The following is a 72,089-nucleotide window of genomic DNA, read 5'->3' on the forward strand; positions in this document are numbered from 1 at the left end:
CCTCATTTTCAGAGTATTCCTGCACAGCCCATGATGCTGAGGGAGTTTACAGCTTTATAAGGATGAGAAACGCATAAACCAATAATCACCAGAGAGCATGCAGGACACCCTGGTGGACACAGGCGTGAGCTCTAGAGGCAGATTGCGTTTCTCCCATCTGCAGGTTCAAGATTCTGCCTCCTCGTTTTCGGGAAGCTCTCCTTGGGGGTATCAACAAGGTTGAGGTGACAATTCAGCCTTCAGCTGCCTCAGCAAAGGAAGGATAGAAAGACGCCACAAGAGAGCTCAAACTTGAGTCTTAAAAATGTCTGAGAAAATGGCAGGGTTGTATTGTATGTTTAAATATAAATTGCATCAGAAGCCTGGGAAATAATTCTGAAGCTGGCAATTCAGGCTGCACACCTGAAAACAAACCTTTGTAAAACTAAAACTCTCTCACAAAGCAGTTCCTCATGTTAGTTGGCATTCGTTTGTCACACAGTAATTATCCTATTAATCCAAATTAGACCCTTATCTTGGGCTCTTCATCCAATATGTGAATATAACAATTACTGTGGGGCGGGGGAAGGGGGAGTGAGAAGGAGGGTGATTTCAGAAACATGCCTTGTCATGAGAGCAGATTCTTTTTTTTTTTTGGCAGTAAAAGAAATACAACTTTAACATCTATAAGAACTAAGATGCATGAGTGCATCGAAGAAATAAAATAAATGATAGGTTTTTAAAGATCTTCGGAGTTCTTACAGTGTTATTTTGTTGTTGCTTAGTTGCTAACTGATATCTGACTCTTTGAGACCGCATGGCTCCTCTGTCCATGGAATTTTCCAGGCAGGAATACTGGAGTGGGTTGCTGTTCCCTTCTCCAGGGGATCTCCCAGACCCAGGGATTGAACCTACATCTCCTGCACTGCAGGCGGATTCTTTACTGTTGAGGCACCAGAGAAACCCCAGAGTAATCTATAGGGGGATTCAGAAAGGGCAAGCAGACTCAGTTACTGGGGATACCATGCCCTCTGGCACCTCATTCCAGAGGCTTCTAATTCAATTAAGTCGTCTATAAGAGACCTTCTTAATACAGGGTTGTATGACATAGACCCAGAGGACAACAGCAGTGACATTTAGGTGTGTGGGATTTTCCAGATGCCACTGAGGGGCTCTGCGTGTCTACTTGGCCTAATACATTGGGCAGGGGAGTAATAAGGCAGATACATGAGCTCCATTAGAAAAGATTTTATTCAGTAGGTTTGCAGTAGGGTGCCAAGTTCTGCAGGTTTTTACAAGGCTCTCTGTAGGTGATTCTGAGAGCTAAGAGTAGAAACTACTGTATGTGTGTGGTGGGGGGGGACGGGTGTGTGCTCAGGCGCATGTACTCAGCTGCTCAGTCAGATCCCAACTCTTTGCGACTGCCTGGACTGTAGCCCGTCGGGCTCCTCTGTCCATGAGATTTCCCAGGCAAGAATGCTGGACTGGGTTGCCATTTCCTGATCCAGGGGACCTTCCTGATTCAGGGATCAAACCTGGTCTCCTTTACTGCAGGGAGTCTGGTGAATTGCAGGTGGATTCTCTACTACTGTGATAGCCAAACTACTGCCACATACAGATCTTGCCCTAATGATGAAAATCACCTGGGATATTAGTAAAAAATGCCAATTTCCTTGTCACATTGCAGACCCACTGTATTGGAATCTCTGAGTTCTGGGCCCAGATACTATATTTTAACTACCAACAGGTCAGTTTCAGCTTCTGGCCTGTTGCAAACCTATGCATCAATGCTTTGATGTCTACAAATCAATCTTCTAGCATTATCAGTCAGTTCCTAAAGGGAAACATTTCTGAGTTTTATTTCCACTCTTTGACCTACTAGACTTGTAATTCTGGGCAATACCTTAAGCACACAAAATCTCAGGTGCCTAATTTGTGAAATGATCAGAGTTTATCAAAATGATTAAAAAGTAACAAATGTAGAATCTTTAGCAAACTGGTAGAGAGTGGTGACTGAATATTCATTTTTCCTTGCCATGACTTTATCTACTTCTTTGTTTTGTTCATTTTGGCCTGTGGGATCTTAGTTCCTGGACCAGGGATTGAACCTACACCCCCTATAGCGGAAGCTCGAAGTTTTATTGGACCTACCAGAGAAGTCCCTATACCTTGTAATATGAATGTAAATGCACAAATTAGAGGGGATATAAAATATAACATTCTGATCAAAGAATCACGATCAAAACAAATGTGAGGTCATATTTCATTTTTACTAAAAAATAATGATAACACCAAATTCAGGCGAGGTTGAAATGAAAGTAGTACACTCATACATTGCTACAAGCGATACAAATTTCAGGTTCTTTTGAAGATATGATATGCTTTTAAAATTATAATAAAACTCAAGATTTTTTTCACTTGGTCATTTCCTATGGAAAGTAACCCTAAGGATGGAAAGCACTGTTTTAATCAGGATGTTTGTTTCGGCATTTTTCAAAATAGGAGAGATTTTAAAACAGCCTGAATGTCCAACAATATTTAAGACAACGTATGTGCATGCATGCTCAGCCATGTCCAACCGTTTGCGACTACATGGACTGTAGCCTGTCAGGCTCCTCTGTCCATGAGATTTTCCAGGGAAGAATACTGGAGTGGGTTGCTAGTTCCTCCTCCAGGGGATCTTCCCAACCCAGGGATTGAACCCACATCTCCTGCATTACAAGCAGATTCTTTACTGCTGGGCCACTGGGGAAGCCCTTAAGAAAAGGTACATTCTTTTATATGTAATACTATGAAGCCACTAAGAGTAATTATTAAGATCACTGAGTGATAAAGAAAAGCTTCTGTCCTGTGATGTGAGAAAAGCAGAGTAAAAATATATTTGTTATATGATTACAAGAGTAAAATACTTGGGTAAAATACAAGGGTAAAATATTTATGTATAGAAGATATGGGAAATTAATAATTAAGTTGCTATGGGATGAAGACCTTGAGGTTTTTTTTTTTTCTTTTTATTTTATACTGCATTACCATTATAGTACTGCTGTATGTTCCATGACTACTTTAAAATATTGCTTGTCCTTTCTATTATTTGAAAGAAGACAGCTCATAGGAATTGTTCCATCCACAGAAAGTCCTAATATAAAACCACTTTGATAATCTCTGACCATTAAAGAAAAATCTAATTTGTATTACAGGGCCATCCTGGTTAGTCACGAGATCCTAGTCAGGAAATCAGAATCCAGTGAAAGGAAACCACAAAAGGCAACATGACAAGGGACTTTCCAAGCTGGATGGAAGAAAATGAGCTAAGTCCAGAATGAATGGCCAAATGCAGGCTGGGAAGAGGGTGTTGGCTTATAAGACAGCTACACCTGGAGGGGCTCAGAGCTATGAACACTGACAGGTTTGTTAGCTCATGAAGAATGATGAGATTAATGTAGCTCAAGGGTCCAGAGTGGAGTCACAGACATACATTTTCATGTATTTTAAAAAGAGTCTGGGTTCCTGTTTTACAGAATAAAGTAAGTCAGAAAGAGAAAAACAAACATTGTATATTAGGGTGTATATATGGAATCTAGAAAAATGGTACCGATGAACTTATTTGTAGGGCAGAAATAGAAATGCAGCATAGAGAATGGACCTGTGGACATGGCTGGGGTGGGGAGCAAGTGTGAGATGAATTGGGAGATTAGTATTTACATATATACACTACTGGACTTCCCAAGAGGCTCAGTGGAAAAGAATCCACCTGCCATTGCAGGAGATGCAGAAGATGTGGGTTTGATCCTTGGGTCAGATGATGCCCTGGAGAAGAGAATGGCAACCCACTCCAGTATTCTTGCCTGGAAAATTCCATGGATGGAGGAGCCTGGTGGGCTACAGTCCAGGTGGTCATAAAGATTCAGACATGCCTGAGTGGTTGAGCATGCATGCACACATAACACTACCACGTGTGAAATAGATAGCTGGTGGGAACCTGCTGTCTAACACAGGGAGCTCAGCTTGGTGCTCTGTGATGACCTAGAAGGGTGGGATGAGGAGTGGAAGGGAGGCTCAAGAGAGAGGAGATATATGTATATATCTCCTATATATACATATACATATGTGTATATATATGCATATATCTGATTCACTTCATCGTACAGCAGAAACTAACACAACATTGTAAAGCAATTATCTTACAATTAAAACACATTTTAATAAATAAATACAGTCTGACTCAAGAGCTGACCCAAGCATTCACTGGGCTGCCCCAGAGAAGGGACTGATCCAATCTTCCTGCTCATTCTCTCATTCGTATTCCCATTATGCTCCAAGGCTATGCCTGATTCCATGCGCAGAGTTTTGACCCCATTCCATAGTTGCTGTATGAATTAGCTAGTGCCACCATAACAAAGTAGCACAGACTGGGTGGCTTAACCAACAGAAGAAGCCTTCCCAGCTCTGGTGGTTAATGTCCACAGTCAAGAGTTGGCAGAGCTGGTTTCTTCTGAGGTTTCTCTTCTTGGCTTGTAGATGGCTGTCTTCCCACTGTATCTTCACATGGTCTGTCCTCTGTGTCTGTGTCCAAATGTCCTATTCTTAGAAGGACACTAGTCATCTGACATTAGGACCCATCTAAATGACCTCATTTTAACCTAAGCACATCTTCACAGACCTTAGCTCCAGATACAGTCACATTGTCAGGTACTAGGGATTGGAACTTCAACATAGGAATTTTGTAGAGACACAATTCATCCCCTAATGGTTGCCATACTTTGTTGTTCAGTCACCAAGTCATGTCTGACACTTTGTGACCCCATGGGCTGCAGCATGTCAGGCTTCCCTGTCCTTCTCTATCTCCTGGAGTCTGCTCAAACTCATGTCCATTGAGTCAGTGATGCCATCAAACCATCTCATCCTCTGTTACCTCTTTTTCTTGCTGTCCTCAATCTTTCCCAGCATCAGCGTCTTTTCCAGTGAGTAGGCTCTTCCCATCAGATGGCCAAAGTATTGGAGCTTCGGCTTCAGCATCAATCCTTGCCATGAATATTCAGGGTTTATTTCCTTTAGGATTGACTCCTAAAGGCAACTCCTAGGCTTGATCTTCTTGTTGTCCAAGGGACACTCAGGAGTCTTCTCCAGCACCACAGTTCGAAAGCATCATTTCTTCGGTATTCAGCCTTCTTTATGGTCCAACTCTCACATGCGTACGTGACTACTGGAAAAGCCTCACCCCAAATTGCTGAATAAACCAAGGGAATGAACCACACAGGAGAATGTTCATCACCTTGTGGGTCTGTTCAGCCAGTGGGCAGATAATAGGAGATTTGTGGGGCCTGCAGGGGTGATCCTGATTCTGTTCTTGAGTCACAAGTGTCTGCAGCAAGTATGAGCATTCACATCACATACACAGAATGGTAGAGGAAATCTTTTCTTTCTAAAGTAGCATTTAATATCCAGTTTCAGTTCCCATTTTGACAGACACATTTACTCTCAATAGATTGAGAAGCATCTTTGTCAGTTGGATCATGTCTCTCTTGTGTCAGGGAACAGTCAGAAGATGCCAAGCTTTGCTGGGGAAGGAGGTGAAAAAGATCTATTATCACCCAATCTTCACCGATTGTTGCTTCTCATTCTGGAAACTGGAGGCCAGGTCACTGCCTTCCTCAGCCACGTTGTCATCATGTCTTCATCCTAGGATGTTCTTCTGGAATCCTAGAACATCCTACAGACCCTGTGTGCTTGGAGACACCAAGAACTCTCAGTTTCCATTAGGGGCTCTGGGAAATCTGAGGCCCCCGGTGGGGGAAGGAGCAGAACCCAGGTCTTCTCTTTCAAAACTATGGAATCCTAAGACCCAGTCTAGACTCCAGGATACATGGTACCATATTTAGGGCTCCCAAGCAGCTGAGTTCTCCCTTTGGTCACCTGACTGTCTCTTCTCCACACAGTCCATAAACGTTCTACCTAATCTGACAGCAAGTTTGCCTGACTCTTTATCTCTTCACGATAGCCTGAGGTTTATGCCCTCAGTTCTTTGTGGTTTAGGATTTTGAAGATAAACTCTTATGTTTTCCAGTTCCCAAAGTATTCCTCTTCAAAATCCATTTTGAAACTCAAAAGCCTGAAATTGATTTCTTTATTTTCTGGGCTCTGCAGTAACAACTCCAACCCAAGGCAGTGGGTCCTTTGGAGTCTATTTTGAGTGGAGAAGAGCCGTAAGGTTAAAAAAAAAAAAAAAAAGATATGAAGGAAAATACACCATCAAAATACTAGCTACCTTAACCAGTGAGGAAAACATGTGGTCAAATTCATCTAAAACCCAACAGCATTGCTAACTATGAGTTCTTAGGAATGATTTCTACTGTGGAGAGCAGAGAAATAAAAAAGAATCTTGAGGCTTTACAGATGCAATTCAATTGCTCACCTTCTTACTTCCTGGGAAGGTTGTGTCTGTCAATGGCTGGAAACTCTATTTTTATTTTTATTATCTTTCCAACTAACCCATCAGCTATTGCACATACTAGCCCAGGGCTTCTCAAACTCTAACATGCATGCAAGTAACCTGGAGAGCTTGTCAAAATGCAGATTTGAGTTTAGCAGATCTGCAGTGAAGCCTGAGATTCATTATCTGTAAAGCACTCCAAGGACAGGAAGTATATACTTCCTATTACTTACGTTGTCAAAGGGTCCCTGAGGATGGAGAATTAGATTTAACTATGAGTTTCAGCACAGAGTCAGAGCAGACGGTTCCAAACTGGAGCCTGTCCTCGAACTTCCAGTCCATACAGGGTGAATAGCACCAAGGTCATCTAAAGAGGCTCCAAAGTCTTCTAGAACAAGAGGCTCACTTTTGAACATGGACACAGCTCCCAGGATGATGGATATAATACTCACCTTTAGCTCACTCAGAAGCAATCTGCCAGAATGTTCATATTCAGAGAGGTATCCCTAAAGTTACTTGCTGCTATCCCTAAAGTTACTCTGAGAGGTGACAGTTAGGACAGAAACAGCATACCCAAGAATTTGATCTAAAAGTGACTTCTCAGAATATATATAGGGCTTCCCAGGTGGCACCAGTGGTAAAGAACCTGCCTGCCAGTGCAGGAAACCTAAGAGATGTGGGTTCAATCCCTGGGTCAGAAAGATGCCCTGGAGGAGGGCATGGCAACACACTCCATAGAGTGGAAGTGGAATAGAATCCTATGAACAGAGGAGCCTGGCAGGCTACAGTCCATATGGTTGTAAAGAGGCAGACACAACTGAACTGACTTAGTACACATGCATATATTTATAAGGGCTTCCCTGGTGGCTCAGACGGTAAAGAATCTGCTTGTGATGCGGGAGACCCGGGTTTGATCACTGGCTTGGGAAGATCCCCTGGGGAAGGAAACAGCAACCACTCCAGTATTCTTGCCTGGAAAATTCCATGGACAGAGGAGCCTGGTGGGCTACAGTCCATGGGGTTGCAAAGAGTCAGACGTGACTGTGAGATTAACAGAGACAGATATATATGTACACACACACACATACACATATATATATATATATATATATATATATATACACACACATTGGAATATTGCTCAGCAATAAAAAAATGAAATAATTTTTTTCAATAATTCATGTTGTCATTTGCAGCAACATGGATAGACCTAGAGATGATCATACTAAGTGAAGTAAGCCAAACAAAGACAAATGTCATATAATATCACTTACATGAAGACTGAAAAAATGATATTAATGAACTTATTTACAAAAGAGAAATAGACACACAGACATAGAAAACAAATTTATGGTTACTAAAGGGGAAACGGGGGGAAAGAGGGATAAATTAGAAATTTAGGATTAATATATACACACTACTATATGTAAAATAGATAAACAACAAGGACCTGCTGTATAGTATAGGGAACTATATTCAATCCCTGGTGGGCTAGTCATATATATATATATATATATATATATATATATATATATATATATACATACACACACACACACATATATATGTGTATATGTATATATATATATATATATAAACTGAGTATATAAACTTTGCTGTACACTTTAAACTAACACAACGTTGTAAATTAACTATACTTCAATTTAAAAATTAAAATTAAATAGAAGTTCAAAATATAGAGTACTAAGGGCTGCTGCCTATACTTAGAGCACAAATATTATAGAAGCTTTATTTCAACAGCAATTTCTCCATAAGCAGCTTACCCTGCCAGCATGTAAAACATATGTAACTTTTATTTTTCTGTTTTGCTCATGCTGTTTGTCCTCTGTCTGCAAGAACCACCCAGACTGTTTGCTTAGTTCTTTGTGGTTTTTAATCTTCAAGTCCAGCCCCTCATCCCTTGAGTTGTGTCTCTTGTCAAGGGAGTTTTGATACAGGTGCCATGTTGTAATTTTTGTTTGTTTGTTTTCTTTTACATCATATTAGAAGCTCTTTACATAAGTCATTTTTCTCCTTTCTCAACACCTATTACAGTGCATCGTCTAAGGAAGATAACAGTAACCACTTGAATGAATGAGTGACTTCTAATTTCAAATCCTGTCAAGAACAGATCAAGGATCTGTTCCTCCACCAGGTTCCTCCACCAGAGTCTGAAGAAGGGTCAGAGATCTTCATGAAATTGGGTTTGTCACTAATGAGAGTAATTAAGCGCTAGGACTATCTACATAAAACGATGCACTTTGTACTTCCAGTGCTCAGAGTCTAGCAACTACAGAGAAGTAAAGACAAACATATTTCTGCTGCCCAAGGCTTCGGGGGAAACTCATTGCATCCTACAGATCACAAGGGGAGGCCTAGGGTGATTATTACCTTTTGAAGATGGTGGATTCATCTCTGCAAAAGCCAATTCCAGGTTTGTTCCTATTAATCCCCTGCTTGATGAGAACGGCGGGGTGTACTGCTAATGGTTTCTGGATGCTTGTGGGCTGATGTGAAATGCATGTGATAATTAGCTAACTAAATTACTTCTGTTCTCATTATTTTTTATATAAAGCAGTTTTGTAAGGATGGCTTTTTACAGTGATTTCTGGTCTAATTTCTCATTATCACCATTGGAAAAAATGGATAATATTTTCTCCCCATTCTCTGCAATCTCTCTCCCACTCACCGCTCTTGATACCTTCCATATTCACCCATGTATGATCTACTGCATGTTAAGCACTAAGCCCTGGGGCTGCCTCAGTCTTCTCTTTTGGATCACCGCACTACCATCACTGTTGGGTTTCCTCCTGGATATTCACAGATGAGTGCAGATTTTTTTTTTTTTTTTTTAATGACTCTAAACGTGGAGAGGAACACGAGTGATTTGCCCAGAGCTTTCTGCTACTATAAACACTAAGACTTCCACCCCACAGCATGTTAACATCCCAGATGTATGACATGAGTCGCTCTCTGGGAATTGGCCCATCTGTTCTAAGTCTCAGCCACCTGGCGATTATACAGAAGGAGCAGCATGGAACCTTTGTCCCGGAATGGCCATTAGGTTTTAGGGCTTTACAGATCCCTGCATATGCAACCTGCTCTGGAGAGCTCTCTGTAGGGTTTTCATAGTGTTTTGTGTTGTGTTCAATCAGCTTCCTTGGTAAAGAATCCTCCTGCAATGCAGGAGACCTGGGTTCAATCCCTGGGTTGGAAAGATCCCCTGGAGAAGGGAATGGCAACCCACTCCAGTGTTCTTTCCTGAGAATTCCATGGAGAGGACTGAGCGACTACCACTTTCATTTTCTTTTCTTTTCATTGGGCTGAATTTGTACCTCCTTTCTAGAAGCAGTTTCTTATTTTTGATCAAATCAACGGGCAGCCTTATATGTGAAAGTTCCTAGAGAATGTTGTGAATTTGATTATGGGACTTTACCTATCTGTAGCTCAGCTACTTCATCAACAAAATAAAACATTCTCTTGGGTTCATTTACCTGAAATGTGATCAAAGGGATACTGCTGTATGGTAGATCAAGATTCAACTCTCATCCTCAGTTACCGTGGTATAACTGTTTAAAGATGACCAGAGATCCTTTGGGCTTCCCTTGTAGCTCAGCTGGTAAAGAATCTGCCTGCAATACAGGAAACCCTGGTTTGATTCCTGGATTGGGAAGATCTGCTAGAGAAAGGATAGGCTACTCACTACAGTATTCTTGGGCTTTCCTGGTGGCTCAGCTGGCAAAGAATCCACCTGCAATGTGGGAGACCTGGGTTCGATCCCTGGGTTGGGAAGATCCCCTGGAGAAGGGAATGGCTACCCACTCCAGTATTCTTGCCTGGAGAATCCCTTAGACTGTATAGTCCATGGGATCACAAAGAGTCGTGGACATGACTGAACGACTTGCACTTTCAGAGATCCTTGACACTCCTTCCCATGACAGGTAGGGGTCGAATTCTCCATTCTTTCATTTGAGTTGGGCTCAATGACCTACTTTACCAAAAGAATTATACTTTTGAGACTTCTGAGGGCAAGATATAAAACACCTTTCAGCTCAGGCCTCTTGGCTTGCTCCCTATCCTTCCTGGAGGATGCCAGCCGTCATGTAAAGAGTCTGACATTCTCACACCATCATGCATTCAAGAAGCCTATGCTCACCATTTGGAAGGTCACATGGAAGGAAAGAGAGATGCTTAGCTGGCCCCTCATGACCAAGCCATCTCAGTTCAGTCACCAGACACGTGACTAAAGGTGTACCATCTTGGATGTTCAGCTTAGAGTTTTCAGATGACTTTAGGTCCAGTCTAGCATTAGAGAGCTGACGCAAGTACCATCCAGCTGAGCCCTGTTACTCCACGTAGCCATGGGAAATCAGTAGAGTATTTGTATAGGCCACTACGTTTCAGATGATCTGTTTTGTACCAAGAGGTAGCTAGAATATATGAGAAAACAACTCTGTTTCCTTATGTATTAAACAGAAATATCTATGCCGAACTGCTCTGAATATTGAGAAAGTTTAAGTATAAACTGGTAAATCCTTAGCACATTACTTGGTAAGAGTAATATCTTTAGACTAGATATTCATCCCTGGTCTTGTCAGCTGAGGCAGGTTTGGGTGGCATAACATAAACCATAATGACTTACTGGGACTTCCCGTGTAGCTCAATGGTAAAGAATCTGCCTCCCAATGCAGGAGACACTGGTTCGACCCCTGGGTTGGCCAGATCCTCTGGAAAAGGAAATGGCAACCCACTCCAGTATTCTTGCCTGAGAAATTCCATGGGCAGAGGAGCCTGGTGGGCTACGGTCCATGAGATCACAAAGAGTTAGACACGACTTAGTGAGTAAACAATATTGGGGAGGGATTCTCCAGAATAGCAGGACAGTCATCTGAATGCCCGAGGAGGTACACAGTAATATCCAGACTACTGTCAAGTCCACCTAGTCTAGTAAGCTGCTGCTGTTCCCACCAGCATCACTATTTCCGTTCCTGTATTAATCCAGCCTATAGAACTTAATTTTCTGATTTGTGGTCTGCTTTCTTCTGACAGGATGAACAGTCTTCCTAGCATCTCAAACCATTTGATTGGGGCTTTGAAAATATTCCAAACCCTTGCCAATCCCAGTTCCTTTTCTCTGGAGCCTAGACTTTGTCCAAGAAGCTGCTGTCTGGAGCCTTAATTCACATCAGAAACAGTGGCTAGAACCAAAACAAAGCTAATGCTGAATATCGCCACTCCCTTCAGACTAATAAGGAAAAAGGAACAAAACCAAATCTTGTATATGAGGGCAATTCAGAATGAGCCAAAGGTCATCTCCCTCTGGGCAGCACTGAACATTTATTAGCATTACCCCAAAAACTCTAATAGTGATTTCTAATATTCAGAGAATAACTCAACATGATCTATGCGCAACTTAATCTTATGAGCTACATTCTAGTCTTGTGCATGTTGCATACAGAAGAAATGGTGGAAGGAGGCTTCAGAGTAGGTCCCAAAGATACAGAAGTGAGGAGAGCCCGGATTCAAAGTCCTTTAGCCACTGGACTCCAGAGCTTCATAAAGTGCTAGCCCCACATCTGGTCTTTCCAGTCCTTCTCTCTCTCTTTTTTACTTGCAGTTCAAGGATGACAGCTTAAATGCATCGCGACCCATGCTGTGTGTGTTGTCATGGAGTTGCAGCAAAGAAATGAAGTGTGAGAGGATGATCAAGTCCCAAGTCTTAGGCAAGTGTGAGTTCTTAGATTCTCCAAGGAAAGAATCCAAGAGCAAGGCATAGTAAAATGAAGGCAGCTGTACTCAGAAAGAAACACATCAATAGCTACAGTGTGGGCCATCTTGGAAAGCACCAGGGTATATGGGCTTATGAGTTCTTATGTGTGTACATGCTCAGTTATGTCCAACTCTTTGTGACCCCATGGACTGTAGTCCACCAGGTTCCTCTGTATATGCAGTTCTTCAGGCAAGAATACTGGAGTGGGTTGCCATGCTCTCCTCCAGTGGATCTTCCCAACTCAAGGATTGAACTCAGGCCTCCTGAATTGCAGGTGGATTCTTTACTGTCTGAGCCACCAGGAAAGCCCTCACTATACTTTGGTACCATCCAAATGGAGATGGTTTTACTTAACATTTTTATTAACTATAACATAGAGAGCCACTTAAGTCTAGACTACACCCCACCCTTCACTTAACTCCATCCTAGCTGACTGCTACCTCGGAATCAGGTCCAATGAGACTCTTTAGCACCATCTAGCAATCTTTTCTCTACTTCCTCAATTAGAGAGGTATAGCCTGACTCCTTCCATTTCTTTCTGTTGGATCAGTTATATTCTGTATATTTGTGTACCTATCAGTAGCACTCCAGGCTGATTATACTTGACCTCTCCATAAGCCATGACAACTCACAGCCATTCTTTACTTTAACCTTCAATGTTTCCTGTGTTCCCAATGTTTGGTCTGCATCAGCTCCTTCAGTCTTGAGTAAGAAAAGCTAGATGGCTTCAGAACAGTCTTCTCCCTAGGCTAACTTGTCCAGGAGGTATTTAGCACATCCTTCCACATGATATTCTATTCTCTCAAATCACCAGGAGCTTATGCTTCAAAACACTTAGAAGAGTCGCTATTTTCCAAGTATAGTTTTACTCATTTGATTAAAAATTCTCTCCCCTCTTAAATTCCATAAGGGCAGAGTTCAAGCAAATTTTTATATCTCATGCCTAGAATGGCATCTGGGATGAAGTAAAGATGCAATCATAATTTTTTAAGTGGATGAATACTGCATGCATAGCTGGAGTCATACAGACCTTTGTTCATACCCTAGTTCTCCACTTACCAGCAATGCAATTTTAAGTAAGTAATTTACTGTTTCAGACTAGAATTTATCTATAAAAAGAAATGAAAGAAAGAAAGAAGTAAAGAAAACAAGGAAGAAAGGAGGGAAAGAAGGAAGAAATAAGGATAATAAAATTCCTAATTGCACAGTTTTTCTATAAGCATTAAAGGAGAAGATATAATTAAAGTGCTTTGAGAACAGTGCCTGTTGTGGTTTAGTCGCTAAGTTGTGCCCCACTCTTTCGTGACCTCATGGACCGTAGCCCACCAGGCTCCTCTATCCATGGGATTTCCTAGGCAAGAACACTGGAGTGTATTGCCATTTCCTTCTCCAGGGGATCTTCCCGACCCAGAAAGAGAACCTGTGTCTCCTGCATTGCAGGTGGGATCTTTATCGCTGAGCCTCGCGGGAAGCCCTTGGAGCCCAGTGCCTGGAGGACAGTAAATGATCAGTGTCCTGGCCTCATCTAGCGTGAATGTTTCACCTTAGGAGGAAATTCTAGAGAACATGATTTGCCCAGCATCACACAGTTTATGGCAGAGACTGCGTTGCATTTTCCCCATATCAGAACCTTCTTTTCCTCATTGCTTTTCTAAGTAACACCCTCAAACTCCCATTTGGACAAGATTCCTCTGACTGCGATGTGTGTGTGTCTGTGTGTGTGTGTTGGACGCAGCCCTCTCAAACCCCTTTATCAAACCACACCCTTAACAGTACTTTCTCACCTTAGTGGAATCTGATGTCCAGTGATCCCACAACCTATAAATGGGAGCTAGGAAAACATGATAGAATTCACATATCTATTTATAAGGTTGGCGGGGGGAAGGTTATTATAATTCTAACTCACTGTTTTGCTCCATAAATTAAGTCAGACAGTACCCGTGGATTTGCTTTGACATATTATAGAACACTATCTATGTGTTTATATTATTGTATTAATAATGCAAACCTGTCAAGCCTGGATGTGCTGCATACATGCCTTAGGGTGCAGGCTGGTAAAAGACATCGCTTTTGCATGACACCTGTGTGCAGTGGCTCAGTCACCCGTGTGTTTTCTCTCCCTTCACAACAAGGGCTTCTGAACTTGGGCTTGTTTTACAGGAATCTGAAATAATCAGAAAGCAGCAAGAGAGAGGTCCATGGGGGGCAGCTTTGGCTAGGAGGCTGGGAGCTGTAATTCACAACTCCTTTTCCTGTGACAGCTGACTGACTGACGGCCTGGGGAGGGAGCCTTTTTCTTGTACCCTCGGCTTCATTCACTTCCATACTCTCCCTGTAAAGTATTCTTGCCTGGAAAATTCCATGGACAGAGGAGCCTGGCGGACTACAGTCTATGGGGTCTCAAAGAGTTGGACATGACTGAGCGACTAACATTTTCATTTTCTCCCTGTAAAAGAAAGGAGAAGAATATTTGGTCTGAGATGTAGAAGGGGTTTTGGAAAGCTTTTCTCCCCAGTGCTGATAGCTGCCTACAATTATAGTTATCCATCATGGTCTGAGCAGAGCTAGAGACCTGACTCTAATTTCTTGGCTTAAGTAGAATTTTCTCTCCCCAGTCTGACTTATTGTCTCGTATTTTTAAAGGGGAAAAGAGCATCCTTGCCTTATTGAATCAAGGCTCAGTGTTATGGACTGTATGTTTGGAACCCCAAGAACTCATATTTTGCAGCCTTAACTTCTAAGGTAACAGTATTTGGAGTTGGAGCCTTTGGGAGTTAGAGTTTGATGAAGTCATGAAGATGAGGATCCCATGATGACATTACTACTCTTATAGAAAAGACAGCAGGATGAGATACATAGAGAGAGAGAAAGCTCTTTCTCTTCAAAAGGCACACGTAGGGGAAAAGCCAAGTGAAGACACAGTGGGATGGTGGTCGTTTATTGCAGAAAAGAGCCTCAGAATGAAACCCACCTTGCTGACACCTTGATGCTGGACTTCCTGCTTCTAGAATTGTGAGAAATAAACTTCTGCTGTTCAAGTCATCCATTCTATGGTATTTTGTTATGGCAGCCCAAGCTCCCCCAAGATAGTAAGTTAGAAGCCACCATCCAATGAAAGAGATTAAAAAGGTGTCACTTTGGTGACTTAAGAGGAAACTGGCTACTTCGCGAATCTGGCAAATGTCCTTTTATTTATCAGCTATAGAGGGCTAGGCTAGGGCCAGAAGGGTAGGATTTTTTGCTTGCTTTTCGTTAGCACTACTCTCAGCTGCCTTACAGTCAAGCTCCTCTAGATTCAAAGTTATGACATGAAAATATCTCCTGCTATATCAATAAACAAGAAATGTCACAACCATCAGCAATTTCTGGCCTCCGAATGTGAATGAGGGCTCCCAAAACTGTGATCCAGCGGATGCTGCCACTCCCCTAAGTGATTGCTAAGGAGCAAGGGGAATGCAAGAAACAGCCATCTGCTACTCCTTAAGGTGAACAAGGAAACAGGATTTGGTCTCAGATAGTTGAGGTGCATGAAAGTAATGAATTAAGTGAGCCTAGAGGCTTGCATCTTCCCATACAGAGAATGCTAAATTCCTTAGCTTGATATTTGACCTTTGATGTTCAGACTACCTGCTCCCTTTGTTGCAGACTTGCATATGGCCTTTCTCAGAGCTACTGAGATGCTATCTCCTGGGCTCAGAGTCCAAAACATTCCCACTAAATAAAATAACTCTCTACTTTCAGGTTGTGACTAGTTTTTAGTCAACAAAGCTCTCTTAATGACATCAGACTCCAGCAGAGGCCAGTACAGTCTCACATTTATTTTTGCCATTTTTAACCCCCTGTGGGTGGTACCTTTCATTCTTATTATTAGTCTCCATGTCCTTCAGGTCACCCTGGAATCTGAAACTGAGCATGAGGACAAACAAACTGATCACTTCCTTAGGTCCTTGCAGTTAATCCTTCGGTCCATCTTTGACTCAGTTCTCCAAGAGTATGGGTCCAACTGGAGCTATAAGCCCCTCAGTTTGCACTTTGGTGCTTTTATTTTCCAGAAATGATTGGGGACTTTTCTTCTTTCCTTAGACTTGGGACTTTGACAAAACCTAAAGACCTAATATTTGCCCAGCAAGAAGAATGAAAGATCCATGTCTAAAATTAGAGAAGTCATGTATTTAAAATGGATAACCAACAAGATCCTACTGTATAGCACAGGGAACACTGCTTGATATTATGTGGCAGCCTGGATGAGAGGGGAGTTTGGAGGAGAATGGATACAGGTATGTGTATGACTGAGTTCCTTTGCTGTCCACCTGAATCTATCAAAACTTTGTTAATTGGCTATACTCCAATACAAAATAAAACATTTAAAAAAGTTTAAAGTAGTCATGTAGCTCAGCCATCACTCAATCTTCCTAGAACTCAAGGCTCTGGGTTTGTCAAAATGAGAACATTAAATAGTCTCGTATAACAGGATATTTAGGCTCTCTCTGAAAACAAATGATACTCTACATACTTCCCAGCCTCTTCATAACTTGGGAAAGGTTTTTTAAATACATCTTTCTCGGCACCAGCTGTTCACAAATTATAAACCAGCAGCATTGGCATGATGTGAAAACTCATTAGAAATGGAGAATCTCACATCAACTCAACACCGATCAGAATGGCCATCATCAAAAAATCCACAACCAACAAATGCGGGAGAGAGTGTGGAGAAAAGGGAACTCTCTTGCACTGCTGGTGTGAATGTAAAATGATACAGCCACTAGGGAAACAGGATGGAAATTCCTTAAAAAACTAGGAATAAAACCACCATATGACCCCGCAAAAACACTTCTAGGCATTTATCCTGAGGAAACTAAAACTGAAAAAGACACGTGTACCTCAGTGTTCACTGTGGCACTATTTACAATAGCTAGAATGTGGAAGCAACCTAGATGTCCATCAACAGATGAATGGATGAAGAAACTGTGGTACATACATATGGTGGAATACAACTCAGCCATAAAAAGGAACACATTTGAGTCAGTTCTAATGAGGTAGATGAACCCAGAGCCTATTGTACAGAGTGAAATCAGTCAGAAGTTCAGTTCAGTTCAGTCGCTCAGTCGTGTCCGACTCTTTGTGACCCTACGGACTGCAGCAAACCAGTCCTCCCTGTCCATCACCAACTCCGGAGGATTACGTACACTGATGTCCGTCGAGTGAGTGTTGCCATCCAACCATCTCATCCTCTGTCATCCCCTTCTCCTGCTCTCTTCAATCTTTCCCAGCATCAGGGTCTTTTCAAATGAGTCAGGTCTTCGTATCAGCTGGCCAAACTATTGGGAGTTTCAGTTTCAACATCAGTCCTTCCAATGAACACTCAGGACTGATCTCCTTTAGGATGGACTGGTTGGATCTTCTTGCAGTCCAAGGGACTCTCAAGAGTCTTCAACAACACCACAGTTCAAAAGCATCAATTCTTCAGCGCTCAGCTTTCTTTACAGTTCACATCCATACATGACAACTGGGAATACCATAGCTTTGAGTAGATGACCCTTACCCATAAATCTGTTCTCTATGTCTTCATCTCCACTGAGTTCAGTTCAGTTGCTCACTCGTGTCTGACTCTTTGCGACCCCATGAACCACAGCATGCCAGGCCTCCCTGTCCATCACTAACTTGAGTCCACCCAAACTCACGTACATCGAGTCAGTGATGCCATCCAGCCATCTCATCCTCTGTCGTCCCCCTCTCCTCCTGCCCTCAATCTTTCCCAGCATCAGGGTCTTTTCCAATGAGTCAGCTCTTCACATCAGGTGGCCAAACTATTGGAGTTTCAGCTTCAACATCAGTCCTTCCAATGAACACCCAGGACTGATCTACTTTAGGATGGACTGGTTGGATCTTCTTGCAGTCCAAGGGACTCTCAAGAGTCCTCTCCAACACCACAGTTCAAAAGCATCCATTCCTTGGTGCTCAGCATTCTTAATAATCCAACTCTCACATCCATACATGACCACTGAAAAACCCATAGCTTAGACTAGATGGACCTCTGTTGACAAACTAATGTCTCTGCTATATATATATATAATATATATGTGTTAATATTAATATATAATATAATAATATATACAATATATAATTATATTATATATAATAAAATAATATATAGACTATATAATATATATTATATATAATATATGTTATATATATTATATACACAATATATTATATTATATAATATATTATATATTATATATAATATATATAATATGTTACATATTATATATATTATATTATATTATATACTGTAATTATATTATATTATATATATTATATATTAATATTAACACACACATATATATTATATATTATATATTATATATTATATATTATATATTATATATACAATTTATATACTATATAATATATAATAAATACAATTTATATAATTCATATATTATTATATATTACAAAATATATATAATAATACATAATATAATATATGCATTATATATAATATATATTATATATTATATATATAATATAATTATAATTATACTATATATTATATAATACATAATAAAAAATATATAATATAATACATATAATATAATATATATAATTATATTATATATATGTTACATTCTTATATAAGTATATAATTATATATATATTTATATATTATATATAAATATATCTATAATATATAAATATAAAATATATTTACAATATAATAATATATAATATATAATGTAATATATATTTATAATTATATATATTTATAATTCTATAAATATATAATATAGATGTATAATTATATATTTAAAACTATAAATATATAATATAATATATAATATATAATATACTATATATATTATATATATATCATATATTATATAGATTTATAATTATATATGTTTATAACTATATCGGATACGACTGAGCGACTTCACTTTCACTTTTCCCTTTCATGCACTGGAGAAGGAAATGGCAACCCACTCCAGTATTCTTGCCTGGAGAATCCCAGGGACTGTGGAGCCTGGTGGGCTGCCGTCTATGGGGTCGCACAGAGTCGGATACGACTGAAGCGACTTACCAGCAGCAGCAGCGGCATTTTATATATATTATATATATATATTATATAATATTATATATAGTATTATATATATTATTATTATACATATTATATATATAATATAATATATAATATATTATAATTATTTACATAATATAATATATATAATATATAGTTATAAATATATATAATTATAAATGTATATAATATATGATACATATATAATATATATATTATATATATAAATTATATATTATATATAATATATATTATATATAATATATATATTATATTATATATTATATATATAGTATATATTATATATAATATTATATATATTATAAGTATAATTATATATTATTATCAATTTATAATTATATTAATATATTAATATTAATTTATAATTATAAATTAATATTAACACTTATATATTATCTATTATATATATTTATAATGATATATAACATATAATATACATATAATAATATATATAATATATAATATATATAATATATGTTATATTTATATATGTATATAATTATATATACTTATATATATTATATTTATATATTATATAATATAATATATAAATATAATATATATTTATAATATAATATATATAATACAATATAGATTTATAATTGTATATATAATTATAAATCTATATAATATATAATATAGATTTATAATTATATATATTTATAACTATAAATATATAATATATAATATAATATATAATATATATATAATGTATAGTATAATATATATTTATAATTATATATATAATTATATATATATTTATAATTATATATAATATAGATTTATAATTATATATATTTATAATTATATATGTAAGATATGCATAATATAATTATATATATAATATAATTTATATATATAATATAATTTATGTATAGTTATATATATATTCTATATATAATATATAGAATATATATTGTACATATATTATATACATAAGATAAATCTATATTATATATAATATATATTATATATATAATATAATATATATTATTATAATTAAATACATATAATATATATTATATATATAATATATATTGTATTATATATAATTATATACATAATATAATATATATTAGATATAATATATATTATATATATTATAAATAATATAGATTATATTATAAATATATATTATATATAATATTATATATTATATATAATATTATACACTATATATTATATATATTATATATTATATATTATTATATATAATAATATATTAATATATATTATTATATATAATAATATATAATAATAATTTATTATATATAATAATGTATATTATAAAATATATTATATTATAATATATATAATATATAATATATTATAATATAATATATATTATTATAATATATATTATAATATATATTATAATATAATATATATTGTATATATTATATATATAATATAACATAATATATTATATATATAATATATATTATAATATAATACAATATATATAATTATATATAATATATATTATAATATATATAATATAATACAGTATATAATATTAACACATATATAATATATCGAATCTAGGAAGTTGGTACTGATGAACCTATTTGCAGGGCAGCAATGGAGATGCAGACACAGAGAACTGATTTATGGATAAGGACCAGCGGGAGGAAGAAGAGGGTGGGATGAACGGAGAGAGCAGCGTGGAAGCATATACACTAACATATGGAAACAGATGGCCAATGGGAACGTGCTGTATGACTCCGGGAACTCAAACTGGGGCTCTGTGACAACCTAGAGGGGGAAATGGGCGAGAGGTGGGAGGGAGGTGCAAGAGGGAGGGCACATGTGTGCACCTATGGGTAGTTTATGCTGATGTGTGGCAGAAATCAAACCAATACTGTAAAGCAATCATCCTTCAATTAAAAATAAATAGATTAAAAGAAAAGATATGGAGAAACTCAGGCCTCATCCAGAACCTACTGTTTCAGAAATTCTGCAGGAGGAACCCAGTGATCTGTGGTTTAAGAAGACCTCCTGGAGAATCTAATGCACATTCAACTTTGAGAAGTATTCAACTTTTTATTCACCCTATTTGTAAGCATCTCTACTGAAACAAGCCATGTGGTATCATTATCAGTCTTCCTGCCCGGGTGATGGGCTCTGGTTGGGTCAACTGTTTTCAAGCTTGGGACTGCTGATTCCTATTTGATAAAGAAGATATTATTTCTCTGCCCTTGAATGTGAATGAAGAAAGCTGAGGTCTGGGTCACTGCTGACAAGCTTACGTGAGGAGGGAAACCAGTGGGAAGACAAACTCCAGCCCGAAGGAGCACACAATAAAACAATGGGAGTGAGAAAGAGGGTATTGATGATCCTATCTGCAGGGCAGCAATGGAGACGAAGACAGAGAACAGACTTGTAGAAACAGTGGGGGAAGGAGAGGGTGGGACAAACTGAGAGAATAGCATGGAAACATATACACTACGATATATACAATAGAGAGCAAGTAGGAATTTGCTGTGTGACACAGGGAGCTCAACCCAGTCCTCTGTGACAACCTACAGGGGTGGGAAGGGGTGGGAGGTGGCAGGGAGGCTCAGGAGGGAGGGGACATACGTATACCCGTGACTGATTCATGTTAATGAAGAGCAGAAGCCAGCACAGGATTGTAAAGAAATTATCCACCAATAAAAAATAAAACAAAAGAATAGTACTGAAATGGACCTAGATTCCTGATACAATCATGCCTGAAGTCTGAACTGCTGCTAGAATTTCTAATTAAATAATATAGTAAATTCTCCTTATCCCTTAGCCAGTTAGAGTTGGCTAAGAGTTAGAGTTTTCTCTTATTTGCACCCCCCAAAGCACCCTGACTAATAGTGATAACAGAGAGTCCAATTAGGAGGCTGTTGTAGAACCCAGGGAATATGCTGGGTTGGCTTAGAGCAAGGAGGTGGTAGAAGTGAGAATAAAGATAAGTGAAGAGTTCCTATATATTTGGAAATAAGAAGCTATGGAACTTAATTTTGAGTGGGAAAAGCTGTAGACTAATATAAGAATAAGAAACAGAAATAAACCCCAGGGTTTTTTTTTTTTTTTGTAATTATTTATTTGGCTGCATCAGGTCTTAGTTGCAGCATGCAAGATCTTTCATTGTGGTGTGGCATGGGTTTAGTTGCCCCACAGCATTTGGGATTTTGATTCCCTGACCAGGGATTGAACCTGCTTTCCTTGCATTGGAAGGTGGATTCTTAATTACCAGACCACCACAGAAGTCCTAACTCCAGGCATTTTGATCTGGGGAGACTTTACTAGGGACACCCCTCTCTCAGCCTCCATCATGTATCTTATTCCCATGCCCCACTTTTCACCTCTACTATAATCCTCTCTCTTAATTTGTCTTTAATCCTTTCTTTATATCGCAACCTCACCTTTTATCCATTTCTAGCTCTCATTATTTTGCTGCCCTTCTCAGATTTACCCCCATCTCATCTTCCATTAAAAATATTCAAGCAAATATGCATAAATAAATCAGATCTTAATAATCTAAACAAAGAATTCAAGGAATATCCCTTCTTTTAACTCACTAATGCAAACATAGATTTTAAGCAACACTTATGACTGAAGTCTACATATGTTGACATAAGAAAGAAATGAGCTTGTCCTCTATATTTTTATGATCAAGAACACAAACGGGTGTCAGCAACCTTTGCTTCTAAAGGTTCATATAGTAAATGTCTCTGTGTGTCATACCATCTCTGTTCCAACTACTCAACTCCACCATTGTGGAGTAAAAGGAGCCATAGACAACATGTAAATAAGTGGGTGTGGCTGTGTTCCAATACAATTTTATTTATAAAAACAGACCACAGGACAGATTTGACCATGGCTAGACAGATAGCTAGCCCCTGATTTAGACAGATAGTAATAAGAACCCTACTTATTTAACTTATATGCAGAGTACATCATGAGAAACAGTGGGCTGGAGGAAGCACCAGCTGGAATCAAGATTGCCGGGAGAAATATCAATAACCTCAGATATACAGATGACACCACCCTTATGGCAGAAAGTGAAGAAGAACTAAAGAGCCTCTTGATGAAAGTGAAAGAGGAGAGTGAAAAAGCTGGCTTAAAGCTCAACATTCAGAAAACTAAGATAATGGCATCCTGTCCCATCACTTCATGGCAAATAGATGGGGAAACAGTGGCTGACTTTTTTTTTCTGGGCTCCAAAATCACCGCAGATGGTGATTGCAGCCATGAAATTAAAAGACATTTACTCCTTGGAAGGAAAGTCATGACCAACCTAGACAGCATGTTGAAAAGCAGAGGCATCACTTTGCCAACAAAGGTCCATCTAGTCAAGGCTATGGTTTTTCCAGTCGTCATGTACAGATGTGAGAGTTGGACTATAAAGAAAGCTGAGTGCAGAAGAATTGATGCTTTTGAACTGTGGTGTTGGAGAAGACTCTTGAGAGTCCCTTGCAACGAGATCCAACCAGTCCATCCTAAAGGAGATCATTCCTGGGTCTTCTTTGGAAGGACTGATGTTGAAGCTGAAACTCCAATACTTTGACCACCTCATGCGATGGGTTGACTCATTGGAAAAGACCCTGACGCTGGGAAAGATTGAGGGCAGGAGGAGAAGGGGACGACAGAGGATGAGATGGTTGGATGACATCATCAACTCGATAGACATGGGTTTGGGTGGACTCAAGGAGTTGGTGATGGACAGGGAGGACTGGCGTGCTGCGGTTCATGGGGTCGCAAAGAGTTAGACACGACTGAGCGACTGAACTGAAATGATTAAGAATGTGAGTATGCAATATAGAGGAGACATTAATAGAGTATTTTTAAAGTGAACTGAGTACTTGCCCAGAACCTCTTTACTGATCTTTAGATACCTAAACCCTACAATGAATTTATAGATTAATTTACAAAGAATTGACTCTTCACAATGTTGCATCTTTATTATCTACAAGAAATGTGCCTTTCTTTTGTCTCAATTCTTCTTTTATGTCTCTCAGTAGGGTTTTACTATTTTCTTCCAACAGACACTGAACATTTTTCCAGCTTCTTTCCAGACTGTTTATCTTTATGTTGCTCTTGCAAACAGGATCTTGCCTGAATTTGACTTTTTGACTTTACTGTTTGTGTCTAGGAAGCAATTGATTTTGTATATGAATTTTTTAACTGGACAACTTATACACTCTCTTGCTGTTAAAACAGTTTATCAGTTGATTCTCTTCTCAAATATAAAATCATATCATGTCAAATATTAATAAATTTGCCTCCATTTTTTAATACTCAATACTTTGCTCCTTTTCTTATTGTTCTGATTAACATTTGCAAGATAATTTAAACAAAAGGTGGTTTGTTTCCTTATTCTAATGATAAGACTTCTTACATTTCACTTATCTATCATGATAAGTGATTTAGCTTTGATTTCATGTATATGTAATCAGATTAAAGATTTATAAATATGTTTCAAATTTACTGAATTTTTATTGGTAAAATAAATATTCCAGAAGTAGATCCTTGTATAAGTGTGAATTAATATAGATATGGAAAATGGAATGGTATAGATAATTAATATAGATAATGGTATAGATAATTAATATAGATAATGGAAAATGATGGATTATTTAGTAATTGATACTATTGGAATATTATCCATCACAAGAACATGTACTTGGATCTTCATCTTATACCATTCCCCAAAGAAATTCCCACTGAAATAAATATTCCAATGTACAGATAACATAGTATTGCTAGTAAAATATGTCATTCATAAATTCAATATATAATAAAAATAGATTTTTACCAAAGTTTTTTTCTTTCAGTGCAGATACCAGAGATAACAGATGAAGGATTCATGTCTTTAATGCCCAAAGAACGTTTGCAAATTTAACAGAACATATATAGAATCCAATAAAAATTTTGAGCTTCCTGCTGCAACATTCAGAAACTCTGTCAGAATCTGTTTCCCAGGAAACTCAACCCACAACAGTGAAATACAGATATTTTACGATGCATCGTTTGTAGTGACAAAATGTGGAAACAATGTGAATTCCAATTATAGGTTGAATATTTTTATCTTATATCCACAGCATAGAATATTATACCAGAAATAAAATGCCTCAGAGCTGCAGAAATTTATGTGGAGAGCTTTGCACTAGGTGTTCTGCTGAGGGAGATAAGTAATATATAGAAAATAATGTATATTATAAAAATATTCTGATTAAATAATGTCAAAACTCATAAACAATATTTGTGTATACGGATTTATGTATACGTCCTGGGTCTGTATGTGTATATGTTCATACACATATGTTTGTATGTAACTACATAAGCATGAGCAAAAATTAGAAAGAACATGTGCTAGGTTACTTTGTGGGAAGGATAAATGTGGAAGGGGAGGGAAGGAGAAAGAAGGAAGTTAAAAAATAAATATTAAAAATTAAGCTTAGCTCATTTGTACTATTTTGTAGATTCCACATAAAAGTGGCAATATATGATGCTTGTCTTTCTCTGTCCTTATAAAAGAGATATAGAAAACAAACTTATGGTTACCAAGGGGGAAGTAGGGATAGGGGAAATTGGGATTGACATATACACAATACTATATATAAATAGATAACTAATAAGAACCTACTACATACAGAACTCTATTCTTTCTGTAATGACTTTTATAGGATAAGAATCTAAAGAAGAGTTGTTCATTGTTCAGTTGCTAAGTCATGTATGACTCTTTGTAACTCCATGCATTGCATCACACCAGGCTTCCCTGTCCCTCACTATCCCCTGAGTTTGCTCAAACTCACGTCCATTGAGTCAGTGATGCCATCCAGCCACCTCATCCTCTGTTGCCCCCTTCTACTCCTGCTCTCAACCTTTCCCAGCATCAGGGTCTTTTCCAGTGAGTCAGTTCTTCTCATCAGGTGGGCAAAGTGTTGGAGTTTCAGCTTCAGCATCAATCCTTTCAATGAATATTCAGGACTGATTTCCTCAAGGATTTACTGGTTTGATTTCCTTGCATTCCAAGGGATTCTCAAGAGTCTTCTCCAACACCACAGTTCAAAAGCATCAATTCCTCAGCACTCAGCTTTCTTTATAATCCAACTCTCACACCCATACATGACTACTGGAAAAACCATAGCTTTGACTAGACGGACCTTTGTCGGCAAAGTAATGTCTCTGCTTTTCAAAATGCTGTCTATGTTTATCATTGCTTTTCTACCAAGGAGCAAGCATCTTTTAATTTACAGTCACTATCTGCAGTGATTTTGGAGCCCAAGAAAATAAAGTCTGTCACTGTTTCCATATCTATTTGCCATGAAATGATGGGACTGGATGCCATGATCTTAGTTTTCTGAATGTTGAGCTTTAAGCCAACTTTTCACTCTGTTATTTGACCTTCATCAAGAGGCTCTTTGGTTTTTCTTCACTTTCTGCCATAGGGTGGTGTCATCTGCGTATCCGAGGTTATTGATATTTCTCTCAGCAATCTTGATTACAGCTTGTGCTTCATCTAGTCTGACATTTCACATGATGTACTCTGCCTATAAGTTAAATAAGAAGGTTGACAATATACAGCCTTGACGTACTCCTTCCCCAATTTGGAACCAGTCTGTTATTCCATGTCCAGTTCTAACTGTTGCTTCTTGACCTGCATACAGATTTCTCAGGAGGCAAGTCAGGTGGTCCGGTATTCTGGTATCTTGCAGAATTTTCCACAGTCTATTGTGGTCTTCACAGTCAAAGGCTTTGGCGTAGTCAATAAAGCAGAAGTAGGTGTTTTTCTGGAACTATCTTGCTTTTTCTACAATCCAACGGATGTTGGCAATTTGGTCTCTGGTTCTTCTGTCTTTCTAAATACAGCTTGAACATCTGGAAGTTCACGGTTCAGGTACTGTTGAAGCCTGGCTTGGAGAATTTTGAGCATTACTTTGCTAGCGTGTAAGATGAGTGCAATTGTGAGGTAGTTTGAACATTCTTTGGCATTGCCTTTCTTTGGGATTGGAATGAAAACTGACCTTTTCCAATCCTGTGGCCACTGCTGAGTGGTAAGAAAATAGAGATAAAAATATGAAAAATATGGTAGTACTAACCAAAGGATTTACCTAGTGCATGGATAATGTTTGTAAACATAGATACTTGAGAAGAAATTGTCTCCTAGTGTACAGTACAGGGGGTGCTTCCCAGGTGGCACTGGTTGTAATGAACCCACCTGCTAATGCAGGAGACATAAGAGACATGATTTGAATCCCTGGGTTGGGAAGATCCCTCTGGATGAGGTCATGGCAGCCCACTCCAGTATTCTTGCCTGGAGAATCCCATGAACAGAGGAGCTTGGTGGACTATGGTCCATAGGGTCACAAAGAGTCAGACATGACTGAAGTGATTTAGCACATACAGTAGAGAAGATATTTTTCTTCTAGGTCTACCTTTTAAATTGCATTTTAAATCCTCTGTGACATGGATTAGTCATGGGACAAGAGAGAAGCTAAACTCTGCTAATTAATATTTTTCTATTCTTTTTCCTTTTACTGCCTGCAATTCTTGGTTACATGTTTAAATTATTTTGTTATCTGATGCATGAAGACTCATGATAATTTGATCTTCTTTGAGTTTGTGCCCTTTGTCATGCTAAAGCTTTTTTGTCATTTATTTTTGTGTCTTGGATTTAACTTTGATTGATACTCATTTGGTAGTTCCATGAGACATGTGGGATCTAAGATCCAAGACTACAGATGAATCCATGTCCCCTGCATTGGAAGCTATGGAGTCTTAACCACTGAACCACTAGGGAATCCCTGTTTCCCATTTTCTACATCTTATAAGCCATGGTTCTTAGTATTATATTCAAGTCTTTCCATCTGTTTGTCCCTCCCTGCTTTTTAGCTTTATCTCCATCACTTCCTGCCTCAAAGTTTCTGTTTCACTTGTGGAGTTACTATAGCTTACACATTTATCATACTGTTTTATGCTCCTGAACCCGTACTCACATTTCAAATACTTAACTCTCCTTGCCTATTTTCTGATAAATCTAATTTGTTCGTAAAAACTCAGATCAGAATTTATATTCCAAGAGCACTTTTATTAAAGTATAACTTACATGTAGATAACCACAAATAGTGAGGGTACAGCATGGTAATATTCACTCACAGATTGAAAAAAAAAACACATCATCACATAATTCAGTAATTCACTGTAGACAAGGTAGAAATTTATTTGCTTGCCAGATCTCCCCTTTCTGCACTCTTAATCTCTATCTTGCTCGCTTAAGGTTCCACTCTCCTAACTTATCACCACTAGTTGGTTTTATTATTTTTTTTTGCAAATTTTTACCATTTATATGCGTGAAAAGATATTGTATGGAAATGTACTCAATATTATGCAATAACCTATAAGGGAAAGGAATCTGAAAAAGAAATCTATCTATCTATACACATACACACACATACACACACACACACATATATACATATGTGTGTGTATTTATATATATATATATACATATATATATATATAACTGAATTGCTGTACTGCACACTTGATATTATTAAACTTACATGATATTATAAGTCAACTATACTTCAATTGAAATTTTAAAAAATTATAGAAACTTAATGATAAAAAAGAATGACTTTCTATAGTGTTGAACACTGTAGATTCTGTTCTCTGAAATCTTAACATCTGAGATCTGAACACTGTAGGTCATTATAATTGGGAACCAGATGGAAAGAGAGCTTGTCTCATGTGTCCTCTTGTGCAAGAGCAGAGTCCCCAAGTTTGAACTGAGAAGAGGTGGAGTAAATAATCATGAATATCCAATAAAATCCACTACATTTGGTGGTAAGAGCATGATTTGAGGGTGGTCTGGTTTTCCCAGCTGGCTCAGTGGTAAAAGAATCCCCCTGCCAATGCAGGAGCTGCAGGATAGATGGGTTTGATCCCTGGATTGGGAAGATACTCTGGAGAGGGAAATGACAACCCACTCCAGTATTCTTGCCTGGAGAATCCCATGGACAGAGGAGCCTGGTGGGCTACAATTCATGGGATTGCAAAGAGTTGGACACAACTGAAAGTGAACTCTGTGGTGAAATGAGGGTACACATTTGGATTTTTCCAACATCCCAGTTCGACAAAATTACATTTTTTTTGCATATATGTGCCCCTCACTAAAGTGTAAGATTCACGAGGGCACAAATTGCATCTTTAAAAAAATATTCAAAGTCAAGTTTTAAAATATATGCATATAATATATATACGTATATGCGTAAAATATATATGTATATATCAGTCAGTCAGTCCAGTCACTCAGTCATGTTGAACTCTTTGCGAACCCATGGACTGCAGCACACCAGGCCTCACTGTCCATCACCGATTCCTGGAGCTTGCTCAAACTCATGTCCATTGAGTTGGTGATACCATCCAACCATCTCTGTCGTCCCCTACTCCTCCTGCCTTCAATCTTTCCTAGCATCAGGGTTTTTTCAAATGAGTCTGCTCTTCAATCAGGTGGCCAAAGTATTGGAGTTTCAGCTTCAGCATCAGTCCTTCCAATGAACACTGAGCACTGATCTCCTTTAGGATAGACTGGTTGGCTCTCCTTGCAGTCCAAGGGACTCTCAAGAGTCTTCTCCAATACCACAGCTCAAAAGCATCAATTTTTTGGTGCTCAGCTTTCGTATGGTCCAACTCTCATACATGACTACTGGAAAAACCATACCCTTGATTAGATGGACCTTTGTTGGCAAAGTAATGTCTCTGCTTTTTAATGTGCTGTCTAGTTGGTCAAAACTTTTCTTTCAAGGAGTAAGCATCTTTTAATTTCATGGCCACAGTCACCATCTGCAGTGATTTTGGAGCCTCCCAAAAATAAAATCTGCCACTGTTTCCCTATCTATTTGCCATGAACTGATGGGACCATATGCCATGGTCTTAGTTTTCTGAATGCTGAGTTTTAAGCCAACTTTTTCACTCTCCTCTTTCACTTTCATCAAGAGGATGTTTAGTTCTTATTCGCTTTCGGCAATGGCACCCCATTCCAGTACTCTTGCCTGGGAAACCCCATGGACGGAGGAGTCTGGTAGGCTGCAGCCCATGAGGTCTGGAAGAGTCGGCCATGACTGAGTGACTTCACTTTCACTTTTCACTTTCATGCACTGGAGGAGGAAATGGCAACCCGCTTCAGTATTCTTGCCTGGAGAATCCCAGGGACAGAGGAGCCTGGTGGGCTGCTATCTATGGGGTCACACAGAGTCGGACACGGCTGACGTGACTTAGCAGCAGCAGCAGCAGCATCTGCATATCTGAGGTTATTGCTGTTTCTCCTGGAAATCTTGATTCCAGCTTGTGCTTCATCCAGACCAGCATTTCTCATGATGTACTCTGCATATAAGTTGAATAAGCAGGGTGACAATATACAACCTTGACGTACTCCTTTTCTAATTTGGAACCAGTCTGTTGTTCCATGTCCAGTTTAAACTGTTGCTTTCTGATCTGCATATAGATTTCTCAGGAGGCAGGTCAGGTGGTCTGCTATTCCCATCTCTTTCAGAATTTTCCACAGTTTATTGTGAACCACACAGTCAAAGGCTTTGACATAGTCAATGAGCAGAAATAGATGTTTTTCTGGAACTCTCTTGCTTTTTTGATGATCCAGCAGATGTTGGCAATTTGATCTCTGGTTCCTCTGCCTTTTCTAAAACCAGCTTGAACATCTGGAAGTTCACGGTTCCAGGAAAACTTTGAATATAGTATGAAGAGTTTAAGGATACACACTATATAGAGAACACACGCAATGGAACATTATATATATTATCGCATGTATGAAATAGAATTTTATGTCATTTAATCGTATTGAAATAATCAGCTTTGAAGTATTCATCATGTAATGTTAGTATTTTTCTATTTATAGTTTGCTCAAAGCTTATTTTCTGTGGCCGCACCACTTGGCTTCATGGATCTTAATTCCCAGGGCAGGGACCTGCCCCGTGCCCCCTCCAGTGGAGATGCAGGCTCCTAACCCTGGACAGCCAGGGAAATCCCTGCTCTAAGTTTTTTAAAAAATGTTTTTGAATGTAAAGAAATAATATAAAATTTATTCCAATTATTTTTAACATCACTATATCTTCTCTGGAGTTTCCCACGTGGTGCAGTGGTAAAGAATCCACCTGTCAATGCAGGACCTTCAAGAGACTTGGATTTGATCCCTGGGTCAGGAAGATCCCCTGGAGGAGGAAATGGCAATCCACTCCAGTATTCTTGCCTGGAGAATCCCATGGACAGAGGAGCCTGGGGGGCTACAGTGCATGAGGTTGCAAAGAGTTTGAAACAACTGAGTGATTGTGCATGCACACACACACGCACATACACACACACAATATCTTCTCTGCTTATTAAACTGCATTTTAATATATTAATATATATCTTAATTTGGACTAGCCTCACAGTCCTGTAAAGACTTTATTAAACTATATGTTATTATTTTAACAGGTTATTTTATATTTTTCTTCTATTAATAGATTTATATTCTTAAAAATTAGCCTGTAGATTTTTATTGAATTATCTTCATGGTATATTATGAGAACTATATTAATACTTGATTTATAAATTTAATTGAGAAAAAATATATTGCTTTCTACAACACAGAAAAATTTAGAGAGCATAAGCATCATTTGTTCTTTGTTTTTAAGAACTTAAAACTCTTTGGACCCGTCATTTTGGAAAAAGTGAAAGTTGCTGAGTCATGTCCGACTCTTTGTTACCCCATGGAATATACAGTCCATGGAATTCTTCAGGCCAGAATACTGGAGTCGGTAGCCCTTCCCTTCTCCAGGGGAACTAATCCAGGGATAGAACCCAGGTCTCCCACATTGCAGGTGGATTCTTTACCACCTGAGCCACAGGGGAAGCCCTCATGTTGGAGAAGGCTTTTAATAACATGTTTAATTTCTTCCTTTTAATAAATGCATCACATCACATCTTATGTTTTGAAACAAATTATAGACAATATATTATTTTATGTAGCTCTTCAGTGTTATTCATACAATTTTACAGTACTATTTCTGTTAAGTGTTTAATTTCTTCCACATTGCAGCCCCTTGTTGGCATATAAATTTATTTTTAATTTCCTGACAGGAAAAGGTCAGTTTTCGTTCCAATCCCAAAGAAAGGCAATGCCAAAGAATGCTCAAACTACCACACAATTGCACTCATCTCACATGCTAGTAAAGCAATGCTCAAAATTCTCCAAGCCAGGCTTCAGCAATACATGAACCATGAACTTACAGATGTTCAAGCTGGTTTTTAGAAAAGGCAAAGGAACCAGAGATCAAATGGCCAATATCCACTGGATCATTGAAAAAGCAAGAAAGTTTCAGAAAAACATCTATTTCTGCTTTATTGACTATGCCAAAGCCTTTGACTGTGTGGATCACCATAAACTGTGCAAAATTCTGAAAGAGATGGGAATACCAGACCATCTGACCTGTCTCTTGAGAAACCTGTATGCAGGTCAGGAAGCAACAGTTAGAACTGGACATGGAACAACAGACTGGTTCCAAAGAGGAAAAGGAGTACGTCAAGGCTGTATATTGTCACCCTGCTTATTTAACTTATATGCAGAGTACATCATGAGAAACGCTGGGCTGGAAGAAACACAAACTGGAATCAAGATTGCCGGGAGAAATATCAATAACCTCAGATATGCGGATGACACCACCCTTATGGCAGAAAGTGAAGAAGAACTAAAGAGCCTCTTGATGAAGGTGAAAGAGGAGAGTGAAAAAGTTGGCTTAAAGCTCAATGTTCAGAAAACTAAGATCATGGCATCTGGTCCCGTCACTTCATGGGAAATAGATGGGGAAACAGTGGAAACCGTGTCAGACTTTATTTTTCTGGGCTCCAAAATCACTGCTGATGGTGATTGCAGCCATGAAATTAAAAGACGCTTAATCCTTGGAAGGAAGATTATGACCAACCTAGATAGCATATTTAAAAGCAGAGACATTACTTTGCCCACAAAAGTCCGTCTAGTCAAGGCTATGGTTTTTCCAGTGGTCATGTATGGATGTGAGAGTTGGATGGTGAAGAAAGCTGAGAGCCGCAGAATTGATGCTTTTGAACTGTGGTGTTGGAGAAGACTCTTGAGAATCCCTTGGACTGCAAGGAGATCCAACCAGTCCATCCTAAAGGAAATCAGTCCTGAATATTCATTGGAAGGACTGATGTTGAAGCTGAAACTCCAATACTTTGGCCACCTCATGCAAAGTGTTGACTCATTGGAAAAGACCCTAATGCTGGATAGGGTTGGGGGCAGGAGGAGAAGGGGACGACAGAGGATGAGATGGTTGGATGGCATCAGTGACTCGATGGACATAGGTTTGGGTAGACTCCGGGTGTTGGTGATGGGCAGGGAGGCCTGGCGTGTTGCAATTCATGGGGTCGCAAAGAGTCGGACACGACTGAGTGACTGAACTGAACTGAACTGAACTGAAATTTGTTTGATTTATAAGAATTTTGACTGTTATTAAAATTACTCAAAACACTAGCCTTATGTAAAAAAAGCCTTATGTAAAAAATGTAAAAAGTCTTATATTTGGCTTTTTAATTTTTAAAATTTTCTAATATATTGATTCAGACTTTTTACTTAAAACTTATTATATTTTTACCAAGGTTTTCTTTTCTTCATTATTTATTTATTTTTTATTTGAGAGTACTGGAGGAGGGAAAATGAGTTATCACTTGAAGAGCTAATTCTCATTTTCCTAGTTCAATAACTAACGAGTGTGCTTCTAAAAATATTTTTTGCCTCATTTAAGTTTTCATGGATATTAATTATTCTAATTGGCATAAATATCTAAGACTATACTTGACATAATATATTGTCTTTGATCCTGGAGCTATCTAATAGACTGTTTTCATTGTTTTGTGGCCAAAGTCATGTTTTGAAACTCATCCACTGACATACCTTCCCACAGTGGTGATGCTTTAGGAAATAAGGACCACTTTGTAATTGTGTTTTATAATATCAAAAGCAATAGCAGCTTCTCTTTAGAATGCCTTGTTCCAAAAGAAATTGAATATCTTCTCAAGAGACATGGCTCTATTTTCTATTTCAATTTCAAGTAGTTCTCTATTTTCTATTTCAAGTAGGCATCTATTTTGTAAACATTCGCTAATGATCATATTTTTTTATTATTGAAGTACTTGAGTCACATTTTTAAATATTTCATCTTCTCCTTTGCTATTATTAGGCCAATAAGTCTTACCCAGCTACTGTTATGATGTTTAACAGTCAGTTATGCCCCCCTAACTAAAAGTTATCCTAAAAGTTGTTTCTGATGTAACATAATCTGAGAAGTCATATATTCAATTTACTGTACTAGTACCTAAATCAAAAAACTTAGGAGATTTAGAGTTTTTCATGAGCCAAGGCTTATGAAAAATTTGGGAGTCAGGGCTAATTAATATTCTGTAGGGTATCACTTTTTTAAAGAAACTTCTGTATCCCTCAGTTCAAAAGTAAGCCATAATCAAAAAAACTTCTAAAAATGAGAGCTGCTGCTACTTCTAAGTCACCTCAGTCATGTCCGACTCTGTGCGACCCCATAGACGGCAGCCCACCGGGCTCCTCCATCCCTGGGATTCTCCAGGCAAGAACACCGGAGTGGGTTGCCATTTCCTTCTCCAATGCATGAAAGTGAAAAGTGAAAGTGAAGTCGCTCAGTTGTGTCCTACTCTTAGCAACCCCATGGACTGCAGCCCACCAGGCTCCTCCGTCCATGGGATTTTCCAGGCAAGAGTACTGGAGTGGGGGGCCATTGCCTTCTCCGAAAAATGAGAGCAACTGGTGCCATTTGAAGCAATATGGATGGGCCTAGAGAGTGTCATACTGAGTAAAGCCACACAGAGAAGTAGAAAGATCGCATGACGTCCCTTACAGGTGGAATCCAAAAAGAAATGATACAAATGAATGTTACAAAACAGAAAGAGACCCACAGACTTAGAGAATAAACTTATGGTTACCTAGGGGAAGGATGAGGGGAAGGGATGGTTAGAGAGTTTGGGATAAACATGTACACACTACTATATTTTAAGTGGATAACCAACAAAGACCTACGGTATAGCACATGGAACACTGCTCAATGCTATGTGGCAGCCTGGATGAGAGGGGAGTTTGGGGGAGAATGGATACATATATATGTATCACAGAGTACTTTAGCTGTTCACCTGAAACTATCACAACATTAATGGTTAATCAGCTATACCCCAAGAAAAAATAAAAAGTTTAAAAAAATCAGAGCATTTGGGCCAGAATTAATAATGTGGTATAATGATAAATTAGTTCTTATTAGAGCTGCGTCCTTTAGTCCTTTGAAATGACTAAATGATCAAAGAGGGGAAATGAAGCTTAGCAGAATTTGATGGACAGGAATTGTTTCAACACATCACACATATATGGGAAGTCTATACTGTTTCAAGGTACTCTGCCATTGGTTTCCCTTTTGACCTTTCAGTAAGAGCAGACTCATATTCACCAGGAAGCGCTCTCAGGACTTGGAATATGACAGCCGCTATCAAGAATCCTGTGGGTGTGTCAGAAGATATTCGATCTCTTTTGGAACAATGCATTCTAAAGAGAAGCTGCTGTTGCTTTTGCTATTATAAAACACAAGTGCAAAATGGTCCTTATGTCCTAAAGCATCACCACTGTGGGAAGGTATGTCTGTGGATGAGTTTCAGATCATGACTTTGGCCAGAGAACAATATTTTAGCCTTCACCAGGTGAATCACTGAAAAAAAGTGTGTTAGTTGCTCAGTCGTGTCCAGCTGTTTGTGACCCCATAGACTGTAGACTGCCAGGCTCCTCTGTCCATGGGATTCTCTAGGCAAGAGTACTGGAGTGGGTTGCCAGGTACTCCTCCCAGGGATCATCATAACCCAGGGATTGAACTTACACCTTTGTGTCTCCTGCATTGGCAGGTGGATTCTTTACCACTGAGCCACCTGAGAAGCCCCATATTTTCTAAATTTGTTCCCAAATAGCCAAAACTGACCCTCCTTCTCACCTTTTGTCATCTAGCCTGTTCACTATTTCCCACTACTTATATTTTCCAGCACCTGGTTCCTATGTAAAACATCACCTCTTTGATTTATGAATGCATCTCCTCACACCTAGTTAACGTCCATTTTTATTCTTGTCTCTGTCTCATAATAATAACAGGTTTCATGAGATGTCCTTTCTTTGTTGTGCAACAGCAGGAAGTATGTATGTTTAGCTATTCGGAATCACAGAAACGTTCCATTTGAGTAGGACCAAGAGATTATTGCTGGTGGCTCCATGGTAAAGAATCTGCCTGCGATGTAGGAGACACAGGAGATGCGGGTTAGATCCCTGGATTGGAAAGATCCTCTGGAGGAGGAAATGGCATCCCACTTCAGTATTCTTGGGCTTCCTAGATGGTGCTAGTGGTAAAGAATCTGCCTGTCAATGCAGGAGACACAGGAGATGCAGGTTCTATTCCTGGGTTATGAAGATCCCCTGATGAAGGAAATGGCAACCCACTCCAGTATTCTTGCCTGGAAAATTCCATGGACACAGGAACTTGGCAGGCTATAGTCCATGATGTTGCAAAGAGTTGGGCATGACTGAGCGCACACACACACACACACACACACACACACACAAGAGATTATTACTTTGTCAACCGTCTTACAAGTACAAGTAGGAGCATGACATTCCTAAGTTTATACACAGTGGTCTACAGGTGATGTAGTGCTTGAATATAACTTTCCAGAATCTAGTCCTGTGTGTTTTCTCCTCTATCAGTTATTTTCCAACTTTGCAAAGTCCCAATATGCTTTAAATGATGTATTCTGTTGAGTCAAAGAATAGAAAACTTATTAAAGAGAACTAAATTAAAATAAATGCTGGAAAATGAGACCTTGCCTGTGCAACTTCCCCAATTCTTATCCTTTAGCAGACCTAGAAACAAGCCTGCAAACATGTAATTTGAAAATCACTGCTGTAGAAAAAATTAAACAACAGAAAGGGCAATCGGGAGTGCCAGAGGCTGAGGAAGTAGGCAGTGGGATAAGGATGTGGGGAAGAAATTGCAATTTTAAATATGATGCTCAAGGCAAACCTCATTGAGAAAGTGACACTTGAGCAATGATTGAAAACAAGTGAGGGAGTGATCCATGTGGCCATCTGGCAGATGAACATTCCTGGCAATGGAAAGAGCCATTGGAAACTCCCAAGTTTGTCCAAACCACAGTAAGAAAGTGCATTTTAAAATATGAGAGAGGAAGGTTTAATCTTCTAGCTATCCAGGTCAAATCAGGGAGCCCTGGTCATAACTGTGGTGACAAATGCAGCTAAATCAGTTTTCATATTATCTTTATTGATAAGCCGAGTACTTCTATCTCTTATCAGGCAAAGACTTTTCCAACCTTAATTTCTTTATAAATCTATTAGCAAGGAGCTTGTCAGCGGGCTGGTTCTAGATGATACCACTTACTGCTATTGGTTTTAGACACCTAGTTACATGCTTGAGCACCATTAAACTGAGAATATGAAACATCTTGGACAAAATCATTATGTGCATATGAAAATGAAAGTCGCTTAGGCATGTCCGACTCTTTGAGACCCCATTGACTGTACAGTCCATGAAATTCTCCAGTCCAGGATACTAAAGTGGGTAGCCTTTCCCTTCTCCAGTGGACCTTCCCAACCCAGGGATCAAACCCAGGTCTCCCACATGGCAGGTAGATTCTTAACCAACTGAGCTCTCTTATGTGCATATAAAATATATCATAACCACAGCCTTGTCTAACTCAGTGAAACCATGAGCCGAGCCATGCCATGTAGGTCCACCCAGAAGAACGCGTCATGGTGGAGATTTCTAACAAAATGTGGTCCACTGGAGAAAGGAATGGCAAACCCCTTCAGTCTTCTTGCCTTAAGAACTCCCGGAACAGTATGAAAAGGCAAAAAGATAGAACACTGAAAGATGAACTCCCCAGGTCGGTAGGTGCCCAATATGCTACTGGAGATCAGTGGAGAAATAAATCCAGAAAGAATGAAGAGACAGAGCCAAAGCAAAAACAACACTCAGTTGTGGATGGGACTGGTGATAGAAGCAAGGTCCAAAGCTGTCAAGAGCGATACTGCATAGGAACCAGGAATGTTAGGTCCATGAATCAAGGCAAATTGGAAGTGGTCAAACAGAAGATGGCCAGAGTGAACATCAACATTTTAGGAATCACTGAACTAAAATGGACTGGAATGGGTGAATTTAACTCAGATGACCATTACATCTACCACTGTGGGCAAGAACCCCTTAGAAGAAATGGAGTAGCCATCATAGTCAACAAAAGAGTCCGAAATACAGTACTTGGATGATATCTCAAAAATGATAGAATGATCTCTGTTCATTTCCAAGGCAAACCACTCACTACCACGGTAATCCAAGTCTATGCCCAGACCAGTAGTGCCAAAGAAGCTGAATTTGAACAGATCTATGAAGACCTACAAGACCTTCTAGAATTAACACCCAAAAAAGATGTCCTTTTCATAATAGGGGACTGGAATGCAAAAGTAGACAGTCAAGAAATACCTGGAGTAACAGGCAAATTTGGCCTTGGAGTACAGAATGAAGCAGAGCAAAGGCTAACAGAGTTTTGCCAAGACAACGCACTGGTCATAGCAAACACCCTCTTCCAAAAACACAAGAGAAGACTCTACACATGGACATCACCAGATGGTCAACACTGAAATCAGATTGATTATATTCTTTGCAGCCAAAGATGGAGAAGCTCTATACAGTCACCAAAAACAAGACCAGGAGCTCAGTGTGGCTCAAATCATTTACTCCTTATTGCCAAATTCAGACTTAAATTGAAGAAAGTAGGGAAAACCACTAGACCATTCAGGTATGACCTAAATCAAATCTCTTGAGATTATACAGTGGAAGTGAAAAATAGATTTAAGGAACTAGATCTGATAGACAGGTGCCTGATGAACTATGGATGGAGAGTCATGACATTGTATAGGAGACAGGGAGCAAGACCATTCCCAAGAAAAAGAAATGCAAAAAAGCAAAATGGTTGTCTGAGGAAGCCTTACAAATAGCTGTGAAAAGAAGAGAAGCGAAAGCGAAAGGAGAAAAGGAAAGATATACCCATTTGAATGCAGACTTCCAAAGAATAGCAAGGAGAGATAAGAAAGCCTTCCTCAGCGATCAGTGCAAAGAAACAGAGGAAAACAATAGAATGGGGAATACTAGAGATCTCTTCAAGAAAATTAGAGACACCAAGAGAATATTTCATGCAAAGATGGGCTCAATAAATGACAGAAATGGTATGGACCTAATAGAAGCAGAAGATATTCTGAAGAGGTGGCAAGAATACACAGAAGAACTATACAAAAAAAGATCTTCATGAACAAGATAATCATGATGGTGTGATATCTCACCTAGAACCAGACATTCTGGAATGTGAATGGATAGATGTGAGAGTGAAATGGGCTTAGGAGGCACCACTATGAACAAAGCTAGTGGAGGTGATGGAATTTCAGTTGAACTATTTCAAATCCTGAAAGATGATGCTGTGAAAGTGCTGCACTCAATATGCCAGCAAATTTGGAAAATGCATCAGTGGTCACAGGACTGGAAAAGGTCAGTTTTCATTTCAATCTCAAAGAAAGGCAATGCTCAAGAATGCTCAAACTACCACACAGTTGCACTCATCTCACATGCTAGTAAAGTAATGCTTAAAATTCTCCAAGTCAGGCTTCAACAATATGTGAACTGTGAACTTCAAGATGTTCAAGCTGGTTTTAGAAAAGGCAGAAGAACCAGAGATCAAATTGCCAACATCCTTTGGATCATAGAAAAAGCAAGCGAGTTCCAGAAAAGCATCTACTTCTGCTTTATTGACTATGCCAAAGCCTTTGACTGTGTGGATCACCACAAACTGTGGAAAATTCTGGAAGAGATGGGGATATCTTTATCTTTATCTTTCTCAGATAAAGAAAGCTGAGCCCCAAGGAAAAGAATTGTTGCTTTTGAACTGTGGTGTTGGAGAATACTCTTGAGAGTCCCTTGGACTGCAAGGAGATCCAACCAGTCCATCCTAAAGGAAATCAGTCCTGAATATTCATTGGAAGGACTGATGTTGAAGCTGATACTCCAATACTTTGGCCACCTGATGCGAAGAACTGACTCATTTGAAAAGACCCTGATGTTGGGAGAGATTGAAGGCAGGAGGAGAAGGGGATGACAGAGGATGAGATGGTTGGATGGCATCACCGACTCAGTGGACATGAGTTTGGATAAATTCTGGTAGTTGCTGATGGACAGGGAGGCCTGGTGTGCTGCAGTCCATGGAGTCTGCACAACTCAGTTGGACATTACTGAGTGACTGAACTGAACTGAACAACATTTAGACATGTTGTCTTCAAAGATGCTATCTCCACGTATATCTGAATAAAACTATAATTTAAAAAGATGCATGCACCCTTATATTCATAGCAGCACTGTTTGCAATAGACAAGGAATGGAAACAATCTGAATTCCAATGACAAATAAATGAATAATGAAAATGAAGAATATTACTCAGCCATAAAAATAAAAGAATAAAGAAGATATGACAGGTAAATGAATAAGAAGATATGGAATATTACTCAGCCATGAAAAGAATGAAATAAAGCCATTTGCAACAGCATGGATGGACCCAGATATTATCATAGTGAGTCAGAAAGAGAAAGACAAATACCATAGAATATCACTTATATGTGGAATCTGAAATATAATGCAAATGAACTTATCCAAGAAACAGACTCACAACATAGAGAACAGACTTACAGTTGCCAAAGCGGGGAGAAGGGGGCAGGAGAGGGTTGGACTGGGAGTTAACAGACAGATCTGGGATTAACAGATTCAAACTATTATATATAGAATAGATACACAACAAGGTCCTATTTAATAACACTAGGAACTTTATTCAATGTCTGTAATAAACCATAAAGGAAAACAATAGAGAAAGAATATTATATATATGCTGTTTAGTCACTTCAGTCATGTCTGACTTTGTGTGACCCTATGGACTGTAGCCCGCCAGGCTCCTCTGTCCATGGGATTATCTAGGCAGGAATACTGGAGTGGGTTTCCAGGCCCTCCTCCAGGGGATCTTCCCGACCCAGGGATCGAACCTGGGTCTCCTGCATTGCCTGCATTGCAGGCAGATTCTTTACCACTGAGCCACCAGGGAAGTGTGTGTATATACATATATACATACATACATATATATATATACAACTAAGTGATTCAGTTATATATATATATGTATGTGTGTATATATACATGTGTATATGTATATATATGTGTGTGTGTGTATGTGTATATATATAACTGAATCAGTTAGTTGTATTCCAGAAACTAACACAACATTGTAAATAAATTATATTTCAATTTAAAAAATAAATAAAAAACAAAGATGCTGCCTCTATTGTAGAATGAGTTGTTTTTTGGAGTCTAAGAAGCTGTGTCATGTCTTTGACCAAAGATTCAGGGAGGTCGTTCCCAAGAACTGAGTTTAATCAAGAAATCCAATATTCCACAAAACACTGTCCCGCTCCGAACTCCCCAGGTTCCTGGATCACCCCATTCCTTTTCCCATTGGTTTGCCCTGCCCAGAATTCCTTCCTCTGACCTTCCCTCCTTCATCATCCAGTCCACCCGGACAACTTCTGTTCTTCCTCCCAGATCCAGTCCGTTGACCACTTCTTCCATGGCAGGCAGAGTGGGGGACTCTCTTCTCTGTGCTTCTTCAACATCTGCTCTTCCCGTCTTTGCAGTGCTGTCTGCATCCTGCTATTGCTATAGAAATGTTCATGTCTTCATCTTATAGCAGATGGTGAGCTCCTTGTGGACACATGCTGCAATTGATTCATTTCTGCATCCATGGGCCAAATCCATCTGATATACAGTAGGCTCTTAATAAATGTCTATCTAACAAATGTGTGAATGACTCATGCTAGTTCAACCCTGTTAAACAGGTCCATGCTGTGGAAACTAACAGTTTGGACATCCATGGAGACAATTTCTACATTGAAAATCGAAAATTGAAATCTCCTGATATCACTTTTCATTGGGATGATATAAAAAAGCAGACCTCCTTGGGTCTCACCCCACATGAAGCAGACTTGCATGGAACCAGGTTTGATTATATAGGTTATAGGTCCTGGAAACTAGAACAATTAATCTCATTCAGAAGATGAGATTTATAGTTCAGGGGAATAAAATGCCTTACCAGAGCTGCATTCATTTATTTATTTATTCCGTGCGTGCTTACTGAGCTGCAGGCACTATGCTAGACACTGGAATATATCAGAGGAGGCCCCCCCCAAAAAAAAGACCAAGACTTTTGTTCTTAAAAATCTTGCATTTCATCTGCAGTTAACAGAAATAAGTCATTGACTTCTTTTTAAATAGAGTAGAAAAAGGGAGATCAGTAAATGGAAGGAGTCAGGCAGCAGGTTTTAGTATTAATAGAGCAGTGAGCCTAATCAAGAAATGTGACCTTTGGATGGATATTTAAAGGAATAGAGGTCTCATGAGAAATTTCAGCTCAGCAGGTTCTTCTATGGATTAGAACCTCCTGCAGCAAGGAGCCCAGAAAAGCAACTGAAATAGCTGAGCAAATCCAGCAAACATTCCTGGCACCATTTGCTACATTATCCAAGTACCAGTAGCCTGCAGAAATGACATTCATCAAATATTCTAATAGCATAGACATCTTCAAGATGAATCCGGTCTATGCATTTTAAAGATACAAAAATGTTTCCATCACCACAGTGCTTTGCAAATATTTTTAAAGATCAAGGAAATTGGCCAATTTGAAAATGCTTAAAATGGAACATTTTTACATCACCTCCTATATTACCCATCCCTTAACAATACATTTTATGAAGCCTGCACAAGGGGTACAGTTATGCTCCACCATCACCTCATGGGATGAACGTGCTGAATAAATGCTGTTGGTAAAAGATGCCGTGATGACAGATTCATGACGAGCTCCCTGGTGGCAGCTATGCTTCGGGTATCCTTTTACTTTGTGAGTTGCTATCATATTTTGCTACTTGGAGAAAATTGACTTGGACAGAGCTACCCATGATTATTACTAATCTTTTACTCTTGTCAGAAGCTGCCATTTCAAAGTTCGTTCCTCTCTGGATTGAAAAACAAAATAATGAGCCCTAGTTTTATCTCCTGGGAGGCCACATTCATTTACATTCACTCATTGTTTACATTCTGCTGGTCTGTAATTTGAATGATGCTTGTGGATTGGCCTTACCAAGATAGCTAGGGCAAAGTGAGTTCCTAAAGCCTGGATATTGCAAGATGTGTAGGTTGTGCTTATGTTAGCTCAGAGGTTCTAGTTCCTTCAGCACCATTTTCATAAACATGTGCTGAGACATTTGATAGGAAGCAATTTGGGTCCTTGTTTGTCCTGTTAAATTTCTGATGGATCCATGCCTGTCTGCTCTTAAGTCTGTCATCATAGATCAAGCACCATAGTGCTCTCTGCCAGCTGAAACCTATCAGACCCTTGACCTGTCAGATTTTGGTGTTGTTTTGTTTTTCTTTTGTGATAACTCACATGTATGTAGCTTTATCAGATGAAGAGTCTCTTTGTTCAAGATTAAACCAGATTATAGTAAGTCCCCTACATATGAACCTTCAAGTTGTGAACTTTCAAAGAACCTGTGTTTGTATGTCCAGGCAAGTAAAGTTAGTTCACCTGTCTGGCATACATCGTCACATGAGTGCATCCTCTACAAATGGTTGAACTTTTGTTTTCTTCACTATATAGTACGGTATAGAGTACAGTAGTACAGTATCTTTATTTCAAGCCCATGATGTCTGGAAGAAAGTATAAAGCAGTGGTGATATAGCTGGTACTACTGTACTTTTCAAGGTATTGTACTGTTCAGATTAAAAGTGTTTATTTTGTGTGTTTGTTTGTTATGTATTGTTTGTGTGAAAAGTATTATAAACTTATTACAGCACAATACTAGATAGTTGACTGTGCTAGGTGACTACCTAGGCTAACTTTGTTGGACTCAAGAACAAATTGTCCTTTTGAAGCCCTCTTGGACTAGAACTTGTTCATGTGTAAGGAACTTACTATAGTGATAAGGTGACTTAGCAACAAAATATTGCTAGTCTTTCTCTGACCCCATCTAATCTGAGCATTCAGGCCTTCCGCCCATCATCCTCTGAGAATCCACAAGGAAATCTCAAAGATGCTTCTTGCCTACCAGCTGCTATCCTCCTCTGCTTTATCCTCTGGGGATTTTTATCAGCTACTCAAATCATCAGAGCAGCTAAAGTAGACAAGGATGGTTTCTGTTCTGCTTACCTTTGTGTTGTTTTTGTTGTTCAGTCACTAATTCATGTCTGACTCTTTGAGACTTCACGGACTGCAGTACACCAGACTCCTCTGGCCTCCACTATCTCCCAAAGTTTGAATCCCAAGTGGCTTCATGTCCATTGAGTTGGTGATGCTATCTAATCATCTCATCCTTTGCCACTCCCTTCTCCTTTTGCCTTCAGTCTTTCCAAGCTTCAGGGTCTTTCCAAAGAGTCAGCTCTTCCCATCAGGTGGCCAAATAATTGGGGCTTCAGCAGAAGTCTTTGCAGTGAATACTCAGGGTTGATTTTCTTTAGGACTGACTGGTTTGATCTCCTTACACTCCAAGGGACTCTGCAAGGTTATCTATTGCTTCCTGACAAACACACTGAAACTTCTGTTCAGTTCAGTTCAGTCGCTCAGCCATGTCTGACTGTTTGCGACCCCATGGACTGCAGCACGCCAGGCTTCCCAGTCCATCACCAACTCCTGGAGTTTGCTCAAACTCATGTTCATCGAGTCAGTGACCTCATCCAACCATCTCATCCTCTGTCATCCCCTTCTCCTGCTGCCTTCAACCTTTCCCGGCATCAGGGTCTTTTCCAATGAGTCAGTTCTTCGCATCAGGTGGCCAAAGTATTGGAGTTTCAGCTTTAGCATCAGTCCTTCCAATGAATCTTCACGACTGATTTCCTTTAGGATGGACTGGTTGGATCTCGTTGCAGTCCAAGGGACTCTCAAGAGTCTTCTCCAACTCCACAATTCAAAAGCATCAATTCTTCAGCGCTCAAATTTCTTTATAGCCCAACTCTCACATCCATACATGACTCCTGGGAAAACTTTGACTTGATTAGATGGACCTTTGTTGACAAAGTAATGTCTCTGCTTTTCAATATGCTGTCTAGGTTGGTCATAACTTTCCTTCTAAGGAGTAAGAGTCTTTTAATTTCATGGCTGGAATCACCATCTGCAGTGATTTTGGAGCCCCAGAAAAATAAAGTCTGACACTGTTTCCACTGTTTCCCCATCTATTTGCCATGAAGTGATGGGACAGGATGCCATGATCTTAGTTTTCTGAATGTTGAGCTTTAAGTCAACTTTTTCACTCTCCTCTTTCACTTTCATCAAGAGGCTCTTTAGTTCTTCTTCACTTTCTGCCATAAGGGTGGTGTCATCTGCATATCTGAGGTTATTGATATTTCCCCCGGCAATCTTGATTACAGCTTGTGCTTCCTCCAGCCCAGCGTTTCTCATGATGTACACTGCATATAAGTTAAATAAGCAGGATGACAATATACAGCCTTGACACACTCCTTTCCTGATTTGGAACCAGTCTATTGTTTCATGTCCAGTTCCAACTGTTGCTTCTTGACCTGCATACAGATTTCTCAGGAGGCAGGTCAGGTGATCTGGTATTCCCATCTCTTTCAGAATTTTCCACAGTTTGTGGTGATCCACACAGTCAAAGGCTTTGGCATAGTCAATAAAGCAGAAACAGATGTTTTTGTGGACCTCTCTTGCTTTTTAGATGATCCATCAGATGTTGGCAATTTGATCTCTGGTTCTTCGGCCTTTTCTAAAACCGGCTTGAACATCTGGAAGTTCACAGTTCACATATTGCTGAAGCCTGGCTTGGAGAATTTTAAGCATTATACTTTACTAGTGCGTGACATGAGTGCAATTGTGTGGTAGTTTGAGTATTCTTTGGCATTGCCTTTCTTTGGGATTGGAATGAAAACTGGCCTTTTCCAGTCCTGTGGCCACTGCTGAATTTTCCAAATTTGCTGGCATATTGAGTGCAGTACTTTCACAGCATCATCTTTCAGGATTTGAAATAGCTCAATTGGAATTCCATCACCTCCACTAGCTTTGTTCGTAGTGATGCTTCCTAAGGCCCATTTGACTTCACATTCAGGATGTCTGGCTCTAGGTGAGTGATCACACCATCGTGATTATCTGGGTCGTGAAGATCTTTTTTGTACAGTTCTTCTGTGTATTCTTGCCACCTCTTCTTAATATCTTCTGCTTCTGTTAGTTTACCCACCTCTAATATAGCTACCAAAAGTCAGCTGGCACTTTTAGCTTTTGATCTAGATATTTCCTGAGTTAGATGCACAAATTCATTGAATATATTTTCTGTATTCCAAGTTACATAGGTGAGAGTGTTGCCAAATGTTTTGCTATTGATTAGCATGCCTCTCTTTCCTTCCAACTTCCACTTAGAAATTTTTCCATTGCCTTTCTAGCCTCTGGCTTGTGTATTACATATTTCTTATGGCGGCACCCCATTTAAAGTCACCAATGTCATTTTTAGATATTTATTATTGGATAACAAGGGCTTCTCTGGTGGCTCAGTTGTAAAGAATCCACCTGCAATGCAGGAGATGCAGGAGATGCCTGTTGGAAAATTGGGAGAGTCCTGGAAATATCCAGGACAGGATGTACATTTAAAAAGACCTGAGAATTTCCTAAGCTGTCACCTCTGTCTAATCTCAAGACTCAAGGCGAGTAGGAAGTGAAAACTAACAAAAAGTTGTACATGGCCTAAGGGCTGGAGAAGTGCCCCAGCATACAGCCAACCTGCAAAGACCAAGGATCTATTGTGGCTCAGACAGTAAAGAATCTGCCTGTAATGAAAGAGACCCAGGTTCCTGGGTCGGGAAGATCTCCTGGATTAGGAAATGGCAACCCACTCCAGTATTCTTGCCTCAAGAATCCTATGGACAGAGGAGTCTGCTGGGCTACAGTCCATAGGGTCGCAAAGAGTTGGACACAACTGAAGCATCTGAGCATGCCATGTATGCAAAGCATAAACAAAGAACCCTGGTGACGGTGGTTAGTCACTAAGTTGCATCCGACTCTTGTGACTCCATGGACTATAGCCAACCAGGGTCCTCTGTCCACGGGATTCTCAAAGCAAGCATACTGGAGTGGGTTTCCATTTCCTTCTCCAAACAAAGAACAACTAGAACATAGTGAATTCAAACAATATCATGGAGCTTGTGTGCTTAGGCGCTCAGTCTGGTCCGACTCTCAACCCTATGGACTGTAGCCCGCCAGGTTCCCCTGTCCATAGGATTCTTCAGGCAAGAATACTGGAGTGGGTTGTCATTTCCTAATCCAGGGGATCTTCCCGACCCAGGAACCTGGGTCTCTTTCATTACAGGCAGATTCTTTACTGTCTGAGCCACAATAGATCCTTGGTCTTTGCAGGTTGGCTATATGCTGGGGCACTTCTCCAGCCCTTAGGCCATGTACAACTCTGTTAGTTTACACTTCCTACTTGCTTTGAGTCTTGAGATTAGGCAGAGGTGACAGCTTAGGAAATTCTCTGGTCTTTTTAAATGTACATCCTGTCCTGGATATTTCCAGGACTCTCCCAATTTTCCAGTATATACAGGTGCTTTTGAGGGATCTAATTTCCCAAAGAATTTCTCTTCCAAGATTGCTTTTCCCAGACTTTGGATGCTCCATTGTTGCTTCAACAATTATGTTTTGCCCCAGGTGACTGTGGTTTGTTGAATTGCTTTACAATGTTTTTGAGGAAAGCTTGCTGCTTTAACCCTACTTGACATCTGAGCTGGGTAAAACAAAGGCAAGTGACTTGTGCCAGGCCTTGAGGCAGCCTCCAGGCAGATTAGAACAGACAAACACAGTTCTTTTGCAAATAAGATCTATTCTGCTCCCTCCAAAATCAGTGACTAGGTCTCACAATGAGAATCTAAACCTTGAACTGTCTTTAAGACCACTTCCAATGGTAAACATGAGGGGCAAAAAAAAGAAAAAATGAGACATAGCTTTTCTTTTTAACTTGTCTTTTTGTTGGTTCAGCAATCAGTTGGTTGCTGTAAACCTTTATTATTTTCCAGAGTTGTGACCGACTTGATTCTGACAACTTTACTCAATTTTTCTGTGTTTCTTTTGGGAAAATAGGCTATTGAAACTGTCTACTCTCCCATGTTTGCTGACATCACCTCTATTTTTGTTTATTTGCTTGTTTTTTTCTAAAATGTCCCCAGTAGACATTGAGAAAGAAATAGAGATGTAACAGAGAAAGAAACTTCTACTGCATTGCTGTTCTACCCATGGAATTCACTTTGAAATGAAGGTCAACCTGGACTTGCAAAATTCAGTGGTAAAAGGCAGGTAGAGGCATCCTGAAAGGACTTGTGGCCAAGTTGTCATTCTCTCTGTTTCCTTCTAGACATCTCCATTCTAGCTGACATGATTCAACACTTTCACAGTCACCATACTGATCTCAGCAGCGTAAAGAAGTCTAAAAAATAATATTTCTCCTGCAGCGTAGCAGGGCCCTCAATTTTTTTGTTTGGGACCTCAGGTAATTTATTTTGGCAGCATATGCTCATTATCCAACAAATCTATAAGAAGTTCCTAATACATATAATACCTGGTTCAAATGCATACTAGTTTACATATTGGAGGTACAGAGCAAAAAAAAAAGAAAAAAGAAAAAAATCCCTGACCTTATGGAACTTATTTTTTTGTAGTGTAAGAGTAGAAAAATGTAAACAAAATGAATGTGTGCATTATGTGGTATATTAGTTTAAAAGAAAAAGTAGAGTAGGATAAAGATAGTAGTCATTGGCATAATGATTCCAATAGAACGGGGTTATAATTTTAAGAGAATGGTCAGAGTAGACCTACTTCAGAGTCATATTTCAACCAAACTGAGGACTGAATGGAAGCCAAGCCTCAGAGATACTGGAATCAGGACCTGGAAAGTCAGTGGGTACACAGGTAATCCTCAAAAAGGTAAATGGGATTGGGCCATCTGCATATGTTATCAGATACAAAGATGACAGCACCTTTATGGCAGAAAGCAAAGAAGAACTAAAGAGTCTCTTGATGAAAGTGAAAGAGGAGAGTGAAAATTTGGCTTAAAACTCAACATTCAAAAAACTAAGATCTTAGCATCCATCACTTCATGACAAATAGATGGGGAAACAATGGAAATCGTGACAGACTTTATTTTTGGGGCTCCAAAATCAATGCACATAGTGACTGCAGCCATGAAATTAAAAGACTCTTGCTCCTTGGAAGAAAAGCTATGACCAACCTAGACAGCATATTAAAAAGCAGAGACATTACTTTGCTGACAAAAGTCTATCTAATCAAAGCTATGGTTTTTCCAGTAGTCATGTATGGGTGTGAGAGTTGGTCTATAAAGAAAGTTGAGTGCCAAAGAATAGATGTTTTTGAATTGTGGTGTTGGAGAAGACTTTTGAGAGTCCCTTGGACTGCAAGGAGATCCAACCAGTCAATCCTAAAGGAAATCAGTCCCGAATATTCATTGGAAGGACTGATGCTAAAGCTGAAACTCTAATACTTTGGCCACCTGATGCGAAGAACTGACTCACTGGAAAAGACCCTGATGCTGGAAAAGACAGAAGACAGGAGGAGAAGGGATGACAGAGGATGAGATGGTTGTATGGCATCACTGACTCAATGGAAAGAGTTGGTGATGGACACGGAAGACTGGCATGCTGCAGTCAATGGGGTTGCAAAAAGTTGGACACAACTGAGTGACTGAACTGAACTGGGTCAAATTACCAGAATCTAAACAATTCTGTGCAATCGGACAGTCACATTATACAAAGTTAGCCACAGGGCTCCCCTTATGGAAGGAATGAGGTATTTTCATGAAAGCAAAGATGACTGAAGAATTTTATTATTCTTATAGTAGAGAGTATATTATGAGTAGTATGGCACAGAAACAATTTATTTCAAGTTTAACACATTATTTTCTCTGACGATACCAGTCAGTAATAGCCCCAAAGATCAGCTCAAGAAACCAGCTACATCTGTGTTGTGCAAAACATTAGCCCTTAGCCATATGTGGCTATTAAACACCTTAAATGAGACTAGTCCAAAGCGAGATGTACAATAAGCACAAAATACACAATGGATTTTGAAGACCAAGTTCAAAAAAGAATGTAAAATAGCTCATTGACATTTTTTATTATTACATGTGTGGAAATACTGCATTGAGTAAAATATATGATTGAAATTAATTTTATCTTTTTTTTTTTACTTTCTTTAATGTGAATATTAGAAAATCTTAAGTTATTTAGCTCACATATTTCTATTGGAGAGCACTGGACTAGATTCAGAGTACATTTTGACACTGAATGAACAGCACAAAACATATGTGCAAACATTGGGAGGAGAACACAGTGTTTACCAAACACTGTCCATTCTCTTGCAAGTTCTCCTTGGATCTCTGAATTTACCTTCACCTTCTTTGCACTTTGCTATAAGTGGCCTGTGTGCGTGTGTGTGCGCATGTGTGTGTGTGTGTGCTCAGTCATGTCCAACTCTTTGAGATCCCATAGATTATAGCCCCCCAGGCTCCTCTGTCCATGGGATTCTCCAGGCAAGAATACTGGAGTGAGTTGCCATTTCCTCCTCCAGGGGATCTTCCTGACCCCGAGGCCGTGTCCATGTCTCCTGAGGTTCCCGCACTGGCAGCAGTCTCTTTACCGCCTGAGCTATCAGGGTAGCCGTAAGTTGCATGTACTTCTAGAGAAACGTCTTTTGCCTACTGTAACCGCCTTACCCTGTACGCCTGGGAGCTTCTATCCCTCCAGGAGAGCTTATAACTAAAGGCTGTTACAGGATTAAGAAAGCCTATCTCCACTGCTTTGAGTTTCGATAAACAGATGCAAACTGCAAACACTCCAGGGCCCTCATGGAATCAGGCTGAGATTAGACTTTGCCTGGAATCACCCTTGACTAACTTCTTCCCGTTCCCTCTCCTGTTTCTCCCAGTCTTTCATCAGTTTACCTTGGGAGCACTGCCTTCATAAATCACTTGCAAGTGAATCTCTGTCTCAGGCTCTGCAGCTGGGGAGTTTAACTAAGACACACGGTGACTTTTTTTAAGGGAGGTTGGACAGAATTTAGTAATCAGGGTATAATTCCTAATGAACTACATTGTTTCCTATGCTCCAGAGAGTATTTTGCTTAGAGACATGAAGTCTACAGAAGTCTACAACTACAGGGTCTTAATCAATATCTCTGTTCTCCACATTGCTATATTTAAAATGGATAACCAATAAGGACCTACTGTCTAGCACCTGGAACTCTGCTCAATGTTACGTGGCAGCCTGGATGGGAGGGGAGTTTGGGGGAGAGTGGGTACACATATGTGTATGTCTGAGTCTCTTCACTGTTCACCTGAAACTATCACAACATTGTTAATCAGCTATACCTCAATACACAATAAAAAGTTTAAAAAAAAGTATCTTGTTCTCAAACGTTAGACAAGTAGTAAGGGCACACAACTCTGAAGGATGATATTTAATTGGCAACTGCCTTTTCTTTGCCTACTGAGAAAAGTAACTTTATTCTAAAGAAGCCCAGATTCATCTGAAAAAGAATCCTTTGTCTTAAGAGAAAAGTGCATTTGGACTATTCTTCTTCCACTGCCATGTGTAGATGTGTGCAGGGCAGGCACAGCATGCTGAGAGACATCTTTAACTAATTATATAAGTGCCCCAGGGCTTGCCAGCTCTATTTGTCAAATTAAATATGGATCCTTTCACAAGTTCAGCTCTGGCAAAAACAAAAGAGAGCGACAAAACAACTACAACAGCAGCAACAGTAACAAATAAAGTCAAAATAATGAAATAAACCACGCTGAAGTAAGTACAGAAATTAGAAGGTATTGAAAAAGAGTAGAACTTTAGTAAAAAATCCTGAGAGGCAAGAAACATACTAGATAATAAAATCTATTTATCTTCCCATGTTAAACAATGATGTGATTTGAAATAAAGATCTAAATTTTTACCTTCTCTTATGACTGTCCCGTTGTCTTAGTCTAAGAGATGAGCCATGGATCCCTGTTTGGTGCAAATGTATATTTTCTATAAGAAATGTCTCTCTATCCTGTTAATACATCTCCTTTCTCCAATTTTCTCACTGACTAATCCCTCACTTGGTAATTATGGTTATATCAGGGCACTGTAGATATTAGCTAAAAAAATATACTGAGAAGCAAATGATGCAAAATGCCAGCAATACCAGGAAAGGTTTGGAAAGTTACTTCCTTTAATACACAAAGCTGACACACAGAATGGTGAGGGAAGGTGGAATTTTTTCTGGCTTACAGAAAGTCCAAGGTGTTGTAGTGGGAACCAGAGAAGCAGGCAGATATGTTTGCCTGGAAATGAAAAACCCCTTTTTTAACAACAGCAAATATTTGCCTTCAGTGGAGAGCAAATCAGTGTCACTCTTCTGGGAAGGAGCGCTGGTTATAAAAAATGCGACCCTGAGATGCCATCCTCTGCCGTTCCGCATCTCTATAGTAACGCATCATGCGGGAGCAACGCTTCTAACGGTGGGAGGTCTCTGTACACGAGTGAGAGGCTGTGACTGCGGCCACGCGGAATGAAAGAGGTCAAGTAAACTGACAGTAGAGAAATACATACCAGTGGAGGAACTGGGAGATTTTCCCAAGGTAAAAAGGGGTAAATTTTATTCGTGAGGAGGCAGCACATTGGTGAACTTATCCCACATAGTTAACGATGCTATTACACAGATATGTTTATTTAAAATAAGGAAAAATGAATATGCTCAAAGCAGCCAGGCTCCTCTGTCCATGAGATTCTCCAGGGGAGAGTACTGGAGTGGGTCACCATACCCTTCTCCAGGGAATGTTCTCAACCGAGGGATTGAACCCATACCTCTTGTGTGTCCTGCACTGGCAAGCAGGTTCTTTACCATTAGCACCACCTGGGAAGCCCATTACACAGATAAATTTATTTAACATAAGGAAGAATGAAGAAGCTCAAAGCAGCTTGCTTCATATCTGGAAGCTATCAGCAGAAATTTTTGCTGCGCTTACTTGCAACACCATTGCTTTCTCTGCTCATTCCTCAGGTGTTTGCATTGATGGCAAAAGTGTCTTTGATTATTCTGAAATGCCAAACATCAGTGATTTTGTTAGTGATGTACTATATATCCATGAACATAATTTTAAATATGATGAAGGGAAAGGAAGAACAACTAACTTTATTACTAATTTTTGATAAATATTTCTCTGAGACTCTTCGGTGGAAATAAAAATAGTATCTAGATATTTGGTTCTTAAAACCAGTTAACTATCTGGACATTGATATTCATAGTTGAGCTTCCCAGGTGGCTCAGTGTTAAAGAATCCACCTACCAATGCAGGAGCCGCAGGAGACACAGGTTCAATCCCTGAGTAGGGAAGATCCCCTGGAGGAGGAAATAGCAATCCACTCCAGTATTCTTGCCTGGAGAATCCCATGGGCAGAGGAGTCTGGAAGGCTATGGTACACAGGGTCCCTTAAGAGTTGGACATGGCTGAAGTGACTTAGCACAGCACATACACATACAGACATCATAATCATACTTAGCTTTATAGAGTTTGGGAGAAAATGAAATAAGGAGTCCGATATGAGTATGTGCTCCCAAAAGGGTAGCTCTCCTCACTATTCTTGTTTTTGCTGCAATTACTGTTGTTATTTTTATTGCTATTGTACAGCTCCTTTGAGGGAGGATCAAAGAACAATGCAAAAAGTATTAGTGAGTCAGATCATGCAAGAAGTCAGCACTTCTCTTTTTGCTATTCAGATTGACCTTATTCTGGATTCTTCATTTCTGTCTATGTTTCAGTTAGTGGATGCTCCCGGAAAGCGATCTCCAGATACTTGAGTTGTTTCTGCACCCGGTAAAGGATATTTGGTCCTAATGTTAGGGAAATGACTCATGGCTCTTTGATACAAGAAGAGAGACGCTATTTCATACTGGATGAAGCCTTAGAAGGAGACCTTTTCTTTTTTTTTTTAATTCATGAGTAGAAAATAGCCTGTGCATTGTGTGGCTTCTGGTTTTTCTTACAAGTGTGACAAAATGAGTACCCTAATCAAGATATGAAATCCCTTTCACTCATCTATGAATTATAGATAATTATAACTGAATTTAGTTTAGAGATGGAATGATCTCTCCATTCTTCCATCAGAACATAAGCCTATGAGGGCATGAATTTTTGTGTTTTGTTGACTGCTCCATCCCCAATGCCAAGAATAGTGATTAACGGCTAGAAAATGTTCGGTAAATGTTTGTTGAATGAGTGGGTGATCTGAAAATATGAAGTGGCTAGGCATATTCCAAATATTTACATTTTTGATATTATAATTATTATAATTAAAATATTATTTTACATATGAAACTAACCTTTAACAGGTCTACCTGAAAGTGAACACTTGAATATAATTAATTCAATTTGGTTATATAATAAGCACATTTGCGTGAAAATGGACCAGGTAATTTGAAAGATAATACGGATACAAAAGTGAACAAGAACGATAACCTCTACCTGCTTGACAGTTGGTGCTAGTTGTAAAGAACCCACCTGTTGATGCAGGAGACCTAAGAGATGCAAGTTCAAACCCTGGGTTGGGAAGATCCCCTGGAGAAGGGAATGGCAACCCACTCCAAAATTCTTGCCTGGGAAATCCCATGGGCAGAGGAGCCTGGTAGGCTATAGTCCATAGGGTCACAAAGAGAGAGACATGATTGAAGTGACTTAGCAAGCACGCAGGTAGTTATATTATAATAGAACTTACCAAATATTTCCACTTTTTCCAGTAGAGAGAAGTTCTCACAAAGAAAATCTGACAAGTTACTCTATTGAACTTTTTTAGGTGAATTGAGAAGAAAATAACATTGAAATTGCCCAGTTTCCAAAGTTATCATTGAAACAGAAGGCATTAGATGAGAAGGCATGCTTTTTAGTGTCTTCATTTCATAGATGAGGCAACATCTTGAAGATATAGATTTTGTTAAGAGACTGTTTTCTGGGACCCTTTGCCCACCTTTGCTCAGCCTACTAAGTCCCCATTCATTATTCAAGGCACAGATCAAATGTTCCTGCAAGAAACCATTCCTAATTCCTTCAGGCTGAGTTGGTTGCTAAGCCTGCACTTAATTCTTGCTTCTATTACAGCAACTAGAACAATCATCTGAAATTTGCCTGAACATAAGAATCGTTTGATGCACTTATTAAAAACCCAGATCCATGGGACCCATCTCGACACAAATGGATCAGAGATTCTGATTCTTTGCGTGTATTACCTGACAGTCCCTCTGTGTTTGTTTTTTTTTTTTCAACTTCTATTTTATATGGGAGTATAGGTGGCTCAGACGGTAAAAGAATCTTCCTGCAATGTGGGAAACCCAGATTTGATTCCTGGGTTGAGAAGATCCCCTGGGGAAGGGGATGGCTACCCACTCCAGTATTCTGGCCTGGAGAATCCCATGGAGAGAGGAGCCTGGCGGGCTGCAGTCCTTGGGGTCACAAAGAGTTGGACACAACAGAGCACACACACACACACACACACACACACACACGAATCACATAGATAGGTGGGGGCTCAGCTGGTAGACCCAAGTGGTTTGACTCCTATCCCAGTGCTCACCTGTTCACTGCAACAGAGGGAAGCTCCTTTAAGCAGATTCCTGATATGTGCTACAAGGGAAATGGGAAGGTGGAAATGATATTCAGGGAAGGTCTCCTTGTTCAGCTATTCCCCCACTGAGTCTGGCAATGCCAGTGATAAAATAACTTCTCTGCCTGAAATGCTCAAGACTGAGACACACTGAAATATTAGGGTGCTTTTCTGTACCTCTTCCTGATTCTGCCTTTGTAATGGACTTTATAATCACATATCCGTTAATCTGAACACTTCTTAAGAGGTAATCATAATAACTCGCCTAGATCTAATGTTGTAGAGAAACATTTTATGGCCCTAGGATACATTTTCATCCAAGTTATTAAAGTCCAATTACATCATGTTTTCTTCCAAGGAATGCCAAGTACTTGAGGGACAATACTGCAGCCACTCTCGTTTGTCTCTTGGAAATAATTTACACAGAGATAGCCTTGATATTGCAGACAAAGCCCTCTGCTCTTCCTCCCCAAAGAGATGGAAAAATGTACTTGCTTGACTAAGATCACACAATAGAATCAGACAGGGAATATTGGAAGGAGAATGCAAATTCTCTCTTTTTCATTAGGTATTACATGTAGCCTTCCTTTATGAATACATCAGATATGTATATTGTGCTTTTGCTGAACGAGAATCTACCATGTTGAGTGGTCTAGTAAATTTCCAGTAAAAGGAATAAAACTTAAGCTTTTCTAAATATAATTTCTGTACTATGACTATATTATGACTCATCGTACAAGTGCCAGCCTTAAACCAAGCAGCCCACTGGAAATAACAATGAGAGAAATGCTGATAAGACTATTTGCTATTTACTACTGTGTCTCATGAGTAGATTAAAGGCATTTTTAAAGACTGACAGTAACCTCTGTAAGGTACACTTTATTTTTCTATCTAGGGCTGTGAAGCTCAGATGCTATTTTTATATGGAAGGTCATACAGCTAGTAAGGGGTGGTTCCCAGAATTTAAATCAAGTGTTTCTATGTCTAAAAATCAAGACCTTTTTGCTACTCTACGCTGTTCTAGTATACATGAACTGGGAATTAAGGAGAACTCAATTTTGCTGAATTTGAACAAGTAGTTTCATATCTCATTGAGTGAATTTTTAACTAAATATAACATCCTCCCCTCAAAATTCTACAGGAAACTTCATGCAACTCCTCTAGAAGAGAAATACTCCAAGAATGAGGGGCAAGTCCTTGTTATCCACTAGAACCAGATAAAGTATACAATTATCATCACAAGACAATGCATGTATCTTGGGACTTTGCTTACCTAGTTCTTCAATCAAAATAAACCTTCAGAAAACTTGTGGAAAATTCTTCCAACACAAAAGAAAAATCAGCTTAAAGTGAAAGTGTTAGTCAGTCATGTCCAACTCTTTGCGATCCCATGGACTGTAGCCCACCAAGCTCCTTTGTCCATGGGATTCTCCAGGCAAGAATACTGGAGTGGGTACCCATTCCCTTCTCCAGGGGATCTTCCTGACCCAGGGATCAAACCCGAGTCTCCTGCATTGCCGGTAGATTCTTTACCATCTGAGCCACCAGGGAAGCATTTCTTTACTATAACTGGATTGCAGCACTTTAAGTGTTGTTGCAAGGTTCAAGCCACCTCTGCTGCTACTGCTGCTAAGTCACTTCAGTCGTGTCCGACTCTGTGTGACCCCATAGACGGCAGCCCACTAGGCTCCCCCGTCCCTGGGATTCTCCAGGCGAGAACACTGGAGTGGGTTGCCATTTCCTTCTCCAATGCAGGAAAGTGAAAAGTGAAAGTGAAGTCGCTCAGTCGTGTCTGACTCTTCGCAGCCCTATGCATGGACTGCAGCCTATCAGGCTCCTCCATCCATGGGATTTTCCAGGCAAGAGTACTGGAGTGGGTTGCCATAGCCTTCTCCACAAGCCACCTTTAAACAGTAGCAATTTCTGCTATAGTTGTTTGCAGTTAAAGCAGGATGTGCCCAGCAGGCACATCTTCATTGGCTCCGATGGTAAGGAATCCGTCTGATTCCTTAGGATGGATCTAACAATACTAAGGATGCAGGAGACCAGGGTCCTATCACTGAATCAGGCAGATCCCCTGGAGGAGGAAATGGCAACCCATTCCAGTATTCTTGCCTGGGAAATCCCATGGACAGAGGAGTCTGGTGGGCTACTGACCATGGAGTTACAAAGAGTAGCACACCACTGAGTGACTTTCACTCACTCACTCCAGTAGGGACAGAATAGTATCTTATAGCAAATTAGAATACACTGAACACCAATGGAAAATTCATGGAGAAAGCATGAAGAGGGCATGGGGTTGACTCATTTTGACCCATACTCTCCAACATGTCAAACCTTTCAGATAATAGAGCATGCAATGTTGTTCACTCATTAAGTTGCATCCAACTCTTTGTGATTCCAAGAAAGACTCACATCCAACTCTTTCCAAGCTCTGGGAGTTGGTGATGGACAGGGAAGCCTGGCATGCTGCAGTCCATGGGGTCTCAAAGAGTTGGACACGACTGAGCAACTGAACTGGACTGGAACTCTTTGTGACCCCATGAGCTGCATCACACTAAGCTTCCCTGTCCTTCACTATCTCCCAGTTTGCTCAAATTCATGTCAATTGAGTCGGTGATGCCATCCAACCATCTGATCTTCTGTCACCCCTTTCTCCTCCTGCCTTCAAACTTTCCCAGCATCAGAGTCTTTTCCAGCGAGTCAACTCTTCACATGAGGTGGACAAAGTACTGGAGCTTCAACTTCAACATCAGTCCCTCCAATAAATATTCAGGGTTGATTTCCTTTAGGATTGACAGGTTTGATCTCCTTGGAGCATGCATATTTAAATTTGAAAGGAATTTTAAAAATGATTATTTAATAAAATGAGGATGAAGTCAGCAAATAACTGGTGAGAATTAATATTTAATTTCCAAGTGTGCCCTGGGAGAGAGATCAGGAGTGAAGCCATTGCAATTACTTGGGAATTCATTGTCAGAAACATTAAACTGATTCAGGCTACAGAAAAGTACCCATCAGTAATATGAAGAAGGTCTAAGTGTCCTGGTCAGAAAATAAACAATGTAGAAACACTATACAGGATCAGTGTTGAAGATTAGAAATTTCAAAATCAAAGGCAAAATATTTAGCCAATTACTTTCCAGCTCAGCATCTTATAGCATCAAAGTGCAGGGCCAGAAAGAGATTTGAGACATCCTCAAGGGTAATCAACCCCCTCTAGGTAAGAATATTTTTCAGCCCACACTGAACTGATGGAGTTTGACACGTTTTTAATTTCAGGTTTCACTTTTTATTTAGATTCTAGCTTTCCATCTGGTCTTCTCTCCTGCTCCCAATGCCAAAAATAATTTTTTTTTCATTGACCACACTGGACATGTTTGGGTTGGGATTTTAACGTGGCTCCTCCCATTTCAACACTAATATTGTAAAAAAGGAAATGGCAGGATACAGCCCCAGCTCACATTCAGCATTGCCTCTGCCCTTGCTTCTTAGCCCCTCCTCCTTTCCTTGTGTATCATTTGTACATAAATCCTTCTTACTTGCTGACTGTAAAACAAATTTCCTTCAAGCTAAGCCACTATGTCTTATTCAACCTCTACCCCACTAAACATATATTCAGTCATTGAAGTTACACACATTTTATTAAAAAATTTTCACACATACAGTCACTTTTTCTCCCACTTCCAATGGGAAGAAAGTATCCCAGAAAAATAGTTGATATAGAAATGAGAAAAACCAAGAAATTAGTTTTATGTTACCACATTCTTGGATTTTTTTTTTTAACCTTGGTTGGGTTGAATACTGAGGCAGTCATACAAGTACCTATACGTATAAATGTGTACAACACACACACATACAATGTAAGAAACTAATTTAAAGGGTCACCTTGATTTAAAACAGCATTCCTGAACCTGTTCTCTTTCTCAGCATTTATATTTCTAAATAGAGCTATCTCTATAAAAATTAGAGAGAGTAGCCTCTATTGGGTCTTTTATAAACCTCAACAGAAGAAAATTAAATTGGCCATTGTTTTTTATTTTTTCTCCAAGTTTCATGGTGAGATAGTTCTATGGAAAATAAATGGAATATGTACCAGCTTGTTCTCATCTCAAAAACTTTGATGACTCTTTTATAGATTTTCTGCAAAGTAATTAAAGTCCAATTAATTGGGAAAATGTACACAATGGGTATTCCAAATATATCTCCAACAAAAGCACCTTTTATTACTTAAACGAAGTGGCTAAGCCAATGTTGCAAGTTTAAATTCTGAGCTCCTAAGCAAATATCTCAGATATTTGCACTCTTGCACAGTGCTGGCTCCAAAATAAATGCCTCTGCAGTAGGCGGGTCTCTCACCTCCTCTGGGAGTCGATTACAGTTCAAGCAGCATACTGATACCTCTTTCATAGCCAGCGGCTATACACAAAAATATTATGCTGTAAACACAATCACTATGAATGGACAGGAGAATCTGGCCACTGATAGGAATCTAAATGGAATATTTCTTTGATGCAAAGAATGACCAAGTCATTTGTCTGTTCTCTAAATCTGAACTTTTGCTATCTAAACATATATAAAGTCAGCTACCTAATGTCCTTTTTTGCTTTCATTTAGGCTCTATTTGTAAATAATACTAGCTACAGTCCCAATTCAGTATTCTCATTGGAATAACATGGTAAAGGGTTTTTTAGTGCATCTTTTCTCTTTTCTATTGAAATATAATTCATATACTATATTACTGAAACTTTAAATTGTACAATTCAGTGGTTTTTTTGGATATTCACAAAGTTTTACAACTCTCACCACTGTCTAATTACAGAAAATTTTCATTAACACATAAAGAAACCTTTTCCCATTAGCGCTCTTTCCTCATCTACCACCTACCAGTCCTCCAGAGGCGGCCACTGGTGGTAAAGAACCTGCTTCTAATGCAGGAGACGTAAGAGATGGAGTTTCGATCCCTGGGTGGAGAAGATCCCAAAGATCCCCTGGAGAAGGGAAGGACAACCCACTCCAGTATTCTTGCCTGGAGAATCCCATGGACAGAGGAGCCTGGAGGGCAACAGTCCAGAAAGTTGCTATCGGTCAGACATGACTGAACGACTTGGCTGGCACGCAGGCTATCTATCAATATTTCTATCTCTATGTATTTGCCTTCTTTGGACATTTTGCATCAGTGGAATCATATGTAGATTTTTTTTTCTGGTTTCACTTAGCATAATAGTTTCAGGATTCATTCATCTTGTAGTATGAATCACTACTTCATTTCTTTTTACGGCTGAATAATACTTCATTGCTTACATATACCCCCCCCTTCTTTTTTTTTACTGGATTACAGTTGCTTTACACTGCTGTATCAATTTCTGCTCTTCAGCAAAGCGAATCAGCCACCCATATACGTATATCACTTCTGTTTTGGCTTTCCTTCCCATTAAGGTAACCACAGAGCACCAAGTCGAGTTCCTTGGGCTATACAGCAGGTTCTCATTAGTTATCTATTTTATGCATAGGAGAAGGAAATGGCAACCCACTTTGGTACCCTTGCCTGGAAAATCCTATGGACGGAGAAGCCTGGTAGGCTACAGTTCATGGGGTCGCAAAGAGTCGGACATGACTGAGCCACTTCACTTCACTTAATGTACGTATGAGATTGCTCAATCTCCCAATTCACTCCACCTCTTCTCCTCCCACCTTGGTGTCCATATGTTTGTTCTCTATGTCTTCTTTGCAAATAAGTTCATCTGTACCATTTTTCTAGATTCCAAATATATGAGTTAATATGATATTTGTTTTTCTCTTTCTGAGATACTTCACTTTGTATGACAGTCTCTAGGTCCTTTCATTCATTTCCAGTTCAACATAAGCAATGTGGGGGTGGACCTCTGTGTCATTCAATTGCTCAGGGCTTCAGGTCCTACTACGTGATGGTTTTTCTTCAGTATACAGTTCAGGGCTACCCTGGCATAATCCAGCTAGCAGGCAGGAGGGAGGGAAGGGGGAAGTGCATTTGCCAAACTCATCTATCCTGGGTATGTGATATCCTAAATTTTCTTCTTTATGACTTTCATTCTTTTCCCCTAGGAAGGTAACACATTCAGTTTCAGATTCAACAAACATCATTCAGCATCTACTACATGGCAGGCGTGATGCAAGGAATTACCATCTGTGTTAGGCCATTTGATATAGAAAGAAGCATTATCATTTGCTTTAAGATGAGAAATCTAAGACCCAGGAATTGACTAAGCACACATAAGAAGTAATTTGTTGTGTCAGCATTTCTATTTGCTTCTGGGATGCATTTACTTATATATCTAACTGAGCTGAGTCTCTTACCAGTAAGCATTTTACATACTTTTTTTTTGTATCCAGTAATTTCTTAATTCCTTTGTTGTTTGTAACTCATCTTTCCAACTTATCTGGTTATTTCTAAACAAATCACCTCACTCTCTCTGTGTCGCTATCCATGCCTACTATGAACAAGACTTGTGATGGCAATATTTTTATATCAAGAAAAAGCATGATGTTTTGTACAGAAATCAGAAACAACAATATACAGCTAGTAGTATCAATTTTTAAAGCTCTTACAAAAGTTCAGAGTCCTCACAAATTTTCCATTAAAACTGATTTTCTTGAGGAAATAATTTAGCTAAATAATTTATTTTTCTACTTTATTGGGGTTCATTTGGCAGTTGTTGTCGAATATGTCATTTCCAGAGTCTAGCATCCTGTGTTTTCATTACAAATGTGTAATGTTTCAGCTGCGCTATGGTTATAGATATTTCTAGCTAGGCTTAGAACCTGGTAGCAATGTAAAACATGACTTTCCTGGAAAATTTTGCTATATGTTTCAGATGACTACAAAAATCATTTTTCACATTAAATGTTTTTGTTTTTCTATTTTTAAATGGGCATAATCTTCACGGCTCTTTTTTGAAATATTCTTTCTGTAATTTCATTTGTCAATTGATTCTTATCCAATTCAAGAGAATTTAAACTAATTTTCTACCCTCCCTAGGGTTTTATGTATATAGATCATAACTTAGTTCTCCCTTACCTCGTGTCATGTTCTCTGGTACTTTGGGGCCACCCACATCCAGTCTAGCTAAAGCTCAGTCCCCTATCTCATTCCTGACCCATGAAACCAAGATTCATATCTAGCCCTTTCTGTTTTTCTTCCCATTCTCATTCTTCACAAGATCTAGTCTGGGTTGTGGAATCTTGGCTCTGTGTGATTTTGGGCAGGTTGGGATAAACTATCTGAACTTTTTCTTGCCCCCTAACCTTGCAGTTTAAAGTCATTGCTGTGTGTGTGTGTGTGTGTGTGTGTGTGTGTGTGCTCAGTCGCTCCAGTCATGTCTGACTCTTTGCAACCCTATGGATTGCAGCCTGCCAAGCTCCTCTGTCCATGGGACTCTCCAGGCAAGAATACTGAAGTGGGTTGCTATGCTATGCCCTTCTCCAGATCTTCTCCACCCAGAGATCGAACCCAGGTCTCCTGCATTGCAGGCAGATTCTTTACTGCTGAGCCACCGGGGAAGCCTAAAAGTCATCTCTATGTACCAGCTAATGACATACCTTGCAAAAAGGCTGCTAAGACCAAACAAGGTTCTTTGCTTCAGCTGCCTCTCTTCCAATGTCTAGTACAGAATTGGTATTCTTAACTCCATAGATATGATCTTCCTATGTAAATTGTCTATTGCTACATGACGAACTATAAAGAACAGTGACTTATATTAATACATATTTATTAATTTATAGTTTCTGTGAATCAGAGTCTGGGTGTGGCTTAATTGCACTGGTCCTTTTTCAGGGTCTCTAGAAGACCATACTTAAAGTGCCAGTCGGGGCTGGAATCTCACCTGAAGGTAGAACTGTGCTAAGTCACTCAGTTGTGTCCAACTCTTTGCAACTCCATGGACTGTAGCCCACCAGGCTCCTCTGTCCATGGGGATTCTCCAGGCAAGAATACTGGTGTGGGTTGCCATGCCCTTCTCCAGGGGATCTTCGCAACTCAAGGATCAAACTCAGGTCTCCCTCACTGCGGGCAGATTCCTGACCATCTGAGCCACCAGGGAAGCCCAAAGGTACAACTGGGAAGGATCTATTTCCAAGCTGACATAGTTACTGGCAGGATTCAGTTCTTCAAGGCCTGTCGGCCTGATGGCCTCTGTTCCTAGCTGGCTTTTAGAGGCTGCCCTTGATTCCTTACCTCCTCAAGAAGACAACTTTTGTTGTCAAAGCCGGCATAGGTCAATCAAGAGAATCTGTTAGAAATATGGAGGTTGGGAGAGAGGCATTTGATCCCTTGGCTGGGAAGAGCCTCTGGAGAAGGAAATGGCAAACCACTTCAGTATTCTTGCCTGGAAAATCCCATGGACAGAGGACTAGGCTCCTCTACAGTCCATAGGGGTGCAAAGAGTCAGACATGACTGAGCATTCACACACTCTCTCCAATCTCTCATAACCAATCACTAATCTCATCATCTTTGCTATATTATATTACTTAAAAGCAAGTCACTAGACTAGCCCATCCCTAAAGGGAAGGGATTATACCTAGTATGGGTATCAGGAAGTAGAGATCATTGAGGATCATTAAAGAAGCTGCTTGACATACTTCCCAATCACATTTCCCCCTAAATGACGGTATGAGAGCTCTATATTTGGATTATACTATGCCTTAGCCAATATGCTCAGAATTTAGTACATAAAGAGATATGAAGTACATTTTCTTGTCACTAAAGAACTCATAGTCCAGGGGTTTAAGTTTTTTGGTTTTTGTTTTTCATCAAAACTCTTTTACAAAAGGAACAGAGATATTAAGTGTGTGGGATTTACAAACATGGTTGGTGGCTCTCTCTGTGTAATTTAATAATCAGGTTTTGAGAACCCATGAGAAAAAATAGTCCATAAATCATAAAACCATAGACTCTAGGCTTGAAGGAGACAGTCTATTAACCGATCAATCAATATCTACTGTGTGCTTTCTGTTTTCAAAGCTTTTCCTAGTTGCCAAAGTCCAGATTCTGAAGGGGGTCGAAAAAGTTACAACATTGAAAAGAAGCTTGAGAAATTGAAGCTGAGAATTAATTTAGCTTTCAATTATTTTGATATATAAACAAATGTTGAAGCAAGCTCCTTAGGGATCAGGGAAATAGAAGGAGAGGATACTTCAGGGAGAGAGAGAGAAAAAATAAATAAGTAAAAGAATGAAAGGAAGAGAAGGCACTGCTGGGAGGTCTCTAGGACACAGCCAATCTAATTAGGGAAGTTGGCCATGCATTTGGTTATTTCTGAGATACAATGTATGGAAATGAGAGACAGGTATGCACAGTAAGACTCTAGAGTGCCAAGGGACCAGGAAATATGATTAGATCACATACAAATCATGTACATTCAGAAGAAGGTTAGTGGATAAGGGACTAGTTCATCCAGAGATGTAGAATTGAACAAGTAAGAATAAGGACAGCAAGTAAAAAGAAATGCCTATGGAATTCTTTTTTCCTTCTTTTTATTTTTGTTTTCAATTGCAGTTTTATACAGGTGATAAGATTAGGATTTTAGAAAAGCAAATTTAATAATAGATATTTTATATACCTGACTTTTTAATTTAATTTTTAAATTTTTTTTTATTAAAGGATAATTGCTTTACAGAATTTTGTTGTTTTCTGTCAAACCTCAACATGAATCAGCCATAAGTATACATATATCCCCTCCCTTTTGGACCTCCCTCCCATTTCCTGCCCATCCCACCCTTCTAGATTGATACAGAGACCCTGTTTGAGTTTCCTGAGCCATACAGCAAATTCCCGTTGGCTATCTATTCTACATATGGTAATGTAAGTTTCCATGTTACTCTCACCACACATCTCACCCTCTCCTCCCCTCTCCCCACGTCCATAAGTCTATTCTCTATGTCTGTTTCTTCACTGTTGCCCTGTAAATAAATTCTTCAGTACTGTTTTTCTAGATTCTGTATATATGCATTAGAATACACATATCTTTTTCTTTCTGACTCACTTTACTCTGTATAATAGGTTCTAGGTTAATCCATCTCATCAGAACTGACTCAAATTCATTCCTTTTTATAACTGCCACCTCATGTGAAGAGTTGACTCGTTGGAAAAGACCCTGATGCTGGGAAGGATTGGGGGCAGGAGGAGAAGGGAACGACAGAGGATGAGATGGCTGGATGGCATCACCGACTCGATGGACATGGGTTGGGTAAACTCTGGGAGTTGGTGATGGACAGGGAGGCCTGGCGTGCTGCGATTCATGGGGTTGCAAAGAGTCGGACATGACTGAGAGACTGAACTGAACTGAACTGAGTATTCCATTGTGTATATGTACCACAACATCTTTTTCCATTCATCTGTTGATGGACGTCTAGATTGCTTCCATGTTCTCGCTATTGTAAATAGTGCTGCAATGAACACGGGATACATGTGTCATTTTCAGTTTTGGTTTCCTCAGGGTATATGAACTAGGAATGGGATTGCTGGGTCATACGGTGGTTTTATTTCTAGTTTTTTAAGGAATCTCCATACTACCTTCCATAGTGTCTGTATCAATTTACATTCCCACCAACAGTGCAAGAGTGTTCCCTTTCCTCCACACCCTCTTCTGCATTTACTATTTGTAGACTTTTTGATGATGGACATTCTGACTGGTGTGAGGTGATATCTTATTGTGATTTTGATTTGCATTTCTCTAATAATGAGTGATGTTGAGCATCTTTTCATGTGTTTGTTAGCCATCTGTATGTCTTCTTTGGAGAAATGTCTGTTTAAGTCTTTTTCCCACTTTTTGATTGGGTTGTTCATTTCTCTGGTACTGAGTTGTATGAGCTGCCTGTATATTTTGGAAATTAATCCTTTGTCAGTTGTTTCATTTGCTATTAGTTTCTCCCATTCTGAGGGCTGTCTTTACAGCTTGCTTATAGTTTCCTTTGCTGTGCAAAAGCTTTTAAGTTTAATCATGTCCCACTTGTTTACTTCTGCTTTTATTTCCATTACTCTAGGAGGTGGGTCATAGAGGATGTTGCTTTGATTTATGTCATCAAGCATTCTGCCTGTGTTTTCCTCTAAGAGTTTGTCTGGTCTTACATTTAGGTATTTAATCCATTTTGAGTTTATCTTTGTGTATGGTGTTAGGAAGTGTTCTAATTTCATTCTTTTACAGGTAGCTGTCCAGTTTTCCAAGCACCATTTATTTAAGAGATTGTCTTTGCCCCATTGTATATTCTTGCCTCCTTTGTCAAAAATAAGGTACCCATAGATGCATGGGTATATTTCTGGGAATTGTATCTTGTTCCATTGGTCTATATTTCTGTTTTTGTGCCAGTACCATACTATCTTGATGACTGTAACTTTGTAGTATAATCTGAAGTCAGGAAGGTTGAGTCCTCCAGCTCCATTCTTCTTTCTCAGAACTACTTTGGCTAGTTGGGGTCTTTTGTGTTTCCATATAAATTGTGAAATTTTTTGTTCTAGTTCTGTGCAAAATGCCATTGGTAAGTTGATAAGGATCACACTGAATTTGTAAATTGCATTTGGTAGTGTAGTTATTTTCACAATATTAATTCTTTCTACCCAGGAACATGGACTATCTCTCCATCTGTTTATGTCATCTTTGATTTCTTTCATTAGTGTCTTATAATTTTCTGTGTACAGTTCTTTTGTCTCCTTAGATAAGTTTATTCCTAGATATTTATTTCTTTTTTTACAATAGTGAATGGGATTGATTCCTTAATTTCTCTGATTTTTCATTGTTAATATATAGAAATGCAAGCAATTTCTGTGTATTGATTTTGTATCCTGCAGTTTTGCTAAATTCACTGATTAGCTCTAGTAATTTTCTGATACTATCTTTAGGGTTTTCTATGTACAGTATCATGTCATCTGCAAACAGTGAGAATTTACTTCTTGTTTTCCAATATGGATTCCTTTTATTTCTTTTTCTTCTCTGATTGCTGTAGCTAGGACTTCCAGAACTATGTTGAATAACAGTGGTGAAAGTGGACACCCTTGTCTTGTTCCTGATCTTAAGGGGAATGTTTTCAGTTTTTCAGCATTGAGAATAATGTTTGCTGTCAGCTGATTATATATGACCTTTACTATGTTGAGGTAGGTTCCTTCTATGTCCATTTTTTTAAAAGTTTTAATCATAAATGGGTGCTGAATTTTGTCAAAGGCTTTTTCTGTATCTACTGAGATGATCATATGGTTTTTAGCTTTCAATTTGTTAATATGGTGTATCACATTGATTGATTTGCATATATTGAAGAATCCTTGCTTTCCTGGAATAAACCCAACTTGATCATGACATATGAGCTTTTTGATGTGTTGCTAAATTATGTTTGCTAAAATTTTGTTGAGCATTTTTGCATCTATGTTCATCAGTGATATTGGCCTGTAGTTTTCTTTTTTGTGTTGTCTTTGTCTGGTTTTGGTATTGGGGTGATGGTGGCCTCATAGAATGAGTTTGGAAGTGTTCCTTCCTCTGCAATTTTTTGAAAGAGTTTTAGAAGGATAAGCATTAGCTCTTCTCTAAATGTTTGATAGAATTACCTTGTGAAGCCATCTGGTCCTGGGCTTTTGTTTTTTGGGAGATTTTAGATCACAGCTTCAATTTCAGTGATTGTAATTGAGTTCATAATTTCTGTTTCTTCTGGTTCAGTCCAGAAGGTTGGACTTTTCTAACAATCTGTCCATTTCTTCCAGGTTATCTATTTTATTGCCATATAGTTGTTCATAATAGTCTCTTATAATCCTTTGTGTTTCTGCATTGTCTATTGTAACCACTCTTTTTTCATTTCTAATTTTGTTGATTTGATTCTTCTCTCTTTTTTTCTTGATGAGTCTGGCTAAGGGTTTGTCAACTTTGTTTATGTTCTCAAAGAACCAGCTTTTAGTTTTATTAATCTTTACTATTGTTTCTTTCATTTATTTTTCATTTATTTCTGCTCAGATCTTTATGATTGCTTTCCTTCTACTAATTTTGAGGGTTTTTGTTCTTCTTTTTCCAGTTGCTTTAGGTGTAAAGTCGAGTTGTCTATTTGATTTTTTTTTGTTTCTTGAGGTAGGATTGTATTGCAGCAAATTTCCCTCTTAGCACCACTTTTGCTGCATCCCATAGGTTTTGAGTTGCTGTGTTCTCATTGTCATTTGCTTCTAGAAATATTTTTTATTTCCCTTTTGATTTCTTCAGTAACCTGTTGGTTATTTAGAAATGTATTGTTTAATCTCCATGTGTTTGTGTTTCTTACAGTTTTTTTTCTTCTAATTGGTATCTAGTCTCACAGTGTTGTGGTTGGAGAAGATGCTTGATATGATTTCAATTTTCTTAAATTTACTGAGGTTTGATTTGTGACCCAAGATGTGGTCTATCCTGGAGAATTTTCCATGTGCACTTGAGAAGAAGGTGTATTCTTCTGTACTTTGATGGAATGTCCTGAGGATATCAATGAGATCCATCTCATCTAATATATCATTTAAGACTTGTGTTTCCTTATTAATTTACTGTTTTGGTGATCTGTCCATTGGTGTGAGTGGGGTGTTAAAGTCTCCTACTATTATTGCGTTACTCTCAATTTCTCCTTTTATGTGTTAGTGTTTGTCTTACGTATTGAAGTGCTCCTATGTTGGGTGCATAGATATTTACAATTGTTATGTCTTCCTCTTGGGTTGATCCCTTGATCATTATGTAGTGTCCTTCCTTATCTTTTGTAATCTTCTTTATTTTAAGGTCTATTTGGTCTGATATGAGGATTGCTACTGTAGTTTTCTTTTGCTTCCCATTTGCATGGAATATATTTTTCCATCCTCTCACTTTCAGTCTACATGTGTCTTGAGGTCTGAAGTGGGTTTCTTACAGACAGCATATATACAGGTCTTGTTTTTGTATCCATTCAGCCAGTCTGTATCTTTTGGTTGGAGTATTTAATCCATTTACATTTTAAGTAATTATTAATATATATGTTCCTATTGCCATTTTCTTAATTGTTTGGAGTTGACTTTGTAGATCTTTTTCCTTCTCTTGTATTTCTTGATTATATAAATCCCTTGAACATTTGTTGTAAAGCTGGTTTGGTGGTACTGAATTCTCTTAACTTTTGCTTGTCTGAAAAGCTTTTTATTTCTCCATCAATTTTGAATGAGATCCTTGCCAGGTACAGTAATTTTGGTTGTTGATTTTTCCATTTCAGTACTTTAGATACATCCTGCCATTCCCTTCTGGCCTGCAGAGTTTCTGCTGAAAGATCAGCTGTTAAGGATATGGGGTTTCCCTTGTATGTTACTTGTTGCTTCTCCCTTGCTGCTTTGAATATTCTTTCTTTGTGTTTAGTCTTTGCTAGCTTGATTAGTATGTGTCTTGGCGTGTTTCTCCTTGAGTTTATCCTGTATGGGACTCTTCGTGCCTCTTGGACTTTATTGACTATTTCCTTTTCCATGTTGGGGAAATTTTCAACTATAATCTCTTCAAAAATTTTCTCATACCCTTTCTTTTTGTCTTTCTTCTGGGACCCCTATAATTCGAATGCTGGTGTGTTTGATATGGTCCCAGAGGTCTCTGAGACTATCCTCAGTCCTTTTCATTTTTTTTACTTCATTCTGTTCTTCAGAAGTTATTTCCACCGTTTTACCTTCCAGCACACTGATTCGTTCTGCTTCAGATATTCTGCTATTTATTCCTTCTATAGTATTTTTAATTCAGTAATTGTGTTGTTTTGTCTCTGCATGTTTATTCTTTAATTCTTCTAGGTCTTTGTTAATTGATTCTTGTATTTTCTCCATTTTGTTTTCAAGATTTTTGATCATCTTTGCTATCATTATTCTGAATTCTTTTTCAGGTAAAGTTTACCTATTTCTTATTCATTTATTTCGACTTCTGTGTTTCTAGTTTGTTCCTTCATTTATGTAGTATTTTTGTCTGCCTTTTCATTATTTTTTTTTAACTTATCATGTTTGAAGTCTCCTTTTCCCAAGCTTCATGGTTGAATTCTTTCTTCCTTTTGGTTTCTGCCCTCCTAGGGTTGGTCCAGTGGTTTGTGTAAGCTTTGTGTAGGGTGAGATTTGTGCTGAGTTTTGTTTGTTTTTCTTTCTAGGCTGAGTGAGGTGGTAACCATGTCTGCTGATGATCGGTTTTGTATTTTTGTTTGTTTCTTGCTGAGATGAGGCGTCCTGCGCAGGATGCAGGTGGTTGAGTGATACTGGGTCTTGTATTCAAGTGGTTTCCTTTGTGTGAGTTCTCACTATTTGATACTCCCTAGGGTTAGTTCTTTGGTAGTCTAGGGTCTTGGAGTCAGTGTTCCCACTCCAAAGGCTCAGGGCTTGATCTCTGGGAAGAACATGAATATTACCCAGTTCAGTGGTTCTCATCTGGGGGTGTTGGTTGACTGCTGTGGGGACGACGCTGCTGGTGTCTTGTTGGGCCAGAAATGCCCAGTCAGGCACGATAGTAGCCATTTGCATGAGTTGTCTCTCACCAGGAGGTCCCAATAAGGAACACAGTGCAGACAAGCTGCTACCAGACCGGTGTACCTGATTTTCTTAAATAATGTTAAACGGTAAATGTACGTTGAAGTCTTGGGAAGGAATAAACAAGAATTTTCAGTGTTCACAAGTTTTTGTGCTTTTTTTTTTTTTTTTTTTAGTGTTCAACTCAGTTTTCTCATTCTGGTTTATATAAATTTGAAAAAAAGTGTGAACAAATATAACTAATTGTGGATTGTAAATGAGTCTATCAGTCAAAACCTTGCATTCGTTTTTCAAGTAAAAGATGGAAGACTGATCCAATGGATTTATTTTCATTTGTCTTAAAATCTATCTCTATGACAACATATAAAGAAATCAAACCCAACAATTTGATTCCTAAGTACACACCTAACAAAAAATGCATATATATATTCACAGTAATGGAGGA

The 72,089-nt window shown here is 38.9% G+C and overlaps 1 long non-coding RNA gene across 1 annotated transcript; it reads left to right on the plus strand.

Moving 5' to 3' along the window:
* The first annotated feature begins 53,028 nt into the window (after nt 1–53,028).
* On the plus strand, nt 53,029–59,052 carry LOC145529784 (uncharacterized). Its single transcript, XR_014071344.1, has 3 exons — nt 53,029–53,149; nt 57,307–57,522; nt 58,847–59,052. It is a non-coding gene; the product is annotated as an uncharacterized LOC145529784 (long non-coding RNA).
* Nucleotides 59,053–72,089: the final 13,037 nt, after the last annotated feature.

This window comes from Giraffa tippelskirchi, chromosome 12, assembly GCF_054371585.1.
Source record: "Giraffa tippelskirchi isolate mGirTip1 chromosome 12, T2T-mGirTip1v1.2.pri, whole genome shotgun sequence".
In the NCBI taxonomy this organism is placed as follows: domain Eukaryota; kingdom Metazoa; phylum Chordata; class Mammalia; order Artiodactyla; family Giraffidae; genus Giraffa; species Giraffa tippelskirchi.